Source organism: Elaeis guineensis, chromosome 1 (assembly GCF_000442705.2).
Source record: "Elaeis guineensis isolate ETL-2024a chromosome 1, EG11, whole genome shotgun sequence".
Taxonomy (NCBI): Eukaryota; Viridiplantae; Streptophyta; class Magnoliopsida; order Arecales; family Arecaceae; genus Elaeis; species Elaeis guineensis.
The window spans coordinates 165,657,590-165,729,678 of record NC_025993.2 but is presented as its reverse complement, the minus strand read 5'-3'; the positions used below and the strand labels follow the sequence as shown (position 1 = coordinate 165,729,678).

Genomic DNA, 72,089 nt, shown 5'->3' with positions numbered 1-72,089 from the left:
GTTTGTGGATCAGGTAGCCATGACCTTGGTCCAAGAAGACTTGTGCCTTCATATTTGTCTAGATATTTGACGTCTACCACGTTCTTCAGTTTTTGGCTCAGTGGTAGATAATTTTCTGCACGAATTATTTACAGATGGCTATGTACATTAGTGATTGTATCTTTGGCAGCAATTAATAAGTCATCTGGTTGGTCTCTAAACAAAAGGCAGTGCAGAAGAAAAGAGCAGAAGGAAGACAATTAAGTGGTCAGGTGCTTCTTGTTGAACCAGCCAGAGCAGAAGGAACAGGGGTCTGAAAAGTGATTCAGCCGTTGAACCATCAAATTGTGAAAAAATTTCATCTTCTGAAAACAATCGGCTGCTGAACCAGCCAGTGTAGAGGAAAAACAACAGGAAGATTGGTTCCAGAAATCCTTGAAAGGAGGAATATCAGGTAAAGAGCTCGGTCAGTATGCCAGATAACCTCCAGGTAGCATCTGTAGGCAATTTTAAACCTCTTTTCAGGTTGAAACTGTGGTAAGTGTAGGTATGCCTCAAGTGTAGAATAAGTTTTAGGTATGCCTTTTTTTATTTTTTATATTTTTTTAAGGTGTAGGTATGCCTCAAGGGTAGAATAAGTTTTAGGTATGCCTTTTTTTATTTTTTATTTTTTTTTTAAGGTGTAGGTATGCCTCAAGTGTAGAATAAGTTTTAGGTATGACCCCCCCACCGCGCGCGCCCCCCCCCCCCCACCCCACAAAACCTTTTTTTTTTTTTGATAAAGTGCCCCTTTTTTTCCGATGATAAGGGGAGCAAAACATGCTAAAATTATTAATAATTGCAGAGAAGAGTACGAGGAGGGTATTAGGAAAAGGAAAGAGTTGACTACATAGGGAAACAAATTCTGATGTCAGATAATTGAGCTCCTACCCACTCACACAGAAAAATTTCACCCTTGCTGTTGAGTATCGGCTCTGTTTGGTAACAAGTTGGTCAGCAAACATGACAAAGCTTTGTGGTTCTTTAGAGATTTACCGTCGCATAAGCTACCTCAGTGGATAAACCATTTGACGCGCCCTGTGAAGTACTGTGTATGCTTGATTTTCTGTGCAGAAATATTCTCAAGTTTCTTTCCATACATGAGTGCCAATAGATCGCCAATGCCAACCAATCCCATGCACATCTCAATGTCTTTTTAATTTTTCATCTTCTCCATGAGGACCAAAGATCCCGGATATCTGAAGGCCAGCCTCTTAGGTTGAGGTAGGCTTTTATAGGGAACCAAAGACTTCTTACAAAGGAGCATCTCACCAGCAGATATGAGATTGTTTTATTCAGGGTATCATAAGGGCTATATATATCCAGTACCATGACCCAACCTTTGTTTGCTAGTCAGGACCCCCTTGCGTGTAGGAGCAGGACACAAAAGGATTTTAACCTTTTCAGAAACTGTGCTTTCCAAATCATCTTGTTAAATGGCCATAGAACTCCACCATAGTTGATGAATTTATACAATGAAGAGACAGTTAACATCCCGTCGTTGGTAAGCTCCTAAATTGGCATACAACAATTTAAGATCTCATCTAAAAAGATTAGTCGGAAGATATTATTATTTGAATTCCTTGGCCCTGTAAAAATATTTAAGATCTTTCTAGTGAATAACAAATGTGGGATAAATACATGCTTGCATAGATTCTCATATGGCATATCCGCAATTCTTGATGCTCTCATTAGCTCTAGAAGTTGGAGAAGATTTTCTTCCTTCTTTGCTTGGAGGAATAGGGGTCCGTGAAATTTGATATTCCAAATTTGCCATCTCCAACCCGAATGATTGGCCCCCCGAGGAGTTTCTTTGCACTGCTTGCTCATGAAATTCATGAAAGAGAGAAGACAGAGGTATACTGCCCACCCAAGAATCTTCTCATAGTCTTATGTTGACACCATTTCCAAGTTTGAAAGAAGTGCAATTCCAAAAAACCTGCAATCTTTGCAAATATCTTCCCAAATTGGTGATGCCTTGTATATGGAAGGAAGTGTAGATCACCCATTTGTTACCAAACAAGCATTCAGATGGCTCCTTTCGAGGCATTATATGGAAGGAAGTGTAGATTGCCCATTTGTTGGGATGAGGTGGGAGAAAGAAAACTATTGGGACCAGAAATAGTGCAATAGACGGTGAAAAAAGTACACATGATCCAAGAATGGCTTCGTACAGCTTAGAGCAGGTAAAAGAGTTATGCTGATAATAGAAGAAGGGAGCTGGAATTTCAAGTAGGCGATCATGTTTTCTGAGAGTTTCTCCTACTAAAGGTATCATGAGATTTGGAGTTCGTGGTAAGTTGAGTCCAAAGTATATAGGCCCTTTTGAAATTTTAGACAGGATTGGAGAGGTTGCATATCGGTTAGCATTACCGTTGGCCTTATCTGATATACATAATGTGTTTCATGTATCAATGTTGAGAAAGTATATTCTAAATCCAAGTCATGTGGTGAGTTATGAACCTTTGCATCTTCAGAAGGATCTGACTTATGAAGAATATCCAGTACGGATTGTTGACAAGAAAGATCAAATGTTACGACATCGAAATATTCCTTATGTAAAGATCCAATGGAGCAATCATAGTGAGAGAGAGGCTACATGGGAACTCGAGATAGAAATGAAGGTCAAGTATCCACAACTCTTCGAAAACTCAGGTATGCAAATTTCGAGGACGAAATTATTTTTTAAGGAGGGGAGATTGTGACTGTCACGCCTTGAACCCAACACCCGGGTCGGATACGTGATGGCCGCACACTCCTTAGAGCAAGCCCTAAAGAATATACAAGGCCAAATTAAAGCATTACAACCTTATCAATCATAACAATTAATTTCAATAATAATTCGTAAAATCATGCATAATTACAAATTAAATTTCTTCAATCTTCTGATCAGGTACTATGACACTCTATCTATCCATCTGCTCACCCATAAATCTAAGCCATAGCCAATCATGAACGTCCTGTATCTCTGAGAAGAAAAGAAAGATGAAGGAGTGTGAGCTTTACAGCCCAGTAAGAATTCCCATATCACACCAATATAATAATATAATCAGAAAATAAGAATAAGCAATAAAATATAAAATCTCATGTTCAATGTCCAGAATAATGCAAACATTCATAAATTTTCTGTTTTGTTAAAATAGATGCATCATCATATGTTAACAGGTAAAACACTTTTATTCAACAATTATTTCATGTCTTATCTTTCATTTCTCCTTTCATAATCACATAATTCTTAACAGTTTCTTTCCAGCTCTGGACTATCCAAGTCTATACCTCAGTCATCATTCGGATTGAATCCACTTAAAAAGTCTTTCAAGAATGTCTCAGGATGAGCTCCTGGCCGGCTGTCCCACGTACAAAAGTCCGTGAGAGGCTGTCCTAGGCATAAGCTCCTGGCGGGCTGTCCCAGGCATGAGCTCCTGGCCGGCTGATCCACCTGTAAGCCAGTGGGGGCTGTCCCAGGCATAAGCTCTTGGCGGGCTATTCTACATGACAAGACTAGTCCATACCATATATCTCTTTCTTTTCATTAAATCATTATGTGTTGATTTCATCAAATCAATTCTGACTTGCATTATGATCAATTCAGATATGTCATATCCATATAATCATACCATCAATCTCTGATACATATATATATTGACATACATACTCATGCTCAAAATCAAATAACAGTATCTCAGGTATAATAAATTCATCGATCTCAAATCCGATGATGCAAAATCAATAATGCAAGACCAACAGTAAAATAGCATATATATATAATAGTAATCATGTACAGGGATTCTTACCTTTACCGGTGACTGATCCAAGCACAGAAATCAATGTTCTTCTTTGATTTATAAATTTTTTTAACAAAATATTCTACTCGATATCATTTGCAGATGATCATCTCTTCGTAACCCTGATCAATATAAAAATCATATATGGAGAAAATTACTGATAATCGATCCTAATAACACAGATCGAGGATCTCTCTTAGGATTAACCAAAATTAGGATTTACCTAAGTATCTAGATCCTCCACTGATCCATAAGACTTCTAGAGAGAAAAAATTCATGAAGAGAGAGAAAATTCTAGAGAGAGAAAGTAGAGAGAGAAAGTAGAGAGAGAAATCTTCGTATCCTTTCGATGAGGCACTCATGATCGAGATCATCAGAGGTTCTATCAGGATGACTCAATATGAATCAAATGTTACAATTTCGAATAGGATCGGACTGGAATCAGACCTACCGCACGAATTTCGGAGCAACATTAATTCATCATATTTTTAATTCAAATATATCCTAGGGTCTGTGATGCAATCAGAGAGGAAGAAAAGATCGTAGAGAGACAAAATCCGTAAAGAGAGAGAAAAGTCTAGAGAGAATCTAGAGAGAGAAAATGTAGAGAGAGAAGGTAGAGAGAGGAGAGAGAGAAAATTTTTCTCTCTTCTTCTTTTTTTTTTTTTTTTTTTATTTTATTTTATTTTATTTTATTTTATTTTTATTTTTCTCTTTCTCTTTTTCCTTTTTTTTCTTTTCTTTTTCTTTTTCCTTTTTCTTTTCTTTTTCTTTTTCCTTTTTCTTTTCTTTTCTTTTCTTCTTCTTCTTTCTTCTTCTTTTCTTTTTCCGTGGGTTTATTTGGGCCGAAACAGGGGACCGTGAGGTCCCCTCATTGGTTGGCCAGCCGACGGCGCAGCCGGCACGGGGATGGTCGGCGGTCGAAGGAGAGGTGGTCCGACGGCAAGAGGCGGCGAAACCGATGGTCGACGGTGACCACCGACGATGGAAAAGCGGCAAAAAAAAAAAATTCTTTCGCAACAAAATCCGACGACTCCGATCACCGACGAGCGTGCACATCGGCATGGAAAGGAAGGGGAAGGAGAGAGGAAAGAGGAGAAAGGCTTACCTCCGACTCCGGTGAGGTCTCCGGCGAGTATTTGAGATGAACACGATGATGACATCCGCGGCTTCAACGAAATATTTCGAAAAAAATAAAAGGAGAAATCCGGTGCTCGTCATGGCCAACCTTAGAGGAAAGGAGAGGAGGTTTTTATAGGGTGGAGGGGAGGTCAAATCCCGCTCGGATTCAGCTTCTCTTCCGATGTATTTGAGCGGAAGAAGACTCCCAGCGAGACTCTTCTTCGCTGCCTCCCCTATTTTTTTTTTTAAATCTGGGTTATTACATTTTCCCCTCCTTAAAATAATTTCATCCTTGAAATTAAGTTATGTCGTTCGAGATACCTATTTTCAAAGTATACATTCTTCATGTCATTCACAAACTTACGATAATGTCTCATATATATTATTTATTTCTCATGATCTTGTTATAACAAAAATTATTTGAAATTTCAAACTCATCCCTTCTTATTGATTTCTCAACTTTTTGAAGAACTGTAACATTTTGAACTTGTATTAATATACCACCGTTATTTGTCTAATACATTTCACTCGAAATTCATAATTGTCTCAGACTACCTTTGATAGAAAAATAAATAAAGGTCAAACATCGGCCACTCTTCACAATCATCGATTTCTTTCTTCTCTTGACCTTCCAACAAATTTTATATGTAATCTCTCATCTTAAGAAAACCTCAATCTTCTATATCAGTTCGAGTAACAATATTAAATTATAAAAATATGAGATCTATGTTAGGACTTTCTAAGTTTGAACTAATACCAGAACTATCAAGCTGTAACTTGAGATGTCTAAAATTTCTTGGCATTATCTACAATGAAACAACCTACTAACAAAAATTATCCGACTATGATCAGATTAAAATCATTCTTTATTTATAACTAATGTATTCCATAATATCTTCGAAATCAAAGAATTAATATTTCTAATCAATTTAAACCACCATGCTTTTGCTGCGTACTCTGATTTTAATTCATCAAATTATATAAGTCTATTAAAGATAAAGATATCCTTATATGTTAGATCAATCTAGAATAGATCCAACCTTCAAATTTCATATAAGACTTACGACAAAATTTTAAGTTTCTTTATCTTACTACCTTTGGGTATAGCATATTAAATCTTGATCCACTTTCTATGTTTGAAATTATTGTATAAGTTTCATCACTCTTCAAGAATCCAACATATCTAGAATCAATTGGAGTTAAACCTTAGATTTACCTTACAATCATTTAGATAATTCCTAAATTAATTCTAACTTGACAAACTAGAAGAATTCAAGCCAACATCCTTAAGTAGAGTCAACTTGATTATTTCTTATAGAGCTCTCTTCATCACAACCCTTAATATTAATCGATAAATCCATACAAAATCTTGTCCCTTGTATAAGTCATTCAAAATTTAACACTAACAAGATATCTTAGTTCAATTCAGAAATTTGAACTTTGACTTGAACAATTAGTACACTTCACCATCTTCAACAATCACAAGAAAAATTAAAAAAAAATCTAGTCCAAAGATAGTAATACAAATTATTAAAGGTTTCATCATAACCTGTATATCATACTTTGACAAAATAAATTTTCTTCTTTAATTTAACAACAATATCAAAATACTTTTGATCCACTTAGAAAAATAAACTTTTGACTTGAAATTCAATGCAACTTGAAAGATCAAGGAATCATATTCAGAATATGATATTTTGAGTAACTAAAGATTTCACCAAAATGTGTATCTCATATTCTCATAATAAAATTCAAGTATATTTTTTATTTAAAATTGAGTTTCATATATGATCCTCTTGTAGGTTCAATACTCAAAAATATTTTTCTCTCATATGATGGAATTTCTTCTTAGACCATACTCTAATTAACTTTCTTTTGATAAATCCAAAATTCATAACGCATCAGACAATTATCATTGAAATTAGAAAAGTATCATGATCTTCAATCATATAAGTTTAACATTCCAAAATCATCTAGTATACTCAACATAACTTATCAATATCTCCCACTTCATTCCAAGGTCAACTCTTCTTATATTCAGGCCACCCTACTAATTGAAATCCAAGATATAACTCATCAATTTTATTATAGATAACATATGCCACTTATGCATAAATTTCATCTTAATATCTATTGATTTGAAATCTAAATATTGAATCTTCTCTTTTATATCTATCATGTTCCTCATGATCATAACCTAAGTTCAGATATCACTAGAATTACAATTCTGAATAATTATAACCTTAAACTCAAATACCACTTAAATCATATTTCCTAGTGATCATAACCTAAACTCTAATATCATTCTATCATACCTTTAATGATCAAAATCTTAAACTCCGATATTATCAATCATACTCTAGTGATTATAATCCCAAAATTTTGATCACTTATATGACAATCCCTAGTGACCTTAAACTTGGGCTCTAGTATTGTTCTGTCATATCCTTATCACTTGTATCATTGTCTCCAAATGAACATAACCTAAGCTCTAAGCTCAGATATCACTCTGTCACATCCTATTGATCTTACATAAAGTTTTGATATCACTTCATAATCTTAGTGATCTTAAACCTAAGCTCTGATATTATTCTATCACATCCTAATTATTTATATCGTAATCTCCAATGATTATAACCTAAGCTCTATTATTACTCTGTAATATTTAAATCACTTATATTATAATCCTTAATGATCATAACCTGAGCTCTGATACCATTCTGTCACGCCCCGAACCCAACACCCGGATCGGATACGTGATGGCCGCACACTCTTTAGAGCAAGCCCTAAAGAATATACAAGGCCAAATTAAAGCATTACAACCTTATCAACCATAACAATTAATTTCAATAATAATTCGTAAAACCATGCATAATTACAAATTAAATTTTTTTAATCCTCTGATCAGGTACTATGACACTCTATCTATCCATCTGCTCACCCATAAATCTAAGCCATAGCCAATCATGAACGTCCTGTATCTCTGAGAAGAAAAGAAAGATGAAGGAGTGTGAGCTTTACAGCCCAGTAAGAATTCCCATATCACACCAATATAATAATATAATCAGAAAATAAGAATAAGCAATAAAATATAAAATCTCATGTTCAATGTCCAGAATAATGCAAACATTCATAAATTTTCTATTTTGTTAAAATAGATGCATCATCATATGTTAACAGGTAAAATACTTTTATTCAACAATTATTTCATGTCTTATCTTTCATTTCTCCTTTCATAATCACATAATTCTTAACAGTTTCTTTCCGGTTCTGGACTATCCAAGTCTATACCTCAGTCATCATTTGGATCGAATCCACTTAAAAAGTCTTTCAAGACTGTCCCAGGATGAGCTCCTGACCGGTTGTCCCATGTACGAAAGCCCGTGAGAGGCTGTCCCAGGCATAAGCTCCTGGCGGGCTGTCCCAGGTATGAGCTCCTGGCCGGCTAATCCACCTTAAGCCAGTGGGGGCTGTCCCAGGCATAAGCTCTTGGCGGGCTATTCCATATGACAAGACTAGTCCATACCATATATCTCTTTCTTTTCATTAAATCATTATGTGTTGATTTCATCAAATCAATTTTGACTTGCATTATGATCAATTCAGATATGTCATATCCATATAATCATGCCATCAATCTCTGATACATATATATATTGACATACATACTCATGCTCAAAATCAAATAACAGTATCTCAAGTATAATAAATTCATCGATCTCAAATCCGATGATGCAAAATCAATAATGCAAGACCAACAGTAAAATAGCATATATATATAATAGTGATCATGTACAGGGATTCTTACCTTTACCGGTGACTGATCCAAGCACAGAAATCAATGTTCTTCTTTGATTTATGAATTTCTTTAACAAAATATTCCACTCGATATCATTTGCAGATGATCATCTCTTCGTAACCCTGATCAATATAAAAATCATATATGGAGAAAATTACTGATAATCGATCCTAATAACACAGATCGAGGATCTCTCTTAGGATTAACCAAAATTAGGATTTACCTAAGTATCTAGATCCTTCACTGATCCATAAGACTTCTAGAGAGAGAAAATTCATGAAGAGAGAAAAAATTCTAGAGAGAGAAAGTAGAGAGAGAAAGTGGAGAGAGAAATTTTCGTATCCTTCCGATGAGGCACTCATGATCGAGATCATCAGAGGTCCTATCAGGATGACTCAATATGAATCAAATGTTACAATTTCGAATAGGATCGAACTGGAATCAGACCTACCGCACGAATTTCGGAGCAACCTCAATTCATCATATTTTTAATTCAAATATATCCTAGGGTCTGTGATGCAATTAGAGAGGAAGAAAAGATCCTAGAGAGACAAAATTCGTAAAGAGAGAGAAAAGTCTAGAGAGAATCTAGAGAGAGAAAATGTAGAGAGAGAAGGTAAAAAGAGGAGAGAGAGAGAAAATTTTTCTCTCTTCTTCTTCGTTTTATTTTATTTTATTTTATTTTATTTTTATTTTTCTCTTTCTCTTTTTCCTTTTTTTTTCTTTTCTTTTTCTTTTTCCTTTTTCTTTTCTTTTTCTTTTTCCTTTTTCTTTTCTTTTCTTTTCTTCTTCTTCTTTCTTCTTCTTTTCTTTTCCCGTGGGTTTATTTGGGCCGAAACAGGGGACCGTGAGGTCCCCTCATTGGTTGGCCGGCCGACAGCTCAGCCGGCATGGGGATGGTCGGCGGTCGAAGGAGAGGTGGTCCGACGGCAAGAGGCGGCGAAACCGATGGTCGGTGGTGACCACCGACGACAGAAAAGTGGCAAAAAAGAAAAATTCTTTCGCAACAAAATCCGGCGACTCCGATCGTTGATGAGCGTGCACATCGGCATGGGAAGGAAGGGGAAGGAGAGAGGAAAGAGGAGAAGGGCTTACCTCCGACTTCGGTGAGGTCTCCGGCGAGTATTTGAGATGAACACGATGATGACATCCGCGGCTTCAGCAAAATATTTCGAAAAAAATAAAAGGAGAAATCCGATGCTCGTCGTGGCCAACCTTAGAGGAAAGGAGAGGGGGTTTTTATAGGGTGGAGGGGAGGTCGAATCTCGCTCGGATTCAGCTTCTCTTCCGATGTATTTGAGCGGAAGAAGACTCCCAGCGGGACTCTTCTTCGCTGCCTCCCCTATTTTTTTTTTTTTTAAATTTGGGTTATTACAGTGACGGCCCAAGTTCTTGGGCCTGTAATCCCTTGACAGCCCAACGGAAAAAAAAAAATTATTGGTAGAGGAAGACTCCTAATCGAAGTCTTTTTCCTCTCTATTTTCGATGAAATCAGACTCGAGGAGTCCGACTAGGGTAGAAGACCTTCCCTATAAAGACCCTCTTTCCTCCCTTAGGACCTTACAACAAAATTTCGAAGAAATTAAAGGGATTTGAGGGATATTTTCAAAAGAGTGCCGTGAGCGGTTGATCGGAATAGAGGGGCCGTCGAAGCTATTTTTGGCCATCGGAACAAGGTATGTTCCTTCTCCCTTCTTTTTGAATTGATCCTTCCAGACATCAGCGTGCTTGGAAGCCGGCAAGATACTGGTTCGGGCTCAAACAGGGCACCCTTGTTGTGCTGTTTCTCTCCTTCCGTCGTCGGCAACAGGGATGGGTGGGGTTGCCATCAGGACGGTAGCCTCGCCACAGTCGGAGTTGCCGAGGAGGGTGGCCGAAGATGGCCTACCCTGGCCGTGGGAAGGGGAGGCATTCTGGATGGGGGGTCAGGTTCCCTGTTTTGATCATGGGGAAGAGGAGAAGAAATCTCTTCTCTCTTCTCAAAATAGAATTAAAATATATATATATATAATAAAAAAGATACAGGTAAGGGTTCCGATAAACTCCAATATACAATTTTTTTAAAAAAATTAATTTGGTTAAATTGATTTGTTTGATAAGAGAACAGTTCAACGAGCAGGAGGACAATAAGTAGGATTTTGATTTTCAGATTGTAAGGCTGTGAGTTTGATTTCTCATTGATCGAAGTAAGAATCCTGTATATGATCATCACTATATATGTTATTTGTTCGTTAGTCTTATAATATTGATTTTGCATTACTGGATTTATGATCGATGAGTTTTCTATACTTGAGACACCGATATATGGCTTATATGATTTTTTTTAAATATGAGCATGTTATGAAAAGATTTCTATGATTAATGGTATGAGTCTTATGGATATGACTTATCAATTTCATCATTCTATAATTTAAAATTAATTTGATAAAATTAATAATTAAATAAAAATGATATAGTTTGGACTAGTCTCGACATATGGATCAGTCGGTCAGGAGCTCATGCCTGGGATAGTCCGCCAGGAGCTTATGTCTGGGACAACCCCCACTAGCTTATAGGTGGATCAGCCGGCTAGGAGCTCATGCCTGGGATAGCCCGTCAGGAGCTTATGCCTGGGATAGCCTCTCACAGGCTTTCGTACGTGGGACAGCCGGTCAGGAGCTCATCCTGGGACAGTCTTAAAAGGCTTATATAAAAAGAAAAAAAATTAGATTGGAAAGAGATTAAGGTATGGTTTGGGTTAGTCCAAAGCCAAAAGGGATAAAAGATTGTCAAACTGAAGATGTGAAAAGATGAAACATATAGCATGTAATTCAACAATGAATGAAGATTTCACTTGATGATATATGATGATCCATATTTATTAAATACATATTTATGTCAATATTCAAGTTATTATATACATATGAGTCTTCTCAAAATTGTATTGGTTTTAAAAATATTAATTTTATCTGTTGGCTTGATGTAAATGTGCAGTGATTCTTACTGAGCTGGAGAAGCTCATATTTTCTTCTTATTTTTTTTTAGACTCACAGGATGCTTAGTTTGGATGGTTTGGGTGAGAGCAAATAAGAACTGAAGCCTTTAGTAGTTCAGTTAGTTTAAATTCTCTGATACCAATGAATATTTGAATAATTGTATTGAACAAAGTTTACTTTTGATTTGAAGTTGTGACTCGGTTGATTGATTTGCTATTTACTTGGTTATTTAAATTTTGAAGTGTTAATTATTTAGGCCTTACATATTTTTTAGAGCGCTACTTTAGGGTTTGTATGGCCGTATCACGTGCCCAACTTAGATGCTGGGTTCAGGGCGTGACAGAGTGGTATCGGAGCCTAGGTTTAGGAATTCTACGGTTCATTTCAGAGAGAGAGTATATGGATAGACCTTTAGATAGAAATTAACTAATATGAGATATTTTCTTAATTTTTCTAACTAAAGTGAAACTATGTAGGTTGACATGGCACGAGAGACTAAGCGTGGGCGTAATTGGAGACCTACTCGATTTGCGGATGGCTCTAATGCTTGGGAGCCAGCTATGCAACAAAAAAATACTTCACCCTTACCGGTTGATGATGCACCACAACAAGAACATCCTACTGAGCCTGCAGAGGTCACTCCTAGGGAAGAAATTGCAGGAGAACTTGAAATTCAATTTGGGAACAAGTTACTGCAGCTTAGTTAATGCAAGTACTGGTTCAACAACAAGTTGCTGCGAGGAAAGATATGAGGAGGATATTGGAGGTGCAGTAGGGACAACAACAGCAGATCATACAACAAATATTTCAGGAGCGACAGTCCCAGTAGCAACAAAGAGCTGAAAATCAGTATGAACGTCAAATCAATTTATTAGATTTCAAAAAGTATGCGCCATCGGCATTGTCAAGGACCTCAGATCCTATGGAAGCTGAAAGCTGGCTGAAAGCAATAGAGAAAGTTTTCCATACTTTGAGATGTCCTGCTGAGGATAATGTCACTTTTGCCACTTTTATGTTACAAGGTGAGGTAGCCGATTGGTGAGAGATGGAAATTGAAAAGATGGGTTCAAATGATGTACTTTTTACATGAGAAGAATTTAAAAAGATCTTCTATGAGAAGTATTTTTCTCAAAATATCTGACTCCAAAAATTTTGAGAGTTTGATCGACTGGCACAGGGCCACATGACATTTGCTCAATATGCGATCAAATTTGAAGAATTATTGAGATATGCCCTTGCATTGATAGCTGAGAAAAATGTTCGAGCCAAAAAATTTGAGAATGGACTACGGGATAGAATCCAATAATTAGTGACTGTATTTGAGCTGCCCACTTATAAAGAAGTTGTCAACAAATTCTTAATAATAGAAAAAAGACTTAATGATGCTCAAATAGCAAGAGAGAAAAGTATGAAGAAAAAGGATCGAGCAATTGATTCTCAAGGTCAATGTATCAGAGCCTTCAAACCAAAGATCCCAAAACCAAGTCAGACTACCATTGAAAGTAAATTACAACCTCAAGAGAGTATTATATGTTACAGATGTGGAAGATCCCATCTTAAACGAGATTGCACATGGCCTGGAGGACAATGTTACAAATGTGGATGAGATGGCCATAAAGCAATTGTATGCCGCAGTGGAGGAGAATCACAGAGACAGCAGATACCTCAAAATTTTCAGAATACCCGTACAAATCGGGCACCCCAAGATGTACAAAGACAAGATGGGGGACAACAAAAATCAAGGACCTAAGGATGAGTCTATGCACTTACACGACAGGATGCTAATACTTCTAACTCAGTGATGACTGGTACTGAATCAATCTCCTAAATTTTTTTTATATATATGTCATGAAATATTATATGCTTATATAAATATGGACATATAGCCCCGAATGATAAATGAATATTATGTAAATATCTGACATGTATGATTAAAATAGCTTCCAACGATGTCTATGCTCTATTTGATCCTGGTGCTATCCACTCTTTTATAGCAACTAGTTTTATTAAGAGGACCAATGAGATGTCTCTTGCACCTTTAGAAAATGATCTTTGTGTCTCCACGCCAAGTGGAGAGGTGATTTTGGTTAATTCAATTTGCAAAGATTATATACTAAGTATTGAAGATAGGAAGATAAAAGCAGACTTATTTATCTTAGAGATGAAGGACTTTGACCTAATCCTGGGGATGGATTGGTTAGCAGCATATCATGCTACTGTTGATTGCTTCAAAAAGACAATAAGGTTTGAAATTTCGGATAAGTCAGAGTTTAGTTTTATGAGTAATAAACCCTTCTTTAACTCAGCTATTCGTGCTAAGAGGCTCCTGGTGAAAGGATGTGAAGGATTTCTTGCCACTATATTAGATACTCAAAATAAGAAACTCAAATTAGAGGATATCCCTATTGTGAAAGAATTTTTTGATGTTTTTCCAGATGACCTGTCTGGATTACCTCATGATCGAGAGATTGAGTTTTTTATTGACTTGATCCCTGGTATGAGTCCAGTTTCTAAAGCCCCTTATTGAATGGCTCCAGCAGAATTGAAGGAGTTACAAAAGCAATTACAAGAGTTGTTGGATAAAGGATTCATTAGACCTAGTGTATCACCTTGGAGAGCTCCAGTACTTTTTGTGAAGAAGAAAGACGGTAGCCTTCGACTTTGCATAGACTATCAAGAATTAAATAAGGTAACAGTGCAAAATAAATATCTTTTACCATGAATCGATGATTTGTTTGATCAGTTGCAAGGGGCATAGGTCTTCTCAAAAATTGATCTTCATTCTGGCTACCATCAATTAAAGATACAGTTTGGAGATATATCAAAAACAATCTTTCGGACTAGATATGGGCATTATGAGTTTTTAGTCATGCCTTTTGGTTTCACCAATGCACCAGCAGCCTTCATGGATCTTATGAATCGAGTGTTTGCATCATACTTGGATCGATTTGTAGTTGTATTTATTGATGATATTTTGATTTACTCAAAAAGCTCACTCGAGCATGAAGAGCATCTGAGGATTGTATTACAAACTCTGAGGAGAAAGAAGCTTTATGCAAAGCTACAAAAATATGAATTTTGGTTGAACAGTGTTACTTTCTTCGGGCATGTCATCTCCAAGGATGGTGTTTCAATTGACCCAAAGAAAGTGGAGGCAGTAGTCGACTGGAGCCGACCTACTAATGTATCGAAGGTGAATAGCTTTTTGGGGTTGGCTGGCTACTATCGAAGGTTTGTGAAAGGTTTCTCTTGTATTGCTATTCCTCTATCTCGTCTAATACAGAAATAAGTAAAGTTTGAACGGACAGATGAATGCGAGCAAAGCTTTCAAGAGTTAAAAAGATGATTAGTGACTACTCCAATTTTAACCATTCCATCTGGAATAGAAGATTTCACTATCTATAGCGATGCTTCTCGTAAGGATCTCGGTTGTGTTTTGATGCAAAAGAGAAAGGTGATAGCTTATGCCTCTCGACAGTTGAAGTCATATGAGCGAAATTATCCTACTCATGATTTAGAATTAGCAGCTATGGTTTTTGCTTTAAAGATATGGAGGCATTATTTATATGGAGAGCATTGCGAGATTTTCACGGATCATAAAAGTTTAAAATACATCTTTACTCAGAAGGAGTTAAATTTGAGACAAAGAAGGTGGTTGGATCTATTGAAGGACTATGACTTGACAATAAATTATCATCCCAAAAAGGCGAATGTTGTAGCCGATGCTCTAAGTAGAAAATTTTTTGGTGAATTGGCTGCTCTAATTACCTCACAAAAGCCTATATTGCTAGATTTAAAAAAATCAGGAATTGAAATATGACTACCTGATCTTCAAGTTCAACTTGCAAATCTTGTACTACAGCTTACTTTGATTGAAAGGATTAAGGCAGCTCAAAAGGAAGATTCGGAGTTACAAAAGGTCATAGAAGAAGTGGAATCCAGTATACAGACAGAATTTTGGACACATGAGGATGGATCATTGAGGTTTGATAACAGACTGTGTTTCCAAGGTTCCAGGATAAGGGACGAGATCCTAGAGGAGGCTCACTGTTCGGCTTACACCATGCATCCTGGAAGCACAAAAATGTATCAAGATTTGAAAAGAAACATTTGATAGTCTGGTATGAAAAGGGATATTGCACAATTTGTAGCCTAAGGTTTGGTATGTTAACAAGTAAAAGCCGAATATCAAAGACCAGCAGGACCATTGCAGTCTCTTCTTATTTCTCAGTGGAAATGGGAGTATGTTACTATGGATTTTGTGACTGGGTTACCTAAAATACTTTGGAATAATAATGCTGTATGGGTAATTGTTGATCGATTGATGAAATCAGCGCATTTCTTACCCTTTCGAATTGGTTTTTCCTTAAAAATATTGGCAGACTTGTATATAGAGCAGATAGTACGACTGCATGGACTACCAGTTACTATTGTGTCAGATTGAGATAGTAGATTTATTTATTAATTTTGGAAGAGCCTTCATAAAGCCCTTGGTACCAAGTTAAATTTCAGTACAGCTTTTCATCCTCAAACTGATAGACAATCAGAACGAACCATACAGATCCTAGAGGATATGTTAAGGGCTTGTGTTATGGACTTGGGCGGTGCATGGGATAATCACTTATCATTGGTTGAGTTCGCTTATAATAATAGTTACCAAGCAAGCATTCAGATGGCTCCTTTCGAGGCATTATATGGAAGGAAGTGTAGATCGCCCATTTGTTGGGATGAGGTGGGAGAAAGAGAACTGTTGGGACCAAAAATAGTGCAACAGACGGTGGAAAAATTATATATGATCTAAGAATGGCTTTATACAGCTCAGAGCAGGCAAAAAAGTTATGCTGATAATAGAAGAAGGGAGCTGGAATTTCAAGTAGGCGATTATGTTTTTCTGAGAGTTTCTCTCACTAAAGATATCATGAGATTTGGAGTTCGTGGTAAGTTGAGTCCAAAGTATATTGGCCCTTTTGAAATTTTAGACAGGATTGGAGAGGTTGCATATCGGTTAGCATTACCGCCAGCCTTATCTGGTGTACATAATGTGTTTCACGTATCAATGTTGAGAAAGTATATTCCAGATCCAAGTCATGTGGTGAGTTATGAACCTTTGCATCTTCAGAAGGATCTGACTTATGAAGAATATCCCATACAGATTGTTGACAAGAAAGATCAGGTGTTATGGCATCAAAATATTCCTTATGTGAAGATCCAATGGAGCAATCATAGTGAGAGAGAGGCTATATGGGAACTCGAGATAGAAATGAAGGTCAAGTATCCACAACTCTTCGAAAACTCAGGTATGCAAATTTCAAGGATGAAATTATTTTTTAAAGAGGGGAGATTGTGACGGCCCAGGTTCTTGGGCCTGTAAACCTTTGATGACCCAACGAAAAAAAAAAATTAACGGAAGAGGAAGACTCCTAATCGGAGTCTTCTTCCTCTTCGTTTCTGATGAAATCAGACTCGAAGAGTCCGGCTAGGGTAGAAGACCTTCCCTAGAAAGACCCACTTTCCTCCCTTAGGATTTTACAACAAAATTTCAAAGAAATTAAAGGGATTTGAGGGATATTTTCAAAAGTGTACCGTGAGTAGTTGATCGGAAGAGAGGGGCCGTCGGAGCTATTTTTGGTCGTCGAAACAAGGTATGTTTCTTCTCCCTTCTTTTTGAATTGATCCTTCCGGCCATCAGCGTGCTTGAAAGCCGGCAAGATACTAGTTCGGGCTCAAACAGGGCACCCTTGTTGTGCTGTTTCTCTCCTTCCGTCGTCGGCAGCAGGGATGGGTGGGGTTGCCATCAGGACGGTAGCCTCGCCACAGTCGGAGTTGCCGAGGAGGGTGGCCGAAGATGGCCTACCCTGGCCGTGGGAAGGAGAGGCATTCGGGATGGGGGGTCGGGTCCCCTGTTTTGATCATGGGGAAGAGGAGAAGAAATCTCTTCTCTCTTCTCAAAATAGAATTAAAATATATATATATATAATAATAAAAAAGAACACAGGTAAGGGTTCCGATAAACCTCAATATACAATTTTTTTAGAAAAATTAATTTGGTTAAATTGATTTGTTTGATAGGAGAATACTCCAACGAATAGGAGGACAACGAGTAGGGTTTTGATTTTCTGACTGTAAGGCTGTGAGTTTGATTTCTCATTGATCGAAGTAAGAATCCTGTACATGATCATCACTATATATGTTATTCATTCGTTAGTCTTATAATGTTGATTTTGCATTACTGGATTTATGATCAATGAGTTTTCTATGCTTGAGACACTGGTATATGGCTTATATGATTCTTTTTAAATATGAGCATGTTATGAAAAGATTTCTATGATTGATGGTATGAGTTTTATTGATATGACTTATCAATTTCATCATTCTGTAATTAAAATTAATTCGATAAAATTAATAATTAAATAAAAAGAATATGGTTTGGACTAGCCTCGATATATGGATCAGTCGGCCAGGAGCTCATGCCTGAGACAGCCCATCAGGAGCTTATGCTTGGGACAGCCCCTATTAGCTTATAAGTGGATCAACCGGTCAGGAGCTCATGCCTGGGACAGCCTCTCACGGACTTTCGTATGTGGGACAGCCGGTCAGGAGCTCATCTTGGAACAGCCTTGAATGGCTTATATGAAAAGAAAAAAAAATTGGATTGGAAAGAGATTGAGGTATGGTTTGGGTTAGTCCAAAGCCAAAAGGGATAAAAGATTATCAAACTGAAGATGTGAAAAGATAAAGCATATAACATGTAATTCAACAATGAATGAAGATTTCACTTGATGATATATGATGATCCATATTTATTAAATGCATATTTATGTCAATATTCAAGTTATTATATACATATGAGTCTTCACAAAATTATATTATTTTTAAAAATATTAATTTTATCTATTGGCTTGATGTAAATGTGCAGTGATTCTTACTGAGCTGGAGAAGCTCATATTTTCTTCTTATTTTTTTCAGACTCACAGGATGCTTAGTTTGGATAGTTTGTTAGTTTAAATTTTCTGATACCAATGAACATTTGAATAATTGTATTGAACAAAGTTTACTTTTGATTTGAAGTTGTGACTCGGTTGATTGATTTGGTATTTACTTGGTTATTTAAATTTTGAAGTGTTAATTATTTAGGCCTTACATGATCCTTAGGGTGCTGCTCTAGGATTTGTGTGGCCGTGTCACGTGCCCAACTTAGATGCTGGGTTCGGGGCGTAACAATATTTTGTGTAGAAAAAAAGAGGCAATCCTGTATTCATACTGTTAAACCGGACTTCAGTTAGCGGACACTAATTTATCACTTGATATTAGGGCTACGATGTGGGATCTAATTTAACAATTTTTTTTTTTTTTCTAGACACCTGCCAATTTACTAGTCTTTTTGTTTTATACATCTAGCTCAACTCTGTAGAATAGTACGTAAAACTAGAGAAAGAAATATCTGTACAGGAAATAGTTGTATGCACAAAGTTTTCTAGTAAACTGGACTATTAGTAGTACCAAGAATACTTTTTCTAGTAACCAGCATACCACAAACCATTTATGATTTGTTCATCCTGTGAGATTCTAAAGCATGAACTTATGATGAAACTTTCATTTATTACATCGATCCGGTACTGCAATCTTCTACAAAAACTCAAGGGGAAAAGCCTAGACATCCCCTGTCACGCCCCCGACCCGAGATTTGTGAATCGAGGGTCGCGGCAACCGCCGCATACTCATGAAGAACTCTCTCCATAAGCATGCAAGGCATCTCATCACGATATCAATGCATCGCAGCAGAATAAATTTAAATAATTATTATTCAACTTTAATTCAAGTAATTAAATCAAATGTCTTACATCCAATAAAATTTTTACTAAAACAATAAAGACAATAGATCTAAGTTCAATGAAGTTAACAATGCTAAATCTCGCCTCTAAAAGCTCTGTCCTAATATTTCTTCCTACGCTCGAAATTAATTATCTGAATCTGAAAAATAGAAAGAAAGGTAATGAGCTAGACAGCCCAGTAAGTAACAAATATCTTAACCAGATATTTCAGATATTATATAATTTTCAAGAAAAATGTTGCAAATAAACATAAAAATATATTTCATACTGATTTAATGCAAATCCAATAATTTCAAATATTCACATATAATATAATCATAAATCCGATTCGATTTCAAAACACTCGTAACTCAACAGCCTCGACTATGACCAACGTTTAACCCCCATTGGCGGGGTCCACAGAATACCAGCGCACAACCCCCACTGGCAGGGTCCAGAAATACCAGTGCACAACCCCCACTGGCAGGGTCCACAAATACCAGCGCACAACCCCCACTGGCAGGGTCCACAAAGTACCAACGTATAATCTCCATTGGCGGGGCCCACTGAAACATAGTTTGGCTGAGAGCATAAATCCGATCTATATCAAAATACTTAGTACCACAATATATGTCATAATCTTTCACTAAACATGTGCATAAATCGATATACCATAACATTTTAAAAGTATTTTTCTTTAAAAACATAATTTCATAAATCATGCATAATTTCAGAGAATAATTATTTATTTTCAGAATAAATATGGAATATCTCGAGAAGATGATTCATTACTTACCTTTCACGGAGCACTGAACAAATAGATCGACTAACTTCTAGGAGATTCTTCCGTGCCTATTATCCAAAATTATATTTTTACATTAATTTAATTCAAAATTAAATCTAACAAATCCCAAAATTAAAATCTCACTTAAAATCAGACTCGTCTCTAAACTCGATCAGAATCATCAGATGAAGCCTTCCCCTATGCTAATCCTAGAAGGATAATTTTAAAGAGAGAAATCCATCAAGAGAGAGAGAAACAAGCTAGAGAGAGAAAATTCTAGAGAGAGAAAGTAGAGAGAGAAAGTCCAATTCCAGAGAGAGAAAATCAGGGTTCAGACTGAAAAAAGAGAGAGAAACTCTCTCTCTAATCAATTTTAATTTTTATTTATTTATTTATTTATTTATTTACTTACTTATTTGTTCATATATATATATAAATATATATATATATATATATATTATTATTATTATTATTATTATTATTATTATTATTTTCTTTTCTTTTCTTTTTCTTCTTTTCTTTTTCTTCTTTTTCTTCTTTTTTTTTTTCTTTCCTTTTCTTTTTTTTTTCTCTTTTTCCTTCTTTCTCTTTTCTTTTTCTTCTTTTTCTTCTTTTCTTGGTTCTTCCCGTGCCAGAACAGAGGACGATAGTCCTCCGGCCTTGACCGGCCGTTCGGGCCACGGCCGCCACGACGGAGGCCGGTGGCCGACGGGGGCCACTCCCCCGGTCACGGAGGAGACATGGCCGGCGATCACTTCCGATCGCCGGTGCCGGAAAATCCAAGGAAAAAGGCCCAAAAATAGGGCGTCTTTCCCGACCGAAAGATCGGCGATACTCGTCGCCGGCAGCCGTGCACAGGAGCATGGGAGGAAGGAGAAGAAAGAGGGGAGGAAGAGAGAAACTTACCTCAGCCTCCGGAGACCTCGCCGGCGAGCAATTACGGCGAGAAATCGGACGGTGTCTGCGGCTCTAATTCGAGGAAATCGGAGAGAAGGAGAGAGGAAGGAGGTCGATGTTGGATCTCAAGAGGGAGGGGGTCTTCTTATAGAGAACCCTAGGACTCCGAGGGGTCCTAGGAGTCCTAATTTGCCCGGGACTCGCCGGAGAAGAAGACTCCTACCGGGAGTCTTCTTCCTGGTTTTTGATCCCCTATTTTTTTTTTTTTTTTTTTCATTTTGGTCTTGGGTCTAGGTTTTGGGGTATCACATTCTTCACCCCTAAAAAGAAATTTCGTCCTCGAAATTTTTCATACCTGTCACCATTGTATTGGAAGCCTGTGGATTCTGTTGAGTAAGCGCATAAACTCTTTCCTGGGTTTTAGAAATCTGTCCGCCACCCTTATGTTGTCCTTCATGAGTTCTTTTGCCAGCTTGATTTTCGGTATTTAGCGGGCAGCTAGCGATTTTATGATCCATCTGACCACATTTGAAACAAGCACCTGTATTCCAATAGCAATCCTTGTCTGCATGATTTTTGCCACATCTGGAGCACGACTCACCATCAATCTGTTGAGTCTTATTGTCTACTGCTCTCTTAACTGAACTTTTGTTGTTTTTATTATTATGATGCTCATACTCTAACGTCCCAATATTCCTAATGTCTACCCACCTACACTCATATTATGTCAAATTCTATGTGTCCTAATTTATCCACTTATGCTCTGATACCATATTAATTGTCACGCCCCCGACCCGAGATTTGTGAATCGAGGGTCGCGGCAACCGCCGCATACTCATGAAGAACTCTCTCCATAAGCATGCAAGGCATCTCATCACGATATCAATGCATCGCAGCAGAATAAATTTAAATAATTATTATTCAACTTTAATTCAAGTAATTAAATCAAATGTCTTACATCCAATAAAATTTTTACTAAAACAATAAAGACAATAGATCTAAGTTCAATGAAGTTAACAATGCTAAATCTCGCCTCTAAAAGCTCTGTCCCAATATTTCTTCCTACGCTCGAAATTAATTGTCTGAATCTGAAAAATAGAAAGAAAGGTAATGAGCTAGACAGCCCAGTAAGTAACAAATATCTCAACCAGATATTTCAGATATTATATAATTTTCAAGAAAAATGTTGCAAATAAACATAAAAATATATTTCATACTGATTTAATGCAAATCCAATAATTTCAAATATTCACATATAATATAATCATAAATCCGATTCGATTTCAAAACACTCGTAACTCAACAGCCTCGACTATGACCAACGTTTAACCTCCATTGGCGGGGTCCACAGAATACCAGCGCACAACCCCCACTGGCAGGGTCCAGAAATACCAATGCACAACCCCCACTGGCAGGGTCCACAAATACCAGCGCACAACCCCCACTGGCAGGGTCCACAAAGTACCAACGTATAATCCCCATTGGCGGGGCCCACTGAAACATAGTTTGGCTGAGAGCATAAATCCGATCTATATCAAAATACTTAGTACCACAATATATGTCATAATCTTTCACTAAACATGTGCATAAATCGATATACCATAACATTTTAAAAGCATTTTTCTTTAAAAACATAATTTCATAAATCATGCATAATTTCAGAGAATAATTATTTATTTTCAGAATAAATATGGAATATCTCGAGAAGATGATTCATTACTTACCTTTCACGGAGCACTGAACGAATAGATCGACTAACTTCTAGGAGATTCTTCCGTGCCTATTATCCAAAATTATATTTTTACATTAATTTAATTCAAAATTAAATCTAACAAATCCCAAAATTAAAATCTCACTTAAAATCAGACTCGTCTCTAAACTCGATCAGAATCATCAGATGAAGCCTTCCCCTATGCTAATCCTAGAAGGATAATTTTAAAGAGAGAAATCCATCAAGAGAGAGAGAAACAAGCTAGAGAGAGAAAATTCTAGAGAGAGAAAGTAGAGAGAGAAAGTCCAATTCCAGAGAGAGAAAATCAGGGTTCAGACTGAAAAAAGAGAGAGAAACTCTCTCTCTAATCAATTTTAATTTTTATTTATTTATTTATTTATTTATTTACTTACTTATTTGTTCATATATATATATAAATATATATATATATATATTTTATTATTATTATTATTATTATTATTATTATTATTATTTTCTTTTCTTTTCTTTTTCTTCTTTTCTTTTTCTTCTTTTTCTTCTTTTTTTTTTTCTTTCCTTTTCTTTTTTTTTCTCTTTTTCCTTCTTTCTCTTTTCTTTTTCTTCTTTTTCTTCTTTTCTTGGTTCTTCCCATGCCAGAACAGAGGACGATAGTCATCCGGCCTTGACCGACCGTTCGGGCCACGGCCGCCACGACGGAGGCCGGCGGCCGACGGGGGCCACTCCCCCGGTCACGGAGGAGACATGGCCGGCGATCACTTCCGATCGCCGGTGCCGAAAAATCCAAGGAAAAAGGCCCAAAAATAGGGCGTCTTTCCCGACCGAAAGATCGGCGATACTCGTCGCCGGCAGTCGTGCACAGGAGCATGGGAGGAAGGAGAAGAAAGAGGGGAGGAAGAGAGAAACTTACCTCAGCCTCCGGAGACCTCGCCGGCGAGCAATTACGGCGAGAAATCGGACGGTGTCTGCGGCTCTAATTCGAGGAAATCGGAGAGAAGGAGAGAGGAAGGAGGTCGATGTTGGATCTCAAGAGGGAGGGGGTCTTCTTATAGAGAACCCTAGGACTCCGAGGGGTCCTAGGAGTCCTAATTTGCCCGGGACTCGCCGGAGAAGAAGACTCCTACCGGGAGTCTTCTTCCTGGTTTTTGATCCCCTGTTTTTTTTTTTTTTTTTTTCATTTTGGTCTTGGGTCTAGGTTTTGGGGTATCACATCCCCTGACGGCTACGGTGAAAGATGACCCACAGATTACACTGCCAATGATCTGCATCTCATGTGATCTTTCAAGTAGTGAACGAAAGCATCCATGTAACGGTCATGGATGTCCTTGTTACTGAAGACCTCCCTCATTCGTTTAGCTGTTTCTCTGAGCTTCTTTCCCTCTTCTTCCACCATCACCAATCTCAATACCTTAGCCACGGCTTCCCTCGTAAACGAGCCAGTTTCCTCATCCCTCTCCACCTCCAACCCGACCTTCTTCTCCACCATCACCCGAGCGTTGATCCCCTGATCGCCGAAAATGGGCAGGAGGATGAGTGGATGCCCGAATGCAAGCCCTTCGATGAACGAGCTCCAACCAGAGTGTGTGAAGAAACCCCCAACAGACGAACATGCCAGAATCTCCAGCTGAGGCATCCAATCCACGGCAACCATCCCACGGGCTGCGATCCGGTCCTCGAACCCCTTCGGCAGTAGCTCTACCTCTTCTCCCTTCCTCTTGAGAGCCCAGAAGAACGACAGGCCAGAGAGTTCAAGCCCAAATGCCAGCTCGTGCACGAGCTCGTTGCTTAATGTGGCCTCACTCCCTAAAGAAACATAGACTGTAGACTCAGGAGTTTGCTTCTTTAGCCACTTAACGACGTTCCCATGGCCAGTGTTTGCCATTCCGTTTGTGTTTCCGTCTGTTGGAAAAAGTAAATATTAAATGTATTTGAAGAAATCGAAAAGTTATTTTATAAACTTAATTGAAGCGGCAAAAACCAATAATTACATGAAAAATCCAAGAGGCACATGGAAAGTCTAAATGATAAATTTATTAGGGGAGTCAAAAGGTCATTTCTTATACCTATAAATAGGTGGTTGTTGTAGAATGTATGGTGTAGTGAAGTGGTATCAAGAATAAAAAAAAGAGAGGGTTTGTGAGAAAAAAATTGTATTGCTCCATTGTTTTATATAGTTTCGCATACTATTGTTGTATGTTCCACCACTATTACATATTCTATCAAAGTGGTATCAGAGCTCGGAGGTTGGAAATATGTCCAACAGCATGTAATTCCCCATTCCACGACTCACCACCATCAATTATGAGAATTGAAGCATCCAGATGAAGGCATTGCTAGGCTCCCAAGATATTTGGGAGGTTGTTGAAAAGGGATATGAAGAACCCCAAGATGACCACGCACAAACGGCGACACAAAGAACGACGCTTGTCGATCAAAGAAAAAAGGACAAGAAGGCGCTTTATTTCATCTATCAAGGGCTAGATGAAGCCGGATTCGAGAAGGTTGCTTGTGCCACCAACTCGAAGCAAGCTTGGGAGATCCTCGAGAATGCTCGTAAGGGCGTTGAGAAAGTGAAGAAGGTGCGCCTCCAGATGTTGAGAGGCGAGTTCGAGACTTTGAAGATGAAGGAAGGAGAATCCATCTCGGATTACTTCACAAAGGTTCTTTCTAATGTAAACCAAATGAAAAGAAATGGTGAGAATGTAGAGGACAAGCGTGTGGTGGAGAAGATCCTAAGATCCTTAGATTAGAAGTTTGACTATGTTGTGGCTGCAATTGAAAAGTCCAAAGATGTGGACACTATGACAGTTGATGAACTCATGGGTTCTCTACAAGTCTATGAGCAGAGGATCTTGATGCGGAAAGAAGAACCCTTGGAGCAAGCCTTGAAGTGCAAGCTCACCATCAATGAGAAGAAGGATGGCCCAACTAGCGAAAGCAGTCAAATAAATCACGGTCATAGTTATACCCGTGGATACGGTCATGGACAAGGCCGTGGATGAGGATGAGGTTCCTTTGGACATGGCAGAGGAAGAGGAGACACAAGAGTCTTACCTAATGAAGAAAGCACACAAGGTCCCTCTTGCGAAAGAAGGCAACGAGGTTTCTCAAGAGGAGGACGAAGGTATGACAAAAGTAAAATTAAATGTTATACTTGTGGTAAATATGGTCATTACTTCTCAGAATGTTACCATAATGAGAATAACCAAGTGCATGAGAAGGTCAACTATGCAAAGAAGGAGGAAGGAGAAGATGGTATCTTGCTACTAGCAGAGAAGGGAGAAGAAGCTTCCAATGAAAATATTTGGTCTTGGATACCGGCGCAAGCAATCATATGTGCGGGTACAAACACATGTTCAAAGAGTTAGATGAGATAGTGGAAGGCAATGTTTCTTTCGGTGATACCTTAAAAGTTCAAGTGAAGGGGATAGGTAAAATCCTAATTCAACTCAAGGATGGTTCTCAACAGTTCATTTCTAATGTTTACTATGTGCCTAATATGAAAATAAATATCTTAAGTCTTGGTCAATTATTAGAAAAAAAATTTGATGTTGGTATAGAAGATAGATATCTTTACTTAAGAAAACATGATCAGCTGATTGCAAAAGTATCTATGACCAAGAACCGAATGTTTATATTGAACATCAAGTATGTTATGACAAAGTGCTTGAGTGCATGCATAAAGGATGACACATGGCTATGGCACTTGAGGTTCAGGCATGTGAACTTTGGTTCCTTGAAACTCTTATCTTCGAAGGCGATGGTGAAGAGATAACCTCTCATTGGGGATATCCCTGAAGGAATATGTGAAGGATGTATTATTGGAAAACACTCAAGAGCTAGCTTCCCAAAGGAGTCATTTCATCAAGCCCGAAGGCCTTTGCAACTCATCCATATGGATATTTGTGGTCCCATCACACCGGCCTCATTTGGAGGTCGTCATTATTTTCTAACATTTATTGATGATTTTAGCAGAAAAACTTGGGTGTACCTCTTGAAGGAGAAACGTGAGGCCCTGGAGATATTCAAAAAGTTCAAAGCTCTTGTGGAGAACCAAATTGGGTGCAAAATCAAAGCTTTGAGATCAGATCGAGGAGGAGAGTTCACCTCGAAGGCATTTGAGGAGTTCTGCAAATCTCAAGATATTTGGAGGACTTTGATTGCACCATACTCACCCCAGCAGAACGACATAGCAGAAAGGAAGAATTGGACCATTCTTGACATGGTGAGAAGCATGCTGAAGATGAAAGAAATGCCAAAAGAGTTTTGGGTGGAAGCTGTGAACTGTGCAGTATACATTCTCAACCGCTGCCCAACAAAGAATCTTGAAGGAGGGACCCCTCAAGAAGCATGAAATGGATATAGGCTAGATGTATCTCATCTGAGAGTATTTGGTTGCATTGCCTATGCACACATCCCAGATCAAAGGAGAAGCAAGCTTGATGACAAGAGTTATCCTTGCATCTTTATAGGATATGATCAGAGATCCAAGGCATACAAACTTTATGATCCAAAGGCGAAGAAGATCCTCATAAGCCGTGATGTGAAATTCAATGAAGAAGGAATCTGGAATTGGAGCACCAACATAATAGAGGTGCAAGAAGAAGAAGAACAAGTAAAAGCTCAAGTTGAAGATCTCACATTACCTTCATCACCTAGCATGAGACTCCATCTTCAAATGAAGAATCCAGAAAGACAAGAAGCATTCAAGATCTCTATGAGGTGACGAGTCTCCTTAATCTCATTTGTTTATATGCTAATGAGGATGTAATCTCTTTTGAAGAAGCAGTGAAGAATGAAAACTGGAGGATGGCCATGAATGAAGAGATGAAGGCAATCCAGAAGAATAACACATGAAAACTTATTACTCTTCCAGAAGGTCATGAACCCATCGGAGTGAAATGGGTATATAAGGTAAAGAAGAATGCAGAAGGAAAGGTGGAGAAATATAAGGCTCGATTAGTAGCTAAAGGCTATAAGCAGCAAGCCGGAATTGACTATGAGGAGGTATTTGCTCCTGTAGCATGCATGGAGATCATTCGTCTGATGATTTCTTTGGCTGCACAGAGTAATTGGAACATCTACCAGTTAGATGTGAAGTCGGCATTTCTAAATGGCTTTCTAGAAGAAGAAGTATATGTTGAACAACCCAAAGGGTATGTGAAGAAGGGACATGAAGAGAAGGTTTTAAAGCTAAGGAAGGCACTTTATGGTTTAAAACAAGCTCCAAGAGCATGGAACTCAAGAATTGATGGCTACTTCAAAGCAAATGGCTTCAAGCAATGTCCCTATGAGCATGCTGTGTATGTACAAGAGAAAAATTCTAACATTCTACTTATGTGTTTGTATGTGGATGATCTTATTTTTACAGGTAATAATCCACAAATATTTGAGGAGTTTAAGCATGCCATGATGAAGGAGTTTAAGATGACAGACATGGGGTTAATGAAATATTTTTTGGGTTTGGAGGTCAAACAATATCAAAAAAGAATTTTCTTATCTCAAGAAGGTTATGCCAAAGAAATCTTGAAGAAATTCAAGATGCAAGATTGTAACCCTATAAGCACCCCCGTTGATTGTGGAGCAAAGCTGTCAAAAGAAGATGAAGGAGAGATTGTGGACCCTACTCTCTATAGAAGCTTGGTAGGATGTCTGAGGTACATGACATGTACTAGGCCGGATATTCTATATGCAGTCGACCTAGTCAGTAGATTCATGGAGGAGCCCAAATTAATGCACTGGAAGACAGCAAAGAGAATTCTTCGTTACATCCAAGGTACTATTACTAATGGATTATTTTATTTTCATCATAGTAACTTGAAACTTGTGGGCTATTCGGATAGTGATTGGGCTGGAGATATGGATGATCGGAAGAGTACTTCTGGATTTGTATTTTCTATGGGAGATGCAGCTTTTTCATGGATGTCAAAGAAGCAACCTATTGTTACTCTTTCTACATGTGAAGCCGAATATGTTGCTGCATCTGCATGTGTATCACATGCTATATGGCTAAGAAGCTTGCTGAAGGAAGTTCATTTTAAGCAAAAGAAACGTACCAAGATAAGTATTGATAGCAAGTCGGCTATTGCACTAGGAAAGAATCCGATGTATCATCAAAGAAGCAAGCATATTGACGTGCATTTTCATTCAATCCGAGAACATGTGAAGAACAAAGAAGTAGAGCTACTGTATGTGAAGACACAAGATCAAGTTGCCGACATATTCACTAAACCATTAGGAGCAGAGCTCTTCACCAAGTTTAAAAGTTCTCTTGGCATGATGAAGAAAGAATAATTAAGTTTAAGGGGGGGTATTGAAAAAGCAAATATTAAATGTATTTGAAGAAATCGAAAGGTCATTTTATAAATTTAATTGGAGTGACAAAAATCAAAAGTCACATGGAAAATCCAAGAGTCACATGAAAAGTCTAAATGATAAATTTATTAGGAGAGTCAAAAGGTCATTTCTTATACCTATAAATAGGTGGTTGTTGTAGAATGTATGGTGTGGTGAAGTGGTATCAAGAATAAAAAAAAGAGAGGGTTTGTGAGAAAAAGTTGTATTAATCCATTGTTTTACATAGTTTCTCATACTATTGTTGTATGTTCCACCACTATTACATATTCTATCACCGCCATCCATCTCTCATCAGCTAATGGAGGAAGGAGGTCGAGCGGAACGATTGGTTTCTTGTAAAGCTCTGGAAGGAGGGTTAGCCATTCACCATCAAACTCCATGCAACCTCTCATGGCCATCAAGTGGCAACCTTTGATGATCGAGTTGAAGCGATAATTATCTGACACCCCTGAGGCGTTGACGTCGCTCGCCAACTTAGCTAAGGATCGGGCCTCGTGGAGACGATGAGCCACCTTCGTGGGGAAGGGGGTCCACTCGGGTGTCACCGTGAGTTGCTCTGGTGACCTCTGCCCTGCAGCGAAGGCACTGAAGAAAGATGGGAACGTGTTGAAGTAGGCGCATGCAGGGGCGGCTCAACACATTTGGAGGCCTAAAGCTAAAAACTATTTTTTTTCATTTTCTCCTATGCTACCGTGAACATAACCTTTTATGATCTGCCACATGTCCCTGGTCTCTGGAAAAAAAAAAAACCAACCGACGCCACAGACCTTTCATCTTCCACTGCTCCTTGCCATCGGTCACTGTGACCGGCCGATCGACCGTCGATGGCCGCTCAGAGCCTCTGGTGAGCAGCGCCATTCATCTTCTCACTTGCGGACCGAGCGGAAAGGGGGGACCTGGCCACCTGGGGCAGGGGCCTTCAGTCCTTCATCCTTGGAAGAGTTCGACGCGCGGCGTCGGTGGCCAGCGGCCCGGCGCCGTTCATCTTCTCGCAGGAGCGGCAGGATGAGCGGGTGGGGGGGGGACTTGGGGGCAGGGAGGGGCCTTTCGACTTTCAGAAAATGAAAAAAAATCATCTCCGATGGCCCGACGCATCGAGCGGGGGGGGGGAGGGGGCAGCGGGGGCTCTCCGAAAAACAAAAAAAAAAAAAAGACCTACTGTCTTGTGACTTCCGTCCACCGTTGCGCCACTCACGGAGACGTCTTCCTTGCCATCGGTGACCGACCGACAGTCGACCACACGGGTCGAGCGGGGCACTGGGGCTGCCTGGGGGTGGAGCCGTGGAGGGAGCCAGGGACGGTGCGGGGGAGGTAGCAGGGGTGGAGCGTGGAGTGGTGGAAGTGGAGGAGCCCAGAGTAGTCAGCCGTGGAGCGGCTGGAGCCGTGGTCGATGGAGGTGGGGACCGCGAGGTGGATGCGTGGAGCCGTGGAGGCAGGGGGTGGAGGTGAGGAGCGACTGGACCCGTGGCCCATGGAGGTGGGGTGGATGCATGGAGCCGTGGAGGCGGGGCGGGGTGGAGGCATGGAGCCATGGTGGAGTCTTGCCTTGCCTGGCTGGAGAGACCTTGCCGGGGTGGAGCGTGGAGGCAGAGGCGGGACTCGAGACTCAGGGAACGGGGGCCCTCCTGGGGGCAGGGGCTTAAGGCAAGGGCTTTGGTGGCCTTGCCCTTCAGCCGCCCTTGGGCGCATGGGATGTTTAGCTTCGAGGCGATCGACGGCAGCCAGTGTGGAGCAAAGTCGCAGATGATCCAGTCGGGTTTTGGAGATCCTTGCTCGAGAAACTCGGCAATGGGTTGGTCGAGTTTATCGAATGCCTTCTTCAGGAATGGAACTTTATGCGATGGGAGATCAGTGGTGGCCTCAGCATCATCGGGTAGGTCATGGGATGGTGGCAAGGGGATGGAAATGAGATCTATAAGAGGAAGTAGCGGGAGAGGGATGTATGGAAGCCTGTGGATGTTTCTTGAGGTGGAAATGAAGAAGATGTGGTGACCTCTTTTTGCGAGGGACTTGGAGAGCTCAAGGACTGGTATCAAGCGACCAAAGGCCAGCCATGGGAACAGAACAATGTGGAGAGGGCCTTCACCCATGGGATGGATACCTGAGCTACAGAAGAGTAGAGAGAGAATGGAAATGATGCTTTTGGGTGTGGGTTAAGATTGTGGTTCTAGGATGCAGAGTAGATCGTGTGCGAGCGGAGGATATATAGAGCATTAGATCGGTTGATTCTTTTGGGTCGGTTTACAAGAATTGGATCTATGAAGGACAGAAAAGAAAGGAAAATGTGGAGTGCAAATCGAAAACTTCTACTGTTCGTTTGCTTTTGCTTCCGTCCTCTTTTGAAAGTTTGAAAGCTTTAAACATTTTACGAGCAATTTCAAGGTAGTTATCATCAAAAAAGGCTATACACCACCTCTTCTAACTGCTATTAGTTTTATTGGGACAAGTCAACCGATCTTCGACTCCAACTCTACATCGATCGTATGAACACATTACATCGATTCACGATCGGTGAACTGACCGACAGTCGGCTACTATCAACCATCAACTCACAATTTGATTAACTTCCAATCGAAGACTATCGGCATATCAGAGTTACCATCCGATGTTCATTCGGATCTACTACCGACTTATCAGTATTACTGACATATAGTCGGTCTATCTGCTCAACATACTCTAACCATTATGAATGGTTATCGACTACGTGTCACGGTCATTAATGAAAATAAACAGCCCACTAATTTCATGATTATGGCCCGATAATTTAGCGTCATAAAAAGTGAGACCACGTATTCGATGGTTACATCAGAATCATCTATAAAAGAGAGTAAACGAATAGCACGGATAAAATAATTCTGGACTAAGAATCTGCCGTTTTAAACACTCTTTATCTGCTATTCACCAATCTCCTCTCTGACTTAAGCATTGGAGAGTCCCCATCGGACACAACTCCGATCTGTGAGGATACTTAGAACTAAATATTTTAAATAAATATTTATATAATTTAATTATAATTTTTAACTAAATATAATATAATATAATCATATAACAATATACTATATCATATTATTATATATAATAAAATTTTAATATTAATATAATATATTTTATATATAACAATATATACTCATATAATATATTATAGTATACTATATTATTATATATAATAATTCTACATAATATATATTATATTATATTGATATGAGATATTAATATAATTTAATTATCAATATAATATACAATAAAAATTGTAAATAGTATTGTTTATCCGACTTTTCAGTCCGCATGTAATGTCCTCGAATTATTAGGTGATGATAAAGAATGGTATGAAATATTGAACGAAGCTTCTTGTTAGACGTCATCATTTGAATTAAGATAGCTTTTTGTTACTCTGATCATTTATTGTGAGATAGCCGATCCAAACAAGCTACTAGAAACTTTTCGGGGAAGATATACTTTTCGAAGAAGAAACTTTTTGGAGAAGATATACTTTGCATGTTGAGGAATGCTTTAGAGATGCCTAATTTGCATATTCCAAAATCCCACTTGAAGAATTATGTTCTACTTCAACTAGAAAAATTATTTAATAAAATTTATTATTTTCATTTTGATTACAGTCTACCGATGCCCAATAGAGTCATGGTGGAATAAATTACTAATAGATTATTGATGAAAGAATTAGATTATGATATATATAAAATATAAGTAAAATATTCAAAATTATTTGAAGGATTGAAGGAAGAGCAAAGAATTATTTATGACTCCGTATGAAAAGATAAAGGTCATTTATTTTTTGTATATGGTCATATAGGGACTGGGAAAACATATCTTTGGCATACACTTATTATGAAGATATGCTCCAAGGAAAAAATTGTTCTGATAGTGGCATCTTCGAAAATTGCATCTTTATTACTTTCAGGTGGCCGGACAGCACATTTGAGATTTAAAATTTCTATTCATGTTGATGAATGATCGACATGTGAAATAAAAAAAGGGACACAACTTGTAGCATTAATTAAATTTACAAGTTTAATTATTTGGGATAAAGCTCCAATGAATTATAAAAATTATTTCGAAGCACTTGATAGATCTTTGAAAGATATTTTACAGTCGGACAATCCAAATATAGATGAAAAATTATTTTGAGGTAAAACAGTATTGCTTGGTGGAGATTTCAGATAAAGCTTTTCGATTGTTGTTGGAGGCAGAAGAGCTAAAATGATTGATGCATCAATAATCTGATCATACTTATGAAAATATTTCAAAATCTACAGATTGAAAAAGAACATGCAACTGCTTAATAATGATGATAATGAAGAATACCAAAGGATGCTTAATATTTTTAATGAATGTGTTTTAAATGTTGGCCGTGGAAAAATATCAACATGCAGATTTCATGATGAGGAAGAGGAACCAAATTGGATTAAAATTTTAGAGACTTTTATTGCAAAAGCAGATGGAAATTATATAGAACATATTGCTTCCCAGATATATGAAAATTTCAAAGAAAATTATAATGATCCCATATATTTAAAGAAACAAGCTATCATTGCACCTACGAATGATGTGGTTGATGAGATAAACATGCATATGCTTTCATTGGTGTCAGTTGAGGAACAAACTTTCTTAAGTATCAATACAGTAGTTAAAACATCAACTGATATGATTACGGAAGATATCCTCTATCCTCCAAAATTTCTAAAATTTTTAAAATTCAATGAAATTCCAATTCATGAGTTAAGATTGAAAATAGGTGTTCGAATTATGCTTTTAAGGAACATCAACCAAAGGGCTGGCCTCTGCAATGGAACTAGACTTCTCACAACTAAATTGACATCAAAAGTACTTGAGGCAGTAATAATCATTGGCAATCATATTGGTCAAAAAGTTTGTATTTCTCGGATTATAATGCAGGTTATAGAAACAAAAATGGCTATTTATTTTTAAAAGTAGACAGTTTTCAGTCAGATTTTGCTGTAGAATGACAATCAATAAAAGTCAGAGGCAAACATTGACAAAAATTAGGTTATACCTACCCAAGCTGGTATTTCCACATGACCAACTTTATGTCGCCCTTTCATGAGTTACTTCACATGAAGGACTTAATATTCTCATAAAAAATGAAGATGATATACCGAAAATAATTACAAAGAATATTGTTTATACAAAAATATTTTTTGATTTACCTTCAGGTACTTATTATTTATATTATTTGTTTCATTTATATAATCTATATAGTTATGCTAACATTAAATATAATCATATTATTGGACAGGATAAAGAACGAAAGATGGAATACAGTTTACTTTCACAGTTAAATTTGGAAAGACGCAGCTGGAGAATCAAAATTAGAGTTTCACGTATATAGAACTCAACAAATCCAAATATGAACAACCAGCTGATAAGGATCGATGGTATTTTACTTGATGAAGAGGTTAGTATATCTAATCTTCAAATTTTGAATATATTTCTACATAATAAATGATATTTCTGAATTTATGAATATTTCTATTTTATATAAAGTTCTATAATTCAAGCATCTATTCGAAAAGAGGATGCTTTATACTTCAGAAATTTGATTATAGAGGGAAAGATTTATTTCTTGCAAAAATTCAATGTTGCCTCAAATAAAAAAAATTTCAGAGCTGCACCCCACCAATATATTATTTACTTCAATAGATGGACTAATGTACAGCAAGTTGATGATGATATGGGTGCTATACTGCTTCACAAATTTTATTTTGTGGAATTTCATAAATTGCCTTCCAGAAATTATAATGATACACATTTGACAGATATAAATTTACATAATAATACCTAATATTAAAAATAAAAAAATATTATACTCATTAACTATCTCTTCCCTTCTCAGATGTGATAGGACATATTACAACTATTAGAACCGTAGAAGAAGTAAATGCCAGATAAAAAATTGTCAAGAAAAGAAATATGGAGATAGAGGATTTAGAGTAACGAACCTAGACTTAGATAATTTTTTTTGCGAGAACTTACATTGATGATTTATATTTTATTTTTTTTTAGTATGTCTCAATATGCTAACGGCACAATCCATCGATAATAATGCAACATACAGAAAGTATCAACCATACTTTGGGAAAAAATTTCTGAAATACTGGACAAATATATCATTCAAATAGTAGAACAGATTGGTCCAGTAATAATTTTTTTTTACAGGTATGACTGTTAGAACATATAGAGGTATGTTCTTATATATAAAATGAATCTATTCTCATGAAATTGAAATAATAATTATAAAATATTAATAATATTTTATATTTGTAGATAGACTTTGTCTATCTAGTTCTTCGACATCTAGATATTACATAGATATGCAAATTCCTGAAATACAAAACTATCGAAATAGGTATAAGAAAATAGTATGCTATCTTACACACTAAGAAAATAAAATTTATATATATTAAAACTTACAAATTGATCGTGTGATATACAGACTCAATAGGATAATAGCCGCAATTATTATATTTATAGAAGAAAAGCAGATTGTACCTATTAATTCTGTACATGAGGAAACAACAAACAAGAGAACAATTAAAGAATTACTAGAGATGGATCTGCAAGCCACTCAGATACAGTAATCGACATACACAAAAGATTCAAAAGTATATTTTCATACATGTTGTCCTATAACAACCTTTTTTTTTCTTTATAGGGCACAAAATTTATGTGTAGAGCAAAATTGAAAAGGATTGATACCTCCTATCGTTGGTGGTACAGAGCATGTTACAACCGTGGATATGCAATCAAAATATATAGTGATAATTTCTGGTGCAACCAATGCAACAAAAATACCGAACCTCCAGTGCCATGGTAAACAAATGATGTTTTTTTTAGATTATATTAAAACTTTATGCAAAATCATATAATTTATTTTTCTTCTGAATAAGCATACTTTCATGTTATTTAAATTTTTAAAGTACAAATTGCATGTGATAGTCAAGGATCATACCGATGATGCCAACTTTATTACATTCGAAAAATAAGCTCAAAAATTAATTGGTATACCGGCATTCAACCTTGCCACTGATCCAAGATCAAATAAATTTGTTCTTTCAGATGTTATAGAAAAATTCTTAACAACTTCTACACCTTCCAAATTATATCTGGTTTGTGATATACCGAAAGTGCTAATTACAATTTTTGAGTAATAAAGATTTTTGAAGATAACAATCTTTTACTCGATAACTCATATGAAGCTTCCAGTGCCGAATCTTTTTCACTGCAACTTTCGGAAGAAGTACTAATTCCGACTCCTGAAAAATACATATATTCAAAAATTTTTGAGTAGACCACTCCTCAAAAAACATCTTCTCTTGCAATCAGGTATTAAACTTTTGAGCCAATTATTCAGAAGCATTTTTTTCTACATAAGAAAATTTTTCTTTTACAGAGACCTGGCAACACCACCACTCGAGAAAAAATTCCGCATCGGGTAATCCGATATTATCTAGCTATTTTTTTTGTACTTCTTGCTATATTTTATGATAACATAAAAAGAATTTTTCCCAAAATATTAATGTAGCATTGATTTTTTTATCAACAGTGTAGCTAAAGAGAAAAAATTGAAAGATTGCTGATCTCTCTATAATTTTTTTGATGATGATGTGTATTTTACCTTCTTCAAATAAAATTATGTTTTTTTTATATCAATCAAAACTGTAATTTTTACTGAAACCCACTGCGTAGCATGGGTTTTTGCTTGTAATATATAAAAAAAAAGGAACAGGTTGGTGACCTCAAGTGGCATTTCGGGTGTTGGGCAAATGGTGAGTCTTTAGTATGATTTATTACAATTTAATAAAAATGACCGGATTGGTAATCTTTTGACAAGTGACATTATGAGTATTTGACAAGTAGCATTCTTAGTGTTTAACATTATTTATTAAAATTTAATAAAAAATTTATATTAATTATTAGAAAAAAATTATTTATTAATTATTTTTAATATTAGATCAATTAATTAATTTTAATTATTATTTTATATAATTTTAACAATATATATATATATATTATTATTATTTTGTGCATCGTACGAATTTTAATATCTGGTTAATGGATAAATCCATCCACCCAAATTCTAAAAGGATTCCATTGTATCGGGGAATGATTTCCCTTCTTTCGCGCCGCCAGCTGTTGGATTGGACGATATCTGCTTCTAGATCTGTGCAGCTAGATAGACCGTGAATTGGAGTGCTTTAGAAGCTGTACTCAGGCACGATCCAACAGTAGATGTCGCAAAAAAAAATGATCAATTTTTTTTTTTATAAGATGAATCATTTATACAATTTTTGTACGAATATATATATAGTTTAAAAATAACACATTTTTAAATGGCCCAGCGATCTCGCTCATATCGATCCATAACGATGGTTCAGGGTGCTCCACGGTAAAAATAGCCATCCAGCTGCCAAGTTGGTCTTCCAAAAAATGTGTTTGTGATAGAAAAGTCCATACGGTCAAACCAATTCCGAAACAGTTTCACTGCAGCGCGGCACAACCCGAATAGGGTGCGCAGTCAGGCACCATCTAAGTTAGGTGATCCAGTTGACCAATTAACAGATGTATTAAATGGACGGTGATGATCAAAGAATACCGTTCCCTGCTTTTGTTTTTTGCTTTCCTTTTTTTTTTTTTTATTTAGCTATGTTGGCTTGCAATTGGCTAACATATTGGTGGATTCGGCAGCTAAGCCCTCAGTTCATTAAGGGTTCTGCTTCAATATAGAATACTGGCTTCAATTTCGCTAGGTTGGGTCTTGGATTCGTTTCAACTAATTCACCTGCTAATGCAATTGACATTTGTAAGTGTTGCCGTTCTTGGTTTAAGCTTTAGAGATAAATTACTTAGTTAATATATAATATCAGAATACAGGTTTGCTGACACATTTTCTGTCAGTTGAAGTACTTGTATAAATTGATTAGTTAATAATGAGCTTTAGATTTATGAATGTAGGAATAGGTTTTTAAAAGTCATGTAGACTGCCTCCTCACTGCCTCATAACTTAAGTTTGTTGTCTCCAGTAGCTTGTACATGAAAATTCTTTACCTCTTTGCACCAAAAGGCAACTTGATCCTTGATGATCTATGCTTAATTATCTTTCATTTTTATTTTTCCTAAATTTTATATAAAATATCAGTTTTTATAAATGATTAACGCATTTTACTATTATTTGCATTTGTGATTTTCGATCAATGGATCTTTATTCACCGCATTATATATCTTTGGCATTCGGGTAATGTTGAGGGAGGTGCTGGAGATAATACGGGAATTTTACTATGCAAGTGCCAGAACATGGTATAATATGCCTTTTAAGCTAATCCATGGTGTAATTTTGTTCATTTTTAATATAAATTTGTACATGCGCAATTGATGCATAGCATGTCAAATCCAACCAAAGCATGAAAGTTCGATGATGGGCATATAAAGGGCTAGTCCACTGCACGATGACTTCCTAGATTGATGAGCCCTGAAACACTAAAGTGAAGAGATGGAATACATGCTTTGATGAGAATCTGTAATTATAGGTAGACGAATCACATATTGAAAGTTTGATACAACAAAGAGATGTCTTAATAACAATTAAGTTGTCTTTGCATGAAGGAATTCAACATGTAAAGCCCTTGATGATGTCAAAGGACCCTTTAATGCTTCAATATTTAGGCTAGAAAAGGATGGATATCTCATGATACAAGAACTTGCCTTTGCTGTAACTTATTTCCATCTTATGTGCCATGACTTCATGATTCAAACCGAACTCCTGTTCCTTTCATCTCATTAAGAAATTCTTGGAAACCTAAAATACTGCTCAGGAACTATGTAAGCTAACATGGCCAGAGCAACAGATGTCAATGTGATGGAGGTCGGCATGCATCCCGCATCGTTGCGGAAGAACATTGCTTGGTAGACGGGCATGTTGATGAGGACAACAGACCCACAGAGAACAAACTGCAGTAGCATTGGGCCAAGTAGACCAATTCCTTCATCCAACACCAGCCTCTTGGTTCCACCTATCAGGCAAACAAGGTTTAGCATCGCAAGCGTCGCTAGGACTGTGAACATGGGAGAAGGCGAGCCGAATTCCATGATCTCTTGCTCATATCTCTTCAAGACCTCATCATCAGCCACCTTTGCTGTGATGATGAATGTGGACTTGTTAAGACCCAGATGCTTAAGGATTGTGTCAATGAATGCAAAGGAGTAAGAAGCCAATCTCTTGAACAAATACATCCTTTGCTCGTTCCACCACTGTTTCATTGTATATCCAATCGACAGTGCCTCCCATAAATTAAATATAGTTGTAGCCGTGATCACATATGAGAATGGCACGAACCATATGTCACATACCTGTTCATTAGAAATGTAACACAATATGCATGAGAGAGAGAGAGAGAGAGAGAGAGAGAGAGAGAGAGAGAGAGAGAGGCACGGAGGAGAAAGGAAGACAAATTCTTACTTTTGGAAACAAGGAAATGCCATGCAGGAGGGTGAAGGAAGGGATGATAACATAGTACAGTGTTGAAAAGGAGCAAGGAGCCCATAGGCAGTATATACTGTATCCCATTTGAAGGCCCAGCTTTAATTTCCGCTTCCCATAGAGGAAGGGGCAATACCTGGATAAGAATATTTGAAAATCCCCCTCAGACCATCTCTTGTGCTGCACTAGTGTCTGTGCCAATGTCACAGGGGCAACACCCAAGAAGCCCGCTCTTGAAGGATTGAAGTAGATGGATTTCCAGCCCCTGCATTGGATTGCCAAGCCAGTGATAACATCCTCCACCGGGCATCCATACTTTAATCCCATCTACAAATCCAAATTCACTGAGGTCATAAGAAATGAGAGAATGGGACATATGTAAAGAAATAAATTAATCTTGTAGACATGATATTCTAACACAGATGGAATAGGAAAGATACCTCTTTTCCCCACTCAGTGTTGTCCTCATAGGTGCAGGTAATAAGACTTTTTGCTCTCTCCTCCAAAGTGGATACACTAGCTTCCATGTTCCTATCTTTTACTTGAATTGCTGCTTTACAAGTTCCATTGAATTGTTTCCCACAGAGACAGTCTCTTCTGTGGAAACAACCAGATCCCACATATAGAGGCCCCCCATATCCATCCAAACCATGAAAATCCACCTTCACATTACCATTAACCGATAATTTGTAAATGAAATTTTATAAAATTTTGGCGTTCAGCTTATATTCTTGATACCACCCACCTTAAAAACCAATGCTAGTAAACTGCCATAAATGTCATTCTTGGTTATGTTATTGAAGAGCTGTGGAAGTTGCACATATGCGATCTCATGGCCCTTCTCTTCATCCATAAAGAAACATAACGCATCTTTTATGGTTTCTGAATTGTTTGAATACATATCGCAGTCAACATTGAGAATAACCGCTCCATTGCTAATCTCTGATGAAACCTTTAACTGAAGAATGCAATCAATTGATTGGAGGGTGATTTGAGTATTTACAAGCAATGAACAAATACAATGAACGTTAAAAGAAAATAAAAAGAGTTCAAAAAATAGAAGAATAAGAGGGAGAAAAAAATGTAGATTATATAAAAATGTCAATACTTCTGTTTGTTCTAAAAGTTTGAGAAGAATCCAATGGGTTGGGGATATGCAAAAGAGATGGATATATATATATATATATATATATATTTAAAAAAAAAAAAAAAAAACAGATCAAGTCCAGTTGATTTGAAATATTTAGGAAAAACTGTACTATAGATGAGAAATAGAGACTAAAAGAATTAATATTAGTAGGCATGCATTATATATTTTACTTCATATTCGTATTTTTTATAGACATTTGTGAAAAGAACAAAGGGTATTCTAGCACAAATTTGATAGACGGAATCTAAAATGATACGGTAATATAGTATAAATTTTTGAAGAGAATTAAAATAAATATAGGTATGCATCCAAATGGAGATTTTACCAGAGAATTCATAGCTCCAGCTTTGAAATTATGGTGGCGATAGGGTCTCTTCTCACGAGCCATGTAAACCAATGTGGGCAGTGTAAAGCCTTCATCATCAATAGCATTCTTGTCTCTCCCATCAATAAAAATCTAGACAAGCATAGATCAAAATGAATTCAATGAAGAATGTAGGTATGCATTTCAACTTCGTACAAGATGGCTCACTCAAAAAACCTAGTACAAGATGGCTTTTCTATGTTATATATAAGACATAAGCTCTATATCTATGGGTGAATTATGATCATATCCCCTAGCAACAAACACAAGCAAACCAACTTACATGGAGAATGGCTTGGTGATCTTGAGAAGTTGTAGCCCTGTTCCACTCAAGAAATCCTCTATGTTGTTGGCGAATATTTTCTGACACCTTCCCAAATTTCACAACATCATTGATTCGGTTTTCCATTTCTGTGTACAAGCTCTATGACAACGTAGGAATTCAAGTGGAAATAAGTTATCAGATATACATATCAAGGCAGTCTTATGTGCAGTCAAATAATTGAAACATGTCTGGTATATGACTTGTTACCTTTGTTTTTTCCCATTCAGCAGCTTGTAGGCCATCTTTTGGGCCTATACGTTCTTCTTTAAAATAAGCAGCTGGAGATCTAGGCTCCACCTTGAACTTCTTGCAAAAAGGTATCCAAGATTTTGCAAAACAAGACGCCTCTAAGAGAGCATAGAATGTGAGCTCAGACCCAGCATCATCAGAGAGGTAGACACTAAGCTTCTCCGGCGAGTACTCATATGCCATGACTGAAAGAACAGTGTTGATCACCATAGCCGGTGGTTCTATCATTGGGTCTGCTGTGCACACGAAAACGTCGACATTGGGCAACTTGTCTTGGTATCTATTTTTTTCATTGAAACAATATACGTACTGTTAAATATGTTTGCATGAACTCAATGATGTTCATTTTAGCCCTTTTAAGAACCTAAGGCATGTTTAGAATAGAGGCCTCCTTATATGAGTCATGGCACCAACTGGCTTTACGATCTATCTAGAGTCGAGTTTGTAGTTTAGAATGGGAATTCAATCATCTAGAGTTACAGATGCAGATTGGAAGCTTAGAAAATGGGCTCAAAATGCATCTGTGGCTGTAACTAAGGTGCATGAATGAAAAAAATCATTATATGTGGGAGAGTCTTATAACTCAACTATGGGTGATGAGAACTTAGAAGCAACAGCCCTTGTTGCTTCATTGCCCGCCGTAGTACGAGGGGCCATCAAGTCACAAGATCAATGATTGCCCTGTTTTGGTGCAAGGTTGCGAAAAAGGTGATAGGTCGTGGGCTAGAGAATTTGGTCCATGAATATGGGTGGTAATGCTTAACTATTTAACCCGTTGAACTTGTTTTAACTTGTTGTATACCAAGTTAGATACTTGTTTACTAAATGTGTAATATCCGTTTTTAAAAATCTAGCCCACTTAAGTTTGGCCCATTAGGTCCACAAAAAAAAAAAAAAAAAAACAGAGAACGAAGACTCCCGTTGGGAGTCTTCTTCTTCCCCATGTCCGATCAGGAGTAGGACTCCCAAAGCCACTAAAAAACCTTGAGAAGACTTCTATAAATCCCCTTTCTCCCCCTCAATAGCCAGCCACCACTAGCCTTGAGATCTCCATCTTCTTCCTCTCGAAATTTCTCGTTGAAGCTGCCAACCCTGTTCTCGTGCTCGCCTCGATTTCTCGTCGGAGAGGCACTGGAGCTCGAGGTAAGCTGTGATCTCTCTCCCTCTCTTCTCTCCCTTTCTTTCCGTGCCTGTGAGCATGATTGCTGGCGACTGGAGTCGTCAGAGTTTGTCAGAGAAAAAGTCTCCTGTTTTCCATTGTTTTTGGATCTCTATCGACGGAACCTCATCGCCGACCATCCTTGGCTCCACCACCGCCTTCACCTGTTGTCGGACCTCCAACCGTGCCGCCGCCCTTCGCCGAAGCCCGAGCCATTGAGCCCCCTCCCCTCGGCCCCTCCTCTATTCGGCTGGGAAGAGAAAGAAGAAAATAAAAGAAAGAAGAAGAAGAAAAAAAAAGAAAAGAAAAAGAAAAAAGAAAAAAAAAAGAAGAGAGAGGATTTGCTCTCTCCTCTCTTCCTCCTTTTTTTCCTCTCTCTCCCCTCTTCCTTTCTCTTTTTCTCTCTTCTCACTCCACTTTCTCTCTTTACTTTCTCTCTCTAAAATTTTCTCTCTCCTCTTTTCTCTCTCTAAGAAGACCTATAGATCCCATATCAGGCCATCTTTTCTCCTTCTAGGGACCTATGACTCCGAATCGATTTAGTGCCTAGGGGGTTTATCTGACTGATCATTCAGTCAATCACTTTCTATTATTGTTTAATTATTTTGAACATATGAAATAAAAATTGATCCTGATTTAATATTTTAAATAAGATTATCTGATTCATTTAAGAAAGACTAAAGATTTAGGACAATTGAGGTAAATGGATCTTACGCTCCTTATTTATTTTTAAATTTTCATAATTTTTATGCATATAATCTTTTATTAATGAAATCATATTTTTCATAAAATAAGGATCAGCATATGTGGTATAAAAAAGTATGCTTTATTATGAGCATTGATTTCATGAATATGTTTTATGAAAATAGTATGATTATGAAGCATAAATTTTATTATTTTTTTTATTATGTATATGTATGTTTTAAAAAAAATGTATGAAGATTTCAAAGGCTCTCAAATAGTTATGAATGAATCTCTTTGAGAAGGTCGACATTCGGAGCTAGCATCCACACAAAATATGACCCTGCCAGTGGGTATAAAGTTGGCACACGAAACAAGAACTCTATCGATTAAGAAACATGGTCTTGTCACGGATATAATAGTGACCTTAGCACAAATATCTGAGAGCAATGTTTCGAAACTTGACATGAATATATGACAAGAATGATTTATGATTCATGATTGTGAAATATACATGATTTTATGCATGCATGATTGGTTTGTGACTTGTTTTATTATATGCTCTATGAAATACTTTATTTTGTATTATCTATTATTTTCTAAATATTGCATTATCATGAAAAATTTATGCTTGATCCGATAAGAAAACGCAAATTCTACTTATTGGGCTAATGTAGCTCATATCCTTTTATTTTTTTTTCTTATACAGAGAATAGGGCTAGGACCGATGAAGGAAATCCAGGCTTTAGAGATCTGCGATGTAAGCTTGAAAATTTTGTAGATGAAGTTTAGTTATATGATGTTCACGAACTTATATTAAATAATTATAAATTTTGATATATGAATTTGTATTTGCTTTCGAATTTAAATGTTCTGAACTAATATTGGTTTACTTATTTGATGAATAATGGAATTGAACCTTTTATTTGATAGGTTTTAGATGATTTTGATGGATTGGCTTCGTGTTATCGTAGATCCTATCCCTCGGTAGCATGGCCGTGTTATGTTCCGAATTTGGGGCGTGATAAAATGATCATATTTGAATTTAGATTTTTGATCTATTTAATAAATAAATTGGATTGAAATTGATAATTTTTTAATTTATCACAAATCCAATCCGACCCATATCTTATCCGATCATATCTTGCCTAACCCAATCCGATTTGCGACCCTTATCTACGATGAGTATACTGAGCACGACACTTTGGACCTTGGATGTATTGTGGACTAAAAATACTGATGGTGAAAAACTGGTGAGAGAGAATGGGAGGTTTGGATGCGACCAGGACAGATAAACATGAATCCAACAACTTTTGAAAATGCTAAATGGTTTCTTTAAATTTTTCATGGACATGTGCAGACGTGCTAAACTAAAATTAGCAGTAGCAAACTTTGAGATTTATGCTCCAGAAGTTGAAAGTAGACAGCTAGTAAAAGTTGAGAGAAAAGGAGAGCGATCCACTCGCACTATGAATTTTGCGGATCTTAATACATGAAGATACACCACCCGAAGACTTGAAGATTTTTTGGTAATTAGAAACCGCTTCAAGTAATTTTGAGAGGGATAAAGAGAGATTTACCCATATTATAGTTATTAAGTCCAAAAAGTTGGGATGCATCATACAAGATTAAGACATTTATTTTTCAAATGCTCCTTTGCTAAGAACTTGTGGACTACCATTAAGCTTCAGCTCAAGTTGAGAGGCAAACCATCCTCCAATCACCTTTGGACAGTATGGATGAAGAATAACAAGATAAGGATTTGCAACATGACGAGAAATCAACTGTTGGCTGCTGTATGTTGGTTAATTTGGAGAGAGAAACTCATGGATATTCTTGAACAAGAATAGTTCGATTTGTTCTGTTCTTATCAATGCTCTGGAGACCTTCCGTGTATGGGATAATCTCTACTCTTGCTCTGCAAAGAATGGAGATGACCACTCGGCACCTTGGGACAGATTGAAATCTCTAACTGAATCAAGAAGCAACTGACCTAGTCATGGTTGGTCGTATTTTGTGTTCTCTTTTCTGTGCTTCTTCTTGGCTATCCTGTTTTCTCCCAAACGGTATGGGAGCTTGGTCTATAATTTACTCTCTTTGTACATTTGTTGATATCTGATAAAAAGGGATAGCGCCCAGCTACCTCCTGTTCATTTCAAAAAAAGACTAGGACACCATATCTTTGGCTTTTAAACAAGAAGTATGACTATTGGGATAACTTCCACTTTCCAAAACTGCTAGTGTAATAAGAAAACTCCTTTACCATTTGGGATGGCAGTGGAGAAAGAAGCTTTTATCTCTGAACTAGTTCCTTATGCGGAGTCACAATTTGGGATTTCAATAGTCCCAACTTCATCTAAAGGGAGGCAATAGATAGGTTATGCAACATCTTCAAGAGGTTCAGACATCTAATTCTTCTATAGATGGTGTTTCTAGGTGCTGAAAATTAGATGGAATCCTCCTCTTCAAAAAAAAAAAAAAGGGTTGAATCTTTACAGTGAATAACGGTTATAAGATTCTAAGTTTAATGGAATCAAATATTGATTAGTAGGTAATCTATGGAAAACTCCAACACCGGAACAAATCAAAAACTTTTACCTAGTATTGTACAAACAAAGAATCCTTACAATAGAGAATTTAAGAAAAAGAAATTTTGCCGGCCCCTGAGAATTGTGTTTTCTATAATCTAAAAGAACAGAACAGAGGTCATGTTTTTAAAATCATTAGTTCTCTAGGATCCTATGTGGTATTACTTCTGCCTTCTATTTTTGTTTTCAAAATCCAAGAAGAAAAATCCACCAGAATGAGCAATATGCATGTATTATGAAACCCTTTTGTTTTTGCAATTTTTTGCAGAATCCGTAAAGTTTTGGCAGTATAGATCAATTGCTTTCAGAAAAGAGATAGCACAAATTTGGTACAAATGCTATCTTCAATATTGATCTTTATATGTTATTTCACTAATTTGGAGAGAAACGAAAACCAAAAAAAAAAAAAAATCAAAAATAATATTAAACAACCCTAAATCTTTGTTGTCAACAGCTGCTAGCTCATCTAGTTGGTAAGGTCTCTGGCTAAATAACCATTATTCTTAAAAATGGAAAAACTGTAAAGAAAAATATTTTCAGAGAAAAGCAAAAATGGATTTTATAAGGTTAGAATGGCCTTTCTGATATCTTTATTAATATCAGGTTCCATGTTAATGATTGGTTGAGAGTTGAATCTCAAAAACAGTTGATGAGAATATCTCCTCTTTCGGATGATTTAGGTTTGCCGGACTAGTGTCCCGCTTCATCTTTTCTTTGCTTAATTTTTATTTTTAATTTTTGTTGCTTTTATTTTGAATCTATCTCTCTCATTTTTCTCTTTGCCTGCTACCTCTGTACATTGGAAACTTTTTGTTTCTTCTGTGTAATAGATTAATTTAACCTATGCATTGGCAGCACGAAAGGGAAACTTTAGGTCCCTTTATTTATTTATTTATTTATATTTATTCATAGATCTCCGGAGGTTGGAAACGGTGGTCATGGTCTACAACATGATCCTTTCAGAACGAGACAAAGCAAGGCGTGGACATTGTCGAAGCCGTTTTCATGCCATCATTTTTCTCTTCCAACCTTCACCACCGTCCACCCATGTGCTTAGACCTTATCGTTAATAAAGAAAAGTGAAATAGTTTCGTCTCTACTCGCTTTGTCCGTTTGTGTGTGTGTGTGAGAGAGAGAGAGTTTCTCTTACCTCTGGGAGAGCCTTTCTTTGAAGGTGTGACGATATACTGGATTCCAGCGCACGGATTGGTTGAGAACCCAGTAGAAACCGAACCAGAGCTCAGCTCCAAAGAGCGCCAACCATATCCACCTCCCTTCTCCAAGCTTGGGGATGTGGATAGCTCTGTACACCCAGATTAAACACACCCCAACGAACACAGAGCAAGCATAGAGTTTATACCAAAACCTTCCCTTTCCTCCCTTGGTCTCAAACAGAGGACCCTCACCTCCTCCTCCCATCTCTCTCTCCCTCCCCCCTCCCTCCCTTACTCTCCGGGTATACGTGTGTTTCTATATATGGTTTAATGGAGAAACCACCAACTTCACGGCTCGCGCTCTCTCTCCCTTTGTCGTCGCTGCTTCTTGGTACCCTATCCTTCGTCAAAAATATAGAGCGACGAAGGGCCGACGTGGACCCCGGGTTCGCACGAAAGGAAAGGTCCGCCTTCCTTCGTGCGAATCAACCGTTGGATCACTCACCGCACGGACCTCAAAGCGCTCCGAGCTCCATCATCCGTTACCTGCACAGATCATAAAGTGAGCATGGATGATCCAACGGCATTGCTATTATACTCCTTCAAAACATCTTTATAAAAAATTAGAAGGGAACCTAAGCTATCAGTTTTTAATAACTTGTTATTGTCAACAAGTTACCAGCTTGTTGCCACCAGCTTCATTTTTTAAAAAAAATAAAATTATTTTATTATTTTCTGTTTTGAATTGGTCGTTCTTTACTCAGTGCTTCCAAAAAGTTTACATACATTTGAATCTTAAGAGGATCTTTGCTCAAAAAGTTTAGTTGATGGTCATGGGAAGGTTTGGAACAATCTGCTATCTTTTTTTGGGTAAAATATGAACTTCATTTAACCCAAAAAAATGCTGTGTGGCTTAATTACAAGTAATGCCTGTAATACACATACAAAAGGACTGGCCAAATAGGAAGATAAGCATACAAAATACACAGTAAATAGATTCTGTTTCTTGTGATTGGAACAAAAGTTGGACAGCAACATAGCGTACAAAAAGAAACAACACCTCACTCTGAATGAATCTGCAGCAGGTAGGCAAAAACTCCGAAGCAGCAAAAGAAGAGATTGATACATTCATGTTGTGCAGAAGGATGTATTATGATAACTCCAAGACTTTGATGTAAGTATACCATGATAGAGATACAAGCAAATAAACAATCTGCTATCTTTGGTTGGAGCCATCTCTTCATGTTAACACTACAAGAAATTTGATTTTTTGAGACGAAATTTTAGCGACGAAATATATTTCGTCGCAAAAAAGTAAGTTTTTGCAACGAAATTTAAATTTCGTCCCCAAAAATTAGGTATTTGCGACGAAAAAAATTGCGTTGCAAAAAGTTATATCTTTTGCAACGAAATTTTTATTTTTGTTGCTAGAAGTTGATTTTTAGCGACGAAATTTTTTTTCGTTGCAAAAAATAATTTTTTTGGCGATGAAATATTTTTTTTTCGTACTTAAAAAATTATTTTTTGCGACAAAAAATATTTTATCGCCAAAAAATTATATTTTTTATGACGAAATTGATATTTCGTTGCTAAAAAGAAAGGCTTTTGCGATCAATTTTATTTATATTTAGCGACGAAACTATTGCGTCGCTAAATTTTATTTTATTGAAAAATTTTTGAATATTTTGCGACGAAAATTTAAATTTCGTTGCTAGAATTGATTTTTAGCGACGAAATTTTTTTCATCGCAAAAAAATATTTTTTTTGGCGACGGTAAAATTTTTCGTTGCTAATTTTTTTTTTTTGCGACGAAAATAATTACGTCGCAAAAAATTAGATTTTATGCGATGAAATATTTGTTTCGTTGCGAGAAATTTGATTTCTCGATCATTTACGATGAAATTAAATTTTCGTTGCCAAAAATTAATCATTTGCGACGAAAATATTTTTGTTGCAAAAAATATATTTTTTTGCGACAGAATATTTATTTTTAGCAACGAATGTATTTCGTCGCTAAATATTTTTTAATTAAAAAAAACCTTTGATATTCTGCCCTAATTGAAAAAAACCCTGTTGATTTCTCCCTCCCCGATCTCCGCCGCGGTCATCCAAATTTTCTCCCTCCCCGATCTTCGGTGACAGTCCTCCTTCCCCGATCGCCGGTCGTCCTTCCCGGTAAGTCCTCTCCCTCCCCGCCACCATCCTATCTCTCTCTCCCTCCCAACCACCGTCGAGCCCTCCCTCCCCGCCACCGTCGCCGCTCGAGCCCGCCCCCCGTCGCTGATCGAGCCCACCTCCTAGCGCGCCGGCCATCTCCCTCCCGCCTCTCCACCCTCTCCTCCGCGCACCGAATCCTCCCTCTTCTCTGCCTCCTTCCCTCCGGTTCCTTCCAATCCCTCGAAACCCTAACCCTCCAATCCATAAAACGAAGGTGGCGGCCACCTCTCCTCCCTCCCTTTCCTCCTCCTTCCATACTTTCCTCCTATTCTTCCTCGCCGGCCGCCGCCGAAATGACTACCTCCTTCTTGTCTGGGCTACTCCAAGGATAAGGCCCTCGTCGCCTCCAAATCCCTCCTCCACATCACCACCCCCGACAAGCCTGACGCCGTCCTCGCCTTCCTCCGCCGCCACGCCGGCCTCTCCCCCCGCCAGCTCCACGCCTTCGTCCGCCGCCGCCCTACTGTCCTCGCCACCAACGTCCCCTCCAATCTCCTCCCCAAGCTCAAGGTCCTCGAGCGCCTCCTACCCTCTCCCGTCCCCCGCCGCCGCCTGCCGCTTCGGCCTCCCGTCCCCCGCCGCCGCCTACTGCTTCGGCCTCCCATCCCCCGCCGCTGCAGCGTCTGCAAGGCAGTCGCCGCTGGTCGACCCATCCATCCCCTGTCTCTCTCCCTCATTTTCTTTCTCATTCTGGTTTGTCTGGTTTCGTAGGGCCGCCGCCGCCGCGTCGCCGCCTGGCCGCCACCGCCGCGCCGCCACCGGGCCGCCACCGCCGCGCCACCGTCGGGCCGCCACCCCCGCGCCACCGTCGGGCCGCCACCGCCGGTTGCCGTCACTGTCACCATCACTGCTCACGGAAGAGTTGAAGGTGAAACCATTTTTTTAATTTATATATTTTTTTAATTTTTTTAAATAAATTTTAATCATTAAAAATAATTATTTATTATTTTAGTAATTAGATATAATGTTAGATATAATTATTTGTTTGATATAATTAATTTTAATCATGATTTAAAAATATTTTAAAAATAATTTTTTTATAATAATAATATATTAATTGTAGCATAACAAATTTATAAGCCTTAGAATTTTCGTTCGAGGATAGCGTGCATAAATCAATATTTTTTTTTATGAAAAAAATATTGGTGCTTTACACACTATTCTCGAATTATCCTCGTGGACAGTTTGGGCACGTGAATGAATTTAATATTGCAACACATGTGCTTCTATATCACAGAGTTTTGTCGGTATTTTCGATCATGTTCTCTGGATATATAGCACAATTTTAATGCTTGTGTATCTGAAGAACTGCGTCGAAATGCTGCCAAAATTTTTTTGATATACAAGACATGTATTGTAATATTAAATTCTTACGTTCCTGAATGGAATAAGACCATCACCCTATAGGTAGGAGATATAAGGCGTTAGTCAACTATTATTACATAAAATTGATTGTATAGTTTGCATCATAAATATGTAGGTATGGATCGTGGTTGGATGTCTTTGCGTGATAAATTCTGTCCCGAGTATATTACGGGTGTGACAACTTTTATAAATGTGGCATCCAATCATACTAGAGAAAATGGGAAAGCTCGTTGTCCATGTCGTCGATGTAGGAATTTATTTTGGTGTACCTTATCGAACATTCAGAATCATTTATACGAACACGGTATAGATGTGACTTACAAGAGATGGACTTGTCATGGTGAAGATTTGCCGACTAGCTCGAACATGTTGTCCAGGAGTCCCATAAATCCGTCGTCAGTCGGTGGATCATGTAGTCGTGAAAGACAAACACTTGGTGAAGAAGATAGAGAAATTTTAGAGGATCTTCATCCGAAATTATTTGAAGTAAATGTAGAAGCGAGAGCAGAACATCAGCATTCCATTCCGAGACAAGAAGCTGAAGAGGACAGTAATATATCTATAAATGATAGATTCGAGCGTCTATTAAGAGATGCACAAAGTGATGTTTATCCTGGTTGTAAGAAGTACTCTCTGTTGTCCGCCGTAATAAAGTTATTACACATGAAGACACTTGGTAAGTGGTCAAACAACTCGTTTAATTGGTTGCTCAAATTTTTGAAGGACTTACTGCCAGAGGGAGAGTTACTTCCGTCAAGTCATTATGAAGCCAAAAAATTATTGAAAGAACTCGATTTGGGAGTCGATGACTTGGGCCTACGCTGTGAAAAGATACATGCATGTCCGAATGATTGTGTTCTGTTTCGGAAGGATAAACAAGATCTACAAGCATGTCCAATTTGTCATTCAAGCAGATGGAAAGAAAGTCGTGGTAAGGATAAGAAGAAAAAAAAAATACCATGCAAGATTTTGCGGTACTTTCCGATTACACCACGATTGCGTCGATTGTTCATGTCGAGGCATACTGCTTGTGACATGCGATGGCATAAGGAGGTAAATAATATGGATGATGATGTCATGAGACATCCATCAGATGGAGATGCATGGAAACATTTTGATCGTGAACATCCATGGTTTGCAGCTGATTCACGAAATGTCAGGCTAGGGTTGGCAACAGACGGATTTAATCCATATGGTAATCTTAGTACTGCTTATAGTATGTGGCCTGTTATGGTATTTCCTTATAATTTACCACCATGAAAGTGCATGAAATCACCTTTTAATCTATTGGCCTTGTTGATCCCGGGTCCCCGTGCCCCTGGAAGAGACATAGACATATTTTTAGAGCCATTGATCGAAGAGTTACAATATTTGTCGGAAGAAGGATGCGAAACATATGATCATGTTGTAGGAGGCATCTTTCGTATGCATGCAGCATTGCTTTGGACAGTTAACGATTTTCCTGCATATGACGATATTTTTGGATGGTGTACAAAAGGGTATAAAGTATGCCCAACTTGTAATGATGATATTACATCGGACCGTATTCGTGGAAAGATTTGTTTTACCGGCCATCGACGTTTCTTGCCAGATGATCATAGATGGAGTAGAAGTCTTAAGTTCAATGGCAAGCATGAACGACGTGCGCAGCCAAGATTCTGGTCTACGAACAATATTTTAAATCAGTTACCAAACCCACAGGATGTCATATTTGGTAAGGGTCTGGCCAGCCAAGTAGGGGTGCGAACAAGTATCGAAAATTGGAGAAAAAAGAGCAAGTTGTTTGATCTTCCATATTGAAAAATGCTTCTTCTTCAACATAATCTTGACGTCATGCATATTGAAAAGAATATATTTGATAATGTATTTTATACCATTCTCAATATCGAAGGAAGAACGAAGGATACCGTGAAGGCTCGTCTTGACTTAGAGGATATGCGGATTAGAAAGGAATTACATTTGATTCGACGAGGGGATAGGCTGGTGAAGCCATTGGCATGTTATACACCGAATCGAAAAGAGAGAAATCAATTTCTTTCATATTTGAGATCAGTGAGGTTTCCTGATGGATACGCCTCAAACTTGAAACGGTGCATCAAGTCGAAAGATGGAAAGATCGTCGGGATGAAAAGTCATGATTGTCATGTACTTCTACAGCATGTGCTCCCAGTTGGTTTGCGTGGATTGTTGCCGGATAATGTGTGTGATGCGTTACTTGATCTGGGAACTTATTTTCGGAACTTATGTGCGAAGACATTGAGACGAAGTCAGATCGACATATTGGAGAAGAAGATTATCATTACTCTCTGTAAGCTCGAGATGATATTCCCTCCCGCCTTCTTTGATATCATGGTGCATCTTTCTGTTCATCTTCCACATGAGGCTAGATTGGGTGGGCCAGTACATACAAGATGGATGTACCCAATTGAAAGGTAATTGCATGATATTATAATATTTATTATTCATTATTATATTTTTATTATATGTGATATCAATTGATAATTTATTGAATAGGGAGATGCGTGAATACAAGAGTGCCGTCACTAACAAAGCACGGCTTGAAGGTTCAATAGCAGAGGCACATGTTATGAATGAATATCTGACGTTCTGCTCTATGTACCTTCGACGAGTGGAGACCAAATTTACAAGGCCACAACAGAATATCGATGTTGACGAGATTCTGACCGATGGATTGTCCGTGTTCTCCAATGTTGCCCGACCATATGGTAAAAAAGATTTTCGAATGTTGACACCACAAGAAACGGATGACATGCATTGGTATGTGCTAAACAATTGCGAGGAGGTAGAAGCCTACATGATGTGAGTATATACATTTAATTTTTATTTGTTGATATATCAATGAATGTACGTGGACTCTAAATTAAAATATACATGGTATTACTGTATCACTTCAGAGAACATGAAAGTGAGCTCAAAAGAAGTAATCCTACATTAGCAGCGGCACGACATAGGAATCAATTCGCATCATGGTTTGACGAACGGGTAAGTTATGTTCATGTTCATCCATGATTAAAAATTTATTTATATAGTATTTATTTTGTCAAATTTAACCTGCTTATTGTTCTTTTAATTGTAGATAGCTCAGCTACGTATAGACAATCCTAACTGTATCAGTAATGACTTAGCTGCACTTGCACGAAAACCTGACAGACGTGTATCAGTATATTCAGCATGCATAGTCAATGGTGTGCGATTCTTAACAGAAGATCGCGATCGTGATCGAACCACACAGAATTGTGGAATAAGCGTGGAGGGCGAGCACAAGGGTAAAATAATAGATTTTTTTGGTGTTCTGCATGAGGTTATAGAGTTGAGATATAGTGGTCTTCGATGGATTGTGTTATTCAAGTGTCGATGGTATGACTTAGGACGACACAGGCCAATTGTTATAGATCCTCAACTCGTCAGTGTCCACACTGGTCATGTATGGTATGAAAGTGATCCTTATATTTTTGCAAAGCAAGCAAGACTAGTGTGGTATATTGATGATAACAAAATGAAAAAGCCTTGGCGAGTTGCAATAAGGGCTCAGCATAGGCATTTGTTTGATCCTGCACTTTTCACATGCCCGAACGATGAACATCTTGAGAATGAAGTCTGTGCAATTATTGAAAACGAAGCATATCAAATGCAAGCACCAGATAACATATTAGTGCCAGATGATACGATTGACATAGGACAATTACAAAGAGACGACTATGAACCTGAGGATGTTTCTGTTGTTGGATCGTCGATAAGGGCACGGACACGAGCACGATCCAATAATGACTTCATTAACGATGATGATGATAGCACTTCAGGGTCGAAGTCTTCTATGACTCCCGTCGAAGATGACTATATGGACACGAGTTCAGAATCTGAGAACAATAATTAATATGAATAAGTAATTCAATTTATTTTTTTTTGTTATATCATGTAATACTTGAGTTTTTTTGATTACGTACTGATTTAAATTATTTTAATCATTGCAGCATCATGACTGGTCCTGGACGTAGACATTCACGGGGTAGGCAGCAGGCTCCACTTGATGATACACATCCTCACTTTAGCATTTTGCATGATGAGTCAGAGGATTTAGATGAGACTCAGTTGCCCAAGTCCACAGAGCAGACTAGTGCTCAGCCAGAGCTTGCCCAGTCGGAGGCCATGGTACCGCAGCATCATCCCCTTATAGGTACATCTCTATCAATTTATAAACCATATATATTTTTTTGTTATATGCATTTAGTGATACATGATATATGTTCATTTCACCAATTTTTACATGTAGGAACACAGCATCGACGTGCAGTGCGTGGTCCTAGTAGGGGTCTTGTTTTGAAAAAATATGTGCATACACACAATGAAAAACCGAAGGTACATATATTTCGAGATCATCTGATTGGCACAGAGGCTAGTATCGTCGCAAATGAGATCAGTTTGTATATGTGGAATCATTTTCCGTGGGCTGCTGAAAGTTTCAAGCATGTAGCTCCTCGATACCGTGATACTCTAGTCTCTCACATCAAGGTAAGAATTAAATTTGGATGTCTTGCATATCATTACATGATCCATATTATTTTTGGTTATATAAATAAATTTTTTATTATATGAATAATTTTATGTATTTGCTTTTTGGTATGATTACTGTGTAGGATAATATTGACTTCGAGGATTGCACTGACGAAGAAGTGACGGCATGTATTCTCAAAATGGCTGCAAATAGATACAGAGATCGGCGATGTAGGCTTCATAAATACTGCAATGAGCTGCAAGCGAAGGGGATTGATCCTGTGACCCAGCCATACAGAAATTGGGCTGGGTCTAGTGACGATTGGCGGTGGTTATGTGAGCATTTTGGAAGTGAGGCATTTCAGGTATGTCTAGTGTTCCAAATTTTTTTAATTATGTTATGCCCTTTATTGGTTATAATTGTATGTATTTTGTAGCGACGATCGGAGGCGAATAAGGTGAATAGGAGTAAGATTGATTCTATTCACACGCAAGGAAGTGCCTCTTTTGCACAGGGAATGAAGAGGATGGTACGTAACTACATTTGCAATCATACTTTGTAACTTTTTATTAAATATTTATATTATTTTGATATTTTTTTTTCTTTTTTTTTTGTTTGAACAGGGACTATCCGGAGTCGACGCCTATGCTAAATTCTATCAAAACAAGAGTGGCGAGTTCGTGACCAAGGAGGCGAGGCAGCGTCATGTAAGTATCATTACTCTACATTTTGAATACTTTTAAAGAGTTTGAAAAAAATTTATGATTTTATTTGGTTTATTGTGAAGGAAAAAATGTTAGAATTGAGAGAGCAGGCGACGAGGGAGGTGGGATCTGACGGTGATACTGGATCGCAGCAGGTTTGTTTGATGACAGATGATATGATTTTGGATACCGTCCTTGGACGGCAGCTAGGATCTGGTCATAGCATGCGGTCTAAAAAATCACGCAGTTCGTCATCCGACCGGTCTGATGATGCATCGGTGTCAGAGGCAGTTAGGACATCCATGAGCATGATGCAAGATCAGATTAGTTACTGGATGAATCGTAGTCAGACGCTCGAGAGGATCGTAGCTGCGGTGGCGGGATGGCTCGGTATTGATGCTTCTGAGTTAGCACCTCTACAGTCACATGATGCCGTCTCTGCACCACCATCGCGACACATATCGGGTCAGGGATCGACGCCTGGAGAAGGGAACGAGGCCAACGAGTCAGATCATACTTAGTTTGTACTTATTTTAAATTTAAAATGGTGTATGGACTTATATTTTTGTATATGACAAAGATGGTTATGAAACTTTTTGATACTTGAAATTGGTCTTTTGACTTAGAATATTTTTATTGTGTTAACATACTGTTTATTTAAAATATGTTTGATCAGATAATTTCTATTTGAGCAGGTTTTTTGGAAAATAAATAAAAATTTTATTTTTTATCCAAAATTTATTTTAGCGACGAAATATTAATTTCATCGCAAAAAAATTTGTGAACCCAAAAAAAGTAAAACTTTTATTATTCATTGCGATGAAATTTTTTATTTCGTTGCTATTTTTGCGATGAAAAAATAGTTTCGTCGCTAAAAATTATAACTTTTTGCGATGATATTTTTATTTCATCGCAATTATGGCGACGAATATTTTTATTTCATCGCCCTTCTAGCGACGAAATTATTATTTCGTCACCATTACAGCGACGAAATTTTTTTTTCGTCGCAATTATAGCAACGAACATTTTTTTCGTCGCAATTATTGCGACAAAATTATTTCGTTGCTATTTTTGCGACGAAAAAATAGTTTCGTCGCTAAAAATTTTACCTTTTTGCGACGAAATTTTTATTTCATCGCAATTATGGCGACGTATTTTTTATTTCGTCACAATTATGGCGATGAATTTTTTTATTTCGTCGCCCTTCTAGCGATGAAATTTTTATTTCGTCGCTATTTTAGCGACGAAATTTTTTTTTCGTCGCAATTATAGCAACGAACATTTTTTTCGTCACAATTATTGCAACGAAATTTTTGCGACAAATTTTTTTGCGACGAAATCCGTCGCTAAGTTTTGCGACGAATTTCATTTTCGTCGCAAAAAATAAGAAAAAAAATTTTTTTAATCAAAATATTTAGCGATGAAATTTTTTTTCGTTGCAATTTTAGCGACAAAAATTTAAGCTCTTGCGACAAAATATTTTCGTCGCTAATACAGCACATAACTTCGTCGTCTGGGTTTACTATTTTTTACGATGAAATAAAATATTTTCGTCGCTAAGGTCTTTTGCTACGAGGCTTTCTCTATAAATTTTTAGCGACGATATATTTCGTCGCAAATACGTTTAGCGACGAAAATATGATTTTTAGCGACGAAAAAATTTTGTCGCACAAAATCAGATTTCTTGTAGTGTAATGTCAGAATTATGATCTGTATTTCAGCTTATGCCTATGTTCCGGCTTGCTCTTCTTCTTCTTCTTCTTCTTCTTCTTCTTTTGATAAAATGGGAGGTTATACCACCCTCATATTAATTGCTGAAGTGTATTTACAAGTGGGGAAGGGATGGATCGAGCTAAGAATGCTTGAATCCATGCCCAATCGAAAAGATAAAGGACACAAGTCACTGGTTTTTACAGATTTTCAGGCTATGAGCTTACTAGTTTGCTGTATTGGTTTTGAGACAGATTTTTAGACTATGACTTTAGATACATGCATTCAGAGCCAGGCATTCAGAGATTGGTTTTTCAAAAACTATTTAATAGTTCTGTGGTACTGAAAATCACTTGATTTAGCTAACTCTTGGACTCAAACAGGAAGTGTTTGTTGGATGAATTCACCCTGTGATGGCAACCTCCATCAGCATTTAGATAGTGAATGAGACCGCATAACAATTTGATGTTGCTGCTTACTTGAAACATTCACTTCACTAAGCAGTCCATCCAAGCTTAAAGATATGGTCGGATTAAGAGCCAATCTATCACATCCTAAACCCAACACCCGGGTTGGATACGTAATGACCGCACACTCCTTAGAGCAAGTCCTAAAGAATATGCAAGGCCAAAAATATTTCATTACAACCTCAACTTTCATAATATCTAATTTCAATAATAATTAGTAAAACTTGCATAATTACAATTGAAATTCTTTCAATCCTCTGATCAGATATCATGACATTCTATTTATTCATCTGCTCACCCACAATCCAAACTATAGCCAATCATGCACATCCTGTAACTCTGAGAAAAAAAAGAAAGATGAAGGGGTGTGAACTTTACAGTCCAGTAAGAATTTTCATATCACACTAATATAATAATATAATCTGAAAATAAGAATAAGTAATAAAACATAAAATCTCATGTTCAATATCCGAAATAATGCAAACATCTATAAATTATCCGTCTTGTCAAAAGAAATGTATCATCATATGTTAACAGGTGAAACATTTTTGTTCAACAATTGTTTCATATCTTATTTTTCATTTTTCTTTTCATAATCACATGATTTTTAACTTTTTCTTTCTGACTTTAGACTAACGAAGTCTATACCTCAGTCATCATCCGAATCAATTTTTACTTAAAAGCCTTTCAAGGCTGTCCCAAGATGAGCTCCTGGCCGTCTGTCCCACGTACGAAAGCCCGTGAGAGGCTGTCCCAGGCATAAGCTCCTGACGGACTGTCCCAGGTATGAGCTCCTGACCGGCTGATCCACCTATAAGCCAGTGAGGACTGTCCCAGGCATAAGCTCCTGGAGGGCTGTCCCAGGCATAACCTCCTGGTGGACTGTTCCACATGACAAAACTAGTCCATACCATATTTCTCTTTTTTATTTAATTATTATGTGTTGATTTCATCAAATCAATTCCGACTTACATTATGATCAATTTAGATATATCATATCCATATAATCATGTCATCAATCTCTGATACATATATATTGACATAACAAACTCATGCTCAAAATCAAATAACAATATCGATCTCAGATATAATAAATTCATCGATCTCAAATCCGACGATGCAAAATCAATGATATAAGACCAACAGTAAAATAGCATATATATAATAGTAATCATATACAGAGATTTTTATCTTTATTGATGACTGATCTAAATACAAAAATTGATGAGCTCCTCAATCTATGTATCCGAAATCAAGATATTTTGCTCCATATCTTCTTTGTACAATAATTATATCTCTACATGATCAGGGTTAAATATAAAAATCATAATATGGAGAAATTATGGATAAATGATCCTAATAACACAAATCCAAGACCTCTCTTAAGATTAATTAAAATTGAGATTTGTCTAAGTATCTGGACCCTCCATTAGTCCACAAGACTTCTGAGAGAGAAAATCTATGAAGAGAGAGAAAATTTTAGAGAAAAATATAGAGAGAGAAAGTGGAGAGAGTTTTCGTACCCTTCAGATGAGGTAATCATGATGAGATTATCAAAGATCATATCAAGGTAACTCAATATAGATTACCATGATCGATGTTATAAATTTTGAATAAAGACCGAACTGAGATCCAACCTACTGCATAAATTTTAAAGCAATTTCAGGTCATCTTATTTTCATCTCAAGTTTGTTCTAGGATCCATGATGAAATCAAAGAGAGAGAAAGATCCTAGAGAGATAAAATCCATAAAGAAAGAAAAAATATCTAGAGAGAGAAAATAGAGAGAGAATCTAGAGAGAGAATATGGAGAGAGAAGGTAGAGAGAGGAGAGGGAGAAGGTAGAGAGAAAGGAGAGGGAGAAGAGAGAGAAAATTCTCTCATTCTTTTTTTTATTTTTTTTTCTCTTTTTCTTTTTCTTTTTCTCTTTTTCTTTTTCTTTTTCTTCTCTCTTCTTCTTTTCTTTTCCTTCTTTCCGCGACCTCCCTTGAGCTGAAACAAGGGACGGGCTGAGGGGTTTCGACTTGGCTCCGATGAGGGTAGTCGCTCAGTCGGAGGTTCGGCTACCACGGTCGAAGCCAACGACGAGATTTGGCCGGCAAGCTTTCTTTCTGTTTTTTTTTTCTCAAAAAATAGGGGATCCATCCCCTTTCTTCATGATTTCCGACCATTGGCTAGTTGCCGGCAGCCGAGCACTCAAGGGAAGAGAGAGAGAGAGAGAGATGGGGGTTCGATCTTAGGGATGAGACCGCGCAATCGACGGCACCAGTGGCCGGAAAGAGAGAAAAAAGTTTCGGCCGAACAAAAGTTTCATGATTCATGAAATTTTTGACGATCCCGACGGCCGGCGAGGAGTCTAAAATCATGGGAAGAAAGAAAAGAGGGAGAGGAAGAAAGATTGAACCCTTACCTGAACTCCGATGGCCTCTTCGACCTCCGATTTTTGACGAACACAAGAAGAGAGTGCCGCGGCTTCCAAGGGAAAAAGGAGAGGAATTGAGCTCAATGGTCGCCGATGAAGGCTCGTGAGGGAGAGGAGAGTCTTATTTATAGAGAGCTCTAGAGTTTTAAAGATCTTAGAATCCTTCTTCGATCAAGATTCATCGGAGAAGAAGATGCCCATCAGGAGTCTTCTTCCCGTTCTTTTTTTTTTTTGAACTGTGGGGTGATTCTGGGCCCAATTGGGGTGGGTGCTACACGATCTTCTTACTTTGTCATTTAGGAAATTTAAAAAATGGCTCTAGAGAGTAAATTAGCTTCTCTAGCAGCATCCGATTCTGCATTTCTGCAGCCCTTAAGCAGTCTCTAAGCAGCGCCATTCCTACTTCCATAGTCTTTCTGGAAGAATTAGCTTCAAAACAAAAACTCTTTCTATCCCTTACCTTCCACAAATACCACAACACTACTGAAACTAAACAACATATTGCCGGCTTTGGGATTTGTTTGCCGAGTTTGTCTTTCCATACTCCCAAGAGATCTTGGATGTTATGCGGTGGTGAAGGCATTGAGAGCCTTAGAGTGATCACATTCCAAATCTGCGTGGAGTATTGGCATGCTATGAAAAGATGGTCAACACTTTCTTCTATAGAACTACAGAGAGGGCAGTGCTGAGGTGCAGAAAATTTTCTCTTTCGAAGGTTGTCCGCTGTGAGTAGTCTATTGTGGAATGCAAGCCACATGAAGACCTTAATTCTAGCAGGTATTGGTGTAATACCCCGGCCCAAAATCAGCCACAGCCCAAACCAAAAAAAAAAAGAAAAGAAACAGGGGAGAAGACTCCCGAAGGGAGTCTTCTTCCTCCATTCAACGGCTCCCAATCGAAGTCGGAGACAAGCTCCCTCCGGCCCTATTTAAGGAGGAGATCCCTCCTCTCTCCTTTCCATCGAAAATCTTGGGGCAAAACGGCGGCAATCGTCAGAAATTTCTCATGGAGATCCATCACTGTGACGTCCAATTTCTCACCGGAAAAGCTTCACCGGTGACGGAGGTAAGCCTCCTCCCCTTCCTCTCTCCTTCCCCTTCCTTCCTGTGCCGATGTGCACGCTCGCCGGCGACCGGAGTCGTCGGATTTTGTTGTGAAAGAAATCCTTCTTTTTGTCGTTTTTCGTCGCTGGTGGTCACCGCCGACCACCGGTTTGGCCGCCTCTTGCCGCCGGACCACTTCTCCTTCGACCACCGACCATCCCCGTGCTGGCTGTGCCGCCGGCCGGCCAACCAACGAGGGGACCTCACGGTCCCCTGTTTCGGCCCAAATGAACCCACGGGAAAAGAAAAGAAGAAGAAAAGGAAAAAGAAAAAGAAAAGAAAAAGAAAAGAAAAAAAGAAAAGAAAAAAAAAGGTAAAAGAGAAAGAGAAAAATAAAAATAAAAATAAAATAAAATAAAATAAAAAGAAGAAGAAGAGAGAAAAATTTTTTCTCTCTCCTCTCTCCACCTTCTCTCTCCAGTTTCTCTCTCTAGATTCTCTCCCTATTTTCTCTCTCTAGACTTTTTCTCTTTTTATGAATTTTATCTCTCTAGAGTCTTCCTCTCTCTCTGATTTCATCACGGACCCTAGGATAAAATTGAGATGAAAATAAGATGATCTGGTTCTCTCCCTATTTTCTCTCTCTAGACTTTTTCTCTTTTTATGAATTTTGTCTCTCTAGAATCTTCCTCTCTCTCTGATTTCATCACGGATCCTAGGATAAAATTGAGATGAAAATAAGATGATCTGAGGTTGCTCCGAAATTCATGCGGTAGATCTGATCCCAGTTCGATCCTATTCAAAATTTGTAACACTTGATTCATATTGAGTCACCCTGATAGGACCTCTGATGATCTCGATCATGAGTGCCTCATCGAAAGGATACGAAAGTTTCTCTCTCCACTTTCTCTCTTTACTTTCTCTCTCTAGAATTTTCTCTCTCTTCATGAATTTTCTCTCTCTAGAAGTCTTATGGATCAGTGGAGGATCCAGATACATAGACAAGTCCTAATTTTGGTTAATCCTAAGAGAGGTCCTCGATCTGTGTTATTATGAACGATTATCGATAATTTTCTCCATATATGATCTTTATATTTGATCAGGGTTACGAAGAGATGATTGTCTGCAAATGATATCGAGTGGAATATTTTGTTAAAGACATTCATAAATCAAAGAAGAACATTGATTTCTGTGCTTGGATCAGTCACCGGTAAAGGTAAGAATCTCTGTACATGATCACTATTATATATATGCTATTTTACTGTTGGTCTTGCATCGTTGGTTTTGCATCGTCGGATTTGAGATCGATAAATTTATTATACCTGAGATACTGTTATTTGATTTTGAGCATGAGTATGTATGTCAATATATATATGTATCAGAGATTGATGACATGATTATATGGATATGATATATCTGAATTGATCATAATGCAAGTCAGAATTGATTTGATGAAATCAACACATAATGATTTAATGAAAAGAAAGAGATATATGGTATGGACTAGTCTTGTCATGTGGAACAGCCCGCCAGGAGCTTATGCCTGGGACAGCCCCTACTGGCTTACAGGTGGATCAGCCGGCCAGGAGCTCATGCCTGGGACAGCCCGCCAGGAGCTTATGCCTGGGACAGCCTCTCACAGGCTTTGATACATGGGACAGCCGGCCAGGAGCTCATCCTGGGACAGTCTTGAAAGACTTTTTAAGTAGATTCGATCCGGATGATGACTGAGGTATAAACTTGGATAGTCCAGAGCCAGAAAGAAAAAGGTTAAAAATCATGTGATTATGAAAGGAGAAATGAAAGATAAGACATGAAATAATTTTTGAACAAAAATGTTTTACCTGTTAACATATGATGATGCATCTATTTTAACAAGATAGAAAATTTATGAATATTTGTATTATTCTGGATATTGAACATGAGATTTTATATTTTATTATTTATCTTTATTTTCAGACTATATTACTATATCAGTGTGATATGGAAATTCTTACTGGGCTGTAAAGCTCACACCCCTTCATCTTTCTTTTTCTTCTCAGAGTTACAGGACGTTCATGATTGGCTATAGCTTAGATTTATGGGTGAGCAGATGGATGGATAGAGTGTCATAGTACCTTATCAGAGGATTGAAGAAATTTAAATTGTAGTTATGCAAGGTTTTACGAATTATTGTTGAAATTAATTGTTATGGATGTTAAGATTGTAATGATTTATTTTGGTCTTGCATATTCTTTAGGGCTTGCTCTAAGAAGTGTGCGGCCATCACGTATCCGACCCGGTGTTGGATTCGGAGCGTGACAATTGGTGATGACCAAATGCTCGTAGGAAACTTTGAAATCACGCCACCATGGATGAAGAAGTTGAAGGCACTGCGAACTGAGTAAATACTATTAGCGCTCCATCTCCATCGAATAACGTTCTCTTCTGTTGTTGGTTGAACAGTTGCTAGAACAGCTTGCAGTTGGTGAAATTCTTTTTTAGCTACTAAATTAAGAGGGTTATGGAAGTTACCTTGCCTATCTGGGGGATTGTAGAAGCTCATGAACAGAGATGTTTTGAGTGTGCGAAATCCTGAAAGATTCGGAAATAAGTCTGGCAAACAATTTTCTTTATACCAACGATCAGACCAAAGCAATGTCCGCTTCCCATCCCCAATTATGCTTTTAATGTAAGCATTGAATAAAGGACGAACCTTAGCAACACTTTTCCATACTTGAGATGCTTGCAAAGATCGTGGTATGGGCTCATTTCGGTCAATTCTATCTCTATAATGCTCATTATAAATGAGCATTCTCCATGTTTCCAGAGGTTCATTCGCATATCTCCACCATCTTTCAAGGAGGCATTTATTGTAGAGGCTTAAATTCAAGATGCCCAATCCTCCATATCTTTTTAGTTTGCAAATAGTATCCCAGCTTGCCAAGCAATGACCTCTTTTGCATTGCTTATCACCTCTCCATAAAAATTCCCTTCTTCATTTATCAATAGTATTGATCACAGATGTGGGGAGGAGGTAGGTTGACATCCAATATGTAGGCAACGCAGACAATACTAGGTTTACCAAGGCTAATCGGCCTCCGAGAGATAGCAATTTATCCTTCCATGCTGACAACTTCTTATCAATCTTCTCTGTTAAGAAGCTCCAATCGGATGCTTTCAGAGGAGTTGTAGACAATGGAAAGCCAAGGTATGAGGTTGGCATTGTGGCTGGTTTACATCCTAGCATCATTGTATAATGTTTGATGGGATCCTGCGGCAGTTCAATCGCATATAATGCACTCTTGTCAAAATTAATTTTTAACCCAGATAGAATTTCAAAGGTATATAACATGAACTTGAGATGCTGGATATGTTGATAATTAGCATCGCTCAAAATGATCGTGTCATTAGCATACTGGAGGCAAGTAATGTTGCCAGTGATGGAAGGCGATCCAATGCCAGTAACAAGGCCATTTCTCACTGCTAATCTGAGGATCTGGTTTAGAACATCAGTAACTAAGATGAAAAAAAAGAGGGACAGTGGATCTCCCTGTTTTAGACCCTGTCGTGTTTTGATCCGCCTTGTCAGATTGCCGTTTAGGGGGAGTGCCACCTTATTGGTTGTGATTGTACATTCAGCCCACTTGCACCACCTATCACTGAACCCTCTTGCCTTTAAGATTGCAAGGAGGAAAGGTCAGCTTACCATGTCAAAAGCTTTCTCAAAGTCTAGCTTAAGCAACACCCCTGAGGTTTTTATTCTTCTATTGTGAGAGATGATCTCTGCCACTGTTAAGAAACTATCACTTATTTGGCGCCCTTTTATAAAGGTAGCCTGGTCATCTGATATGACGTTACTATGGAGTTTAAGATAGACGAATGCAAAGTACTTTAAATAGGATCTTGAGTACTCCATTCATCAAACTAATTGGCCGGAAGTCACGTATGGTTTTACATTCTTGCTTCTTAGGTATAAGCGATATAAAAGTGTAATTCAATCTGGATATGTCTGTGTTGCCGGCATGAAACTGATTGAAGAACTTACAGATGTCACTCTTAATTAGGTCCCAAAATGTCTGATAAAACTCACTGGGGTATCCATCCGGGCCTAGTGCTTTTCCTTTGGGTAGACTAAAAACTGCATTGCTGATTTCCTTTTCTGTAAATGGCCTATCCAATGATTCCATTTCCTACAGTTGATTTAGGTAAAGTAACTTCCAATCTGTTGACAAACTTGTTTTGTTTGTTTTACCAAAGAGTACTGAATAGTATGCAAGGAATGCATCTTCAATGCCTTTGGGTTCGATAGTCAGTACTCGCCCATGTTCGATGCTTGTAATGAAGTTCTTTCGTCGTCTTCCACCAGCAAATGCATGAAAAAATTTTATGTTTCGATCTCCCTACTGAAGCCAGTTAACATGTGCTCTTTATTTCCATAAAGCTTCTTCTTCCTGTAGAATACTTTCTAATTGCTCCCTGAGCACTCTCCTTTTGCATTGTTCCTCCATTGACAAGCATCTGATCTCTTTTTGTGAATCAAGTTCGAAAATTTGCTTTTTAATTTGAGTTTTCCTCACCAAGAGGTAGTCTTGGGGAGCGGCATAAGCATTGCCAGTGGAAACTGCTCTATCCAATCTGTAGTGACCCAACACCTGTCAAGTTTAGTCAGAGTGGGTGAATCCCGATGATTTTGTTGGATGAGTACTGCAAAATTTCAGGAGTTAGTTATGCAGATTCACCCCACTTTGAGAAGAACTAACCCCATATTTTTTTCTGTTATCCAAGTGGCAAATTATGAGTTTGTGTTTACTTAGTCTTTGCAAAAAAACTGGGGACAATCAGTCTATGATCTACCCATGTTCTTAGTTCTGTTTTCATCCTGTATGCCATGTTCTTCTTTATTTATAGCTCTGTAAAGCATATTTAAAGGTAGTAGATGTTAATCAATGAGGGAGTTTATTTTTAGTGTATTCTCAATTCATCTTTGTGCTCCAGCAAATCTATTTCCTCTTCCCTTTAGTTTTTCCACAGAATTCTGATGTATATGTGCAGAAGTGCTTGATTTCAGCAGCAAACTTGATCAAGCCCACCATTGCTTCAGTTCCAACAGTGGTATCAGAGCCAGGTTGGAGATTATCAAGAGAAGAAGACTCAACGCAGAGGGCTTCCTAAGGCAAGGTGATTCTACAGAAATTTCTCTGGTAAAGTCTGCACACCATTTGTTTGTTGAAAAATCTCTTAAAGTAAGACATGGCAAATACTAATGGTATGAATCCATTAATTCCTATTTTTAATGGGCAAGCATATGAATTCTGGAATATTAAGATGCATCAATTTTTTATTTCATTAGATTTGTGGGATATGGTTGAAAATGGTTATGCAGAGCCAACAGAAGAAGAGGGAAGATTGACTCCTGCTCAAAGGAATGAGCTCAAGGACAACAAAAAGAAGGATGCTAAGGCATTTGTAGCACTACAACAAGCAGTTACTGACTCCATCTTTTCAAGAATTGCTGGAGCGAGTTCAACAAAAGAAGCCTGGAATATATTGAAGGAGGAGTATCAAAGAACTGAAAAGGTAACTACTGTAAAACTCCAAACTTTTCGGCGTGAGTTTGAAAACCTAAGAATGAAGGATGGTGAATCTGTGGATGAATTTTCTTTAAAGGTTACTATTTTAATTGGTCAATTAAGATCCCTTGGATAAGAAATTTCTAAACAAAAAGTTGTTGAGAAAGTGTTAAGAAGTTTACCAACTAAGTTTGATAATATAGTTGCAGCTATTGAAGAAAGTAAGGATCTCTCTACTTATTCTCTCACTCAACTAATAGGATCTTTATTAGCTCATGAGGAAAGGTTCAACAGGTCAGCAGAGAAAAGTGTTGAACAGGCTCTTGCATCAAAGCTAGAAATTACAGAGAATGCTAGAAAAGCTAAGACATCTGAAACTCATACAAACAGAGGTCGTGGTAGAGGTTCCTACCATGGAAGAGGTGGTTACAGAGGAAGAAGCAGAGGAAGAGGTAGAGGAAGGTCTGGATATGATCAAAGAGGCTATCACAATGGAAGAGGTAATTATCATGCTAATGTTCAATGCTATTTCTGTAAGAAGTATGGTCATATAGAAAAAGATTGTTGGAAAAAGGCTGATCACCAAGCTAATATTAGTGAAAAGAAAGAAGTTGATAACAATATTTTTCTCACTTGTCTAAATGCAAAAGAGAGTATAGATGATGTTTGGCTACTAAACAGTGGATGCAGCAACCATATGACAGGTTTACGCAGTCTCTTTAAAAGCATAAATGAATCAATGAATGTACAGGTTCAACTTGGTGATGGGAAGTACGTTCAAGCTGTTGGAAAAGGAACAATTATTGTGAAGACTAAATCAGGTAATGAGAAACAAATCTCAGATGTTCTTTACATTCCTGGTTTAGCTCATAATCTTCTAAGCATTGGACAATTAGCTCACAAAGGATATCTAGCTACATTCTATGGAAATACTTGTGAAATACTTAATCAGAAATCTGGCCTCACTATGATGACAATTGAAATGACAGCAAATAAGATGTTTCCTGTGAATTTCTCTTGTATTGATGATTATGCACTTATGGCTAGCTCTAAAACTGATTCTTGGTTATGGCATATGAGGTACGATTATTTACATGTTAATGGTTTGAAGTTGCTAAAGTAGAAAAATATGGTTTATGGACTACCCAACATTGAGAATATTGATCATGCATGTGAAGGATGCATCTATGGGAAGCAACACAGAGCAAATTTTTCAATCAAGAAGTCTTGAAGAGCTAAGGCACCACTTGAGTTGGTCCATGCAGATTTCTGTGGACCAATGAGAACTTCTTCATTAAGTGACTATAAGTACTTTCTCCTATTTATTGATGATTTCAGCAGAATGAATTGGGTGTACTTCTTGAAGTTCAAATCTGAAGCTTTCTCTAAGTTTCTGCTATTTAAGAAGTTTGTTGAGAAGCAGTCCGGCTATATCATTAAAACATTGCGAATTAATAGAGGAGAAGAATTTTTTTCTAATCAATTTACTTCATATTGTCAAGCTCATGGTATTCACAGGCAATTAACAGCAAGCTACATACCCGAACAGAATGGAGTGGCAGAGAAAAAGAACAGAACTATAGTTGAGATGACAAGGAGCATGCTGCAAGCAAAAGCTCTTCCAAATTCCTATTGGGCTGAAGGTGTTGCAACATCAATTTATCTTTTGAACCGATCTCCAACAAAAGCTGCTCTAAATCAAACCCCATATGAAGCATGGAGTGGAAAAAAACCTCAAGTAAGTCACTTAAAAGTTTTCGGTTCAGTTGCATATGCTCATATCAGTCCTGATGATAGACATAAACTTGATAAGAAAAGTGTTAAATGCATTTTTATGGGATACAGTAATGAGACTAAGGGATACCGATTATTTGATCCTGTTGCTAAAAGACTAATCATAAGTAGGGATGTTGTTTTTGATGAACATAGCTACTATGAATTGAATAAAGTTGAGCAGAATTCTCCTAAGTTCATAGAAGTGGAGATGGAACCTGAAATAGAAAAACTCCCTACAATGACTACAAGTGGCAGTCCCTCTACTTCAAATTCAAGAAGTTCTCCCAGAGAGATGCAGCAATTAGAGAACATATACAGATCTTCTTCACAAAAGGTAAGATCACTAAGAGAAATTTATGAAAGTTGTGATTTTGCACTTGCTTTATTAGAACCATCATGTTTTGAAGAAGCCAATCAAAAGGAGGAATGGAGAACAGCAATGAATGAGGAAATGACAGCCGTAGAGAAGAACCAAACATGGGAATTAGTAGACTTACCAAAAGATAAAGATGTAATTGGCTTGAAGTGGATCTTCAAGATAAAGTATGGGGCAGATGGAAGAGTGCAAAGGCATAAAGCCAGATTGGTCGCAAAAGGCTATTCACAGCTACCAGGTATTGATTTTAATGAAACATTCTCACCTGTTGTAAGATTTGAAACTGTTAGGACTGTTTTGGCTTATGCTGCACAAATGAAATGGCTAGTGTACTAATTTGATGTAAAATCTGTATTTTTAAATGGTATTCTTGAAGAAACAATCTTTGTAGAGCCGCCAGAAGGGTTTGTGATTGCAGGTATGGAAGAGAAAGTATATAAGTTGAGAAAGGCATTGTACGGGCTAAAACAAGTGCCAAGAGCATGGTACAGCCGGATTTGATTCCTTCTTTCAGCAAGATGGATTCCAAAGAAGTGTAAATGAACCCACTCTCTACATCAAAGTGAGAGGTAAAGAATTTCTTGGTGTTTGCTTGTATGTTGATGATATGATCTATTCGGGTTCATCATATACTCTTGTAGAAGAATTCAAGGAAAGAATGATGAAGGAATTTGAGATGACTGATTTAGGACTATTGCACTATTTCTTGGGTCTTCAAATTTGCCAATCAGAAAATAGAATTTTTCTTTCACAAGAGAAATATGCTTACAATATGTTAAAGAAGTTTAATATGCAGAATTGCAAAGGTTGCAGCACACTAATCAATGCAAATGAGAAACTCAGACTAGATGATGGAACTGAGAAAGTTAATGAAGTATATTTCAGGAAGGTAGTTGGAGGATTGATGTATTTGATACGCTCTCAGCTTGATATCATATTTTCAATCAATTTGATCTCCAGATTCATGCATAGTCCATCCAAGCATCATTTGGGAGTGGCGAAACGAATCCTCAGATATATACATGAGACAATTGATTATGGAATTTGGTACTCTCCTGTAACTAACTTTGAACTTGTTGGTTTTACTGATAGTGACTGGGCAGGTTCATTCGATGATAGAAGGAGCACTTCAGGCAACTGTTTCAGCTTCGGATCTGGAGTAATATCCTGGTTGACAAGAAAGCAAGACACCATGGCATTATCTTCATCAGAAGCAGAATACATAGCTGCGGCATCAGCAACATGTCAAGCAATTTGGCTACGAAGGATCCTTGAAGATATTCATCAAGATTAAAAGCAAGCTACCACAAGCTTCTGCGACAACAAGTCAACTATCTTGATGATAAAAGACCCAGTCTTCCATGGGCGATCAAAGCATATAGGAATTTGTTATCACTTCATCAGAGAAGCTACAGTTGAAGGCACTGTAAAGCTCCAGCACTGCTCAACACATGAATAGGTTGCCGACATTCTGACCAAGCCACTACCATATGACAAGTTCGTCTACCTAAGGAAGAAGCTTGGCATGACTGATTTTGCATCAAGGGGGGGTGTTGGATGAGTGCTGCAAAATTTCAGAAGTTAGTTATGTAGATTCACCCCACTTTGAGAAGAACTAATCCAATGTTTATTTTTGTTATCCAAGTGGCAAATTATGAGTTTGTGTTTACTTAGTCTTTACAAAAAAACTGGGCACAATCAGTCCATGATCTACCCATGTTCTTAGTTCTGTTTTCATCCTGTATGCCATGTTCTTCTTTATTTATAGCTCTGTAAAGCATATTTAAAGGTAGTAGATGTTAATCAATGAGGGAGTTTATTTTTAGTGTATTCTCAATTCATCTTTGTGCTCCAGCAAATCTATTTCCTCTTTCCTTTAGTTTTTCCACAGAATTCTGATGTATATGTCCAAAAGTGCTTGATTTCAGCAGCAAACTTGATCAAGCCCACCATTGCTTCAGCTCCAACAGATTTGACCAGGTAAAGGAGAGTTGGTTTAGCTTCAGTTCTATCAGCTGGTGATGATCCATGAAGAGGTTGAACTCTTCGGAGATGGAGGTGCTGATACCATTTCTTTTTCTTTCATTCAAAAATTGGATTTGTTAAAGTCTCCTATTATGATCCATTGTCCCTGCCATTTGTTCTTAATGGTCGCTAATTCTCGAAAAAAATCTGGTCGGCAACGGTGATCATGTGATATCTAGCCCAAAATTCTCTTTGCACAAATCTTAGGGCATGACAAAAACATAAAATAAATAAAAAAAAAAGAAAAAAAAATGTTGAAGACTCTCGCTAGGAGTCTTCTTCCGTGTGAACCCATCGGAGAGGAAGATGAATCCGAGAAAGATTCGGCCTCCCCTCCACCCTATAAATCCCCTCCTCCCTCCTCCAAAGCCGACCATGACAAACATTGATTTTTCCTCTTCCTTCTTGTTTTTCTTGTTGAAGTCACATATTCCCTCATCGTGCCCATCCAAAATCCTCATCGAAGAAGTCATCGGAGCC

General features: G+C 37.7%; 3 protein-coding genes and 1 long non-coding RNA gene across 9 annotated transcripts; 2 read left to right on the top strand and 2 right to left on the bottom strand.

Moving 5' to 3' along the window:
• Positions 1-24,115: 24,115 nt before the first annotated feature.
• Positions 24,116-24,791, bottom strand: LOC109504811 (putative UDP-rhamnose:rhamnosyltransferase 1). The gene has a single exon (XM_029260549.2). It carries the CDS (start codon positions 24,779-24,781, stop codon positions 24,146-24,148), a length of 636 nt encoding a protein of 211 aa, XP_029116382.1. The 5' UTR covers positions 24,782-24,791; the 3' UTR covers positions 24,116-24,145.
• A 14,001-nt stretch (positions 24,792-38,792) lies between these two features.
• Positions 38,793-47,792, bottom strand: LOC105060612 (cellulose synthase-like protein E6). Of its 2 annotated transcripts, none has more exons than XM_073247149.1 (8): positions 47,436-47,792; positions 41,816-42,137; positions 41,567-41,707; positions 41,245-41,376; positions 40,515-40,727; positions 40,210-40,431; positions 39,749-40,096; positions 38,793-39,639 (listed from the first exon to the last, which is right to left on the bottom strand). In XM_073247149.1, exons 1-8 carry the CDS (start codon positions 47,702-47,704, stop codon positions 39,070-39,072), a joined length of 2,217 nt encoding a protein of 738 aa, XP_073103250.1. In that variant the 5' UTR covers positions 47,705-47,792; the 3' UTR covers positions 38,793-39,069. The 2 variants fall into 2 exon arrangements, with proteins under 2 accessions (XP_073103250.1, XP_073103256.1); XM_073247155.1 differs by having other exon boundaries at positions 41,816-42,090; positions 47,436-47,601.
• A 7,872-nt stretch (positions 47,793-55,664) lies between these two features.
• On the top strand, positions 55,665-56,416 carry LOC140854839 (uncharacterized). Its single transcript, XM_073250879.1, has 3 exons — positions 55,665-55,898; positions 55,971-56,063; positions 56,158-56,416. The coding sequence occupies exons 1-3, from the start codon at positions 55,734-55,736 to the stop codon at positions 56,275-56,277; spliced, it is 378 nt and encodes a 125-aa protein (XP_073106980.1). The 5' UTR covers positions 55,665-55,733; the 3' UTR covers positions 56,278-56,416.
• Positions 56,417-66,312: 9,896 nt separating this feature from the next.
• On the top strand, positions 66,313-71,414 carry LOC140852973 (uncharacterized). Of its 5 annotated transcripts, none has more exons than XR_012136044.1 (6): positions 66,313-67,063; positions 67,213-67,439; positions 67,727-67,932; positions 68,184-68,253; positions 68,611-70,153; positions 70,677-71,414. It is a non-coding gene; the product is annotated as an uncharacterized lncRNA (long non-coding RNA). The 5 variants fall into 5 exon arrangements; XR_012136046.1 differs by having other exon boundaries at positions 66,314-67,040; positions 67,246-67,439; XR_012136042.1 differs by having other exon boundaries at positions 66,314-67,063; positions 67,246-67,439.
• Positions 71,415-72,089: the final 675 nt, after the last annotated feature.

Bases quoted from the DNA above. Each gene is read 5' to 3' on its own strand.
- LOC109504811 (XM_029260549.2), bottom strand. From the start codon at position 24,781: ATGGCAAACACTGGCCATGGGAACGTCGTTAAGTGGCTAAAGAAGCAA.
- LOC105060612 (XM_073247149.1), bottom strand. From the start codon at position 47,704: ATGGGAGGAGGAGGTGAGGGTCCTCTGTTTGAGACCAAGGGAGGAAAG. The intron at 40,432-40,514 runs GTGGGTGGTATC...GGTAATGTGAAG, and splicing joins TACTAGCATTGGTTTTTAAG to GTGGATTTTCATGGTTTGGA. The intron at 39,640-39,748 runs GTAAGAATTTGT...TCTAATGAACAG, and splicing joins GCATTTCCTTGTTTCCAAAA to GTATGTGACATATGGTTCGT.
- LOC140854839 (XM_073250879.1), top strand. From the start codon at position 55,734: ATGGCTGCAAATAGATACAGAGATCGGCGATGTAGGCTTCATAAATAC. The intron at 55,899-55,970 runs GTATGTCTAGTG...TGTATTTTGTAG, and splicing joins TTGGAAGTGAGGCATTTCAG to CGACGATCGGAGGCGAATAA. The intron at 56,064-56,157 runs GTACGTAACTAC...TTGTTTGAACAG, and splicing joins CACAGGGAATGAAGAGGATG to GGACTATCCGGAGTCGACGC.